We start from the raw sequence: 72,089 nt of genomic DNA on the forward strand, positions 1-72,089 counted from the left end.
CATAAAAGTATTACGGTAAGATTATTGAAAACTGAATATTTTGCGAAATATTTTATTTTTTATATCAAAATATGTCAGATTAAAATATAAAATAATTCAAAAAGTACTTAATGAAAGAATATTTTATTATAGTGTTTTGGAAAGCTCTCGATGTCAGCTACAAGAATACTAAATAAAAAATGGGGGTTTCCATTTAAGATTTTAAAGTTGACCTTCACATGACTTTCAAATGATTTTTCAAGGTCAAACCAATGGTACCATCTTATGGCCCCCTCGAAACCAAACAACTTTTGTCTGAAACATTTTTCTCTTCTGGGCTTGGTTTTTGAGATATTTGCCTGAGGAGATTAAAATGAGACACTCTGTATACATATATATATATATATATATATATATATATATATATATATATATATATATATATATATAGAGCTTTATTTATTTTACTGTCTGCCAAAATAATAAGATAATTTCCTCTGTCGCGTATGTATTCGCGCATTTCTCCCGACGCGACGGTCGAGAAAATAATCTATTGCTTACCAGAAAATAACCTCTTTTATTTTATGTAGAAGGTACCATGTTTAATAAAAATACAATACATTTAATTTCTGGTACTTAAATTTCTAATTATTAAATTTCTTGAAATTTTAATGCAAATTCCAAGTCTTTACAAACGATGTGCGTCCGCCGAGAGAAACGTATGAATGCGCAAGGAAGGAGAATCTGCTATTTATCTTGACAGATGCGGCTCTAAGGCAAAAATGACACAAAGCTCTATCTATATATAATATATCTATGCTTTAAGTCAAAATTTCGCATTTATAAAAATAAAAGTAACTACATGGAATACTACTTTCCATCAAATGCTTTATAATTTCTTATTATTATTTGTGCTAGAAAGATTTGTAGAGAAATTATTGAACAGTTATACTTTAAGAAACAAACAGCACAAAATATAAGATATACTTTTATATATTATACATGATATTTTATAATCACATATCAGGTACATTAATATCTAAATTTATAATGATATTTATAAAGAAAATTTAATATTTTCAATTTCTTTTAAAATTGCAAATAAGATTTTTTTTCTTCAGATGTTGTAAAAAAATCAGTAATAGATGCTAATAATGAATATCAGAACAAAAATCGATTATCTATGAATTTATCTGACAATACATTGGTTTTGCAATACAAAGATCTTATAAGAAAGCAAGATGTGCCAAATGCTCATCATCAAAAGCTAAATCAAACTTTAATTGAAGATACGAGATCAAAATTTGTGATTCTTCGAGCTGCACAAACGAATATAGAAGATAGAAAGGAAACAGTTGTTTCTAGTAATAATATAGATCTAAAAAAAAAATTACAAACATACAAACAATGATTGCAGATTTAGAAAATCGTTTAGCTGAATATATGCACATAATACAAGAGCACAAAGAGAAAAATTATGAAAAGAAGTAATCATAATTAGAGTATCAATTAAAATTAAAGGCAGATGAACTTGAAAAATTGAAAAAAGACCAAGAAGATCTTTTGGAACTTTTGACTGATCAAGATAGTAAAATTATGCTGTATAAAGAAAGATTAATTGAATTAGGCGATAAGGTAAGATTTTATGACGTCATTTACGTAATACATCATTACAAATAAAATATAATTGTTTTATTTTTAAGTCGAATTTGATGAAAGTTCAGGTGAACTCGATACAGATGACTAACCAAAATCAAGTAATTAAGACGTTTTCTAATTGATATTTTAGATAAATTAATAACAAAATTTTTCTTTTATATATAGAAACATTATTGTAAAAGTTATTTCTATCTATTTCTGTGAATATTATGAATAGTATTTTGTATTATGATATTAAATATGTTATTCTATTCTATTCTATGAAATAAAAAAGGGAATATAATTGTTTGTTATTTTAATTTTTTTCCTCATTCTTATTTCGTTTATATATTTGACATTAATTTAACAAGAGAATATTAGTAAATATGAGAATTTTAAAATATATAGTTATTGTTTAAAAATTAAGAATATTTGTACAAAGAATATTAAATTTGTGCATATATATATAAAGAACATTTTTCTAAATGGATTTGCACACAAACAAGATATTCTTTTTTACTAAAGATATTTCTATTGAAACAATATTAAATAAACATTAAGGTATATGCTTCCTTGAAAACCTGGCGCCAAGCTAATGTCAAAATAACATCGACGACATTGACATTTACGTTATAAAATCGAATGTAATATATGGTAACGGTTGAATTCGTTGACAGACAACGAAACGCGACCGCAAATATTTACGTGATATTCAATTAACACATAAATGGCTTGCAATATATCAACGCTTGCACCCGAAGTATTAGAAAATATCTTTCGCTACATAGATCATGGGGACTTGCTGATTTGCCGATTAGTGTGCAAATATTGGAAAATAGAGGTACAAAGATACCTGAGAATAATTTAGCGTAAGAAGGCGGAATATTCAACGAATCGTTCTCAGACCATGATATACCGTACATCATGTGCAACACGAAATCACCATTTAAGAACAATTTAATGGAAGATTATTACGACGAAGAATTCTTCAATAATCATGAATCAATTAATAAGAGGTATTCGTTCCGGGATTTGTCCCTTGATACCGAGAGATTATACAATTCTATGAACCACTTTCCTTATCAGGGAATATGTAATTTTACATTAGTACGCAATATTGGTACTACAATTAAAATGTTCTGCCATTCTGGTCATTTAATTGATCTGGAAATTAAAGGATTTCATCCATGTGTGTTGGATTGTTTACAACCATCTATAACCGTATCGTCATCATTAATTACATTAAAATGCTCTACAAAATTCTGAGAATAAAATTGATAGAAATTATAATATCTTCTAGACGGAGGAATATTATTTATTTGACCCAGATTTTCCATCATTTTTTGAATGTGATGTCAAATTATTAGGAGACAAAGGAAGCTGCATTGATAAATTCCATTTTAGTGGTACCAAAAAAGTTGAAAAACAGTGGATATATGTGAGTAAAATGGTTTCACTTAGAGCTTAAAATCAACTTATCTTTAACTAATATTATATATTTTTAACTAATATTTTTATATGCTTTTGTGGATTGTGTAGGTATCGCATACATAAAAATTATGGACCCGGTCTAAGAAAAATTAGTTATACACACGACTATTCGATTCCTTATCCTCAGGCAGGCGTTTTTTATTACAAAGTTGCTGGAGCATATATATGTGCAAACATTTTTTAAGATCATACATATGAAGATAAATAATTTGACTTATGAACACACAGACATATCAACATCAATTAAAATCTATCAATAGTCCAAGATACACTGTGCACTGCGCGTCAACCATTCGTTCCCTGAGGTAAGACCATTTTGATCGTATTTTTACCGAAAAGAGCATTAAAAAACATTATGGTATATGTGGCGGATAATCCACCACCAAGTAGAAACGCATGCCATATAAAGCGCGCGAAAAACTCGCGGGAAATAAAGGTCCACGCGCTAATCACGTGCCACGCGCACAACAAGAACCGCGCGCTAAGCACGTGCCGCGCGCAGGACGAAGACCACGCGCTGAGCACGTGCCGTACACAGGACGAAGAGCACGCGATAAGCACGTGACTAACAGCTCAGGTAGTCAAATACCTAACCGCGAGGCGGCGAATTGGGCAAACCAAAATCTCGCTATCAGAATACCATCAACAACAGTATATAAGGTAGCGAAGCGACAAGGCAGAACAGTCTGCTCACGCTTTCGAGAGCGCAAGCAACAGATACGTGAGCACGACTCTTTTGATATACGCTTAGAGCGTCAAAAAGCTGTTAAACAGCGCCCTAACAGGTTCGCCTTCACGACTGCTGCCGCCCCGTTCACCAGGGGCCGACCTACGGCATAGAGCGGACCAGCAGGGCACACAGCGAACTAGCGAACCACCAGCCAAGCGGGTACAGTGGTCATTACTGCCCTGGAAGCTGGAGCCGCTGGAGATACCGGCCGTCAACTTCACACGTCCTCCAAGAAGCCTGCTCGCTACCTGGGACATACGACTGAGGAGGTATACATCACCCTCCTATCCAGCAACGGTGCCAGCACTCCTGACACCACCGGCGCTGACACCTCCCAGGAGCGACGCAAAAAGAGGCGACAAACAGGAGCGGGCCACCCAGACGGATCGTCGCAGCCTGGTACATCGCGGCACGCAACACCGACAACCGCAGAAACAGGAGCGGGCCACGCAGTCCTCCGACTCCGACTGGGAGGCCACCACCAGGACGACGGCCACGCAAACAGCATATCACCAGGCCTCCACAAGTATCCGGCGAGCGGTTTCCACACCGGCGAAGCCCAGGGGCACGTCCGGGCAAGGACCCTTGAAGTGGACTCGAACCACACCACACATCTCATGGCGAGAAAACCTCGCCACGCGTAGGAGTCGCTAAACGCGACGCAATCGGCCCTTTTCAGGGCCACACAAAATTTAACACTTGTACATATATAATCAGGAGAATATATTTATTGTCGATACATAGACCACGCATTCTACCTTTCAATCGACATCCTATCTTCGAACACATCCACGCGACCACCACAGTATACATAGGTTCGCTAAATTACATCATCTCACGTAAAAGCATAAATACGTGATGGGGACACATCGATAATATAAATATCATGTCTCACGTCGTTGATATAAATGAGAAATTTAAATTGTGTTTAAAATTGCTTGATGTTCATCAAAACTAACTCAAAATAGTCTATTGATGCAATTGCAAGAAAAATTATTTTATTTACTTTAGAAATAAAAATCATTTTTTAGCAATAGATATTTTACGCAATAATTTCGATGGTTTCGATATAATGTGTAATTATTGCACACATAAGGTGGATAGTGATAAGACAATAGTAATTTTCGCAAATTTAAAATATTTTCGAATTACGTTCCTAAATGTTCCTAAATGTGTCGTGTGAAACGACCTACTTTCGCAATTTAATATTTTATTATAATAAAATTATTGTATTAATTGATATTTTTCATTAACTTTTTTTCTAATTATTAAATATTATTAAAAATATATATTCACTAATAATTTCATTATAAGTCTTAATTTTAGTATTGGGAAAATTATTATATTGATTCACACTTACTTGAGGATAAATACTCCATTTCACCTCGCACGTCATTTGCGTCTCACGTTAAGATACGTATGCGGACTTTCATAATCTCATCTCATCAATCAGCGGTCAGTTACGTCGATTGAAGCTTTACCGTGCAAGCATCGTTTTTTGTAAATCGCGCATGTGCCGTCATGCTGTTGTCATAATATATTACAGGATTTAATGTAACTTTCTATTATGTGGCATAATCCAGTTACTACGCGGTGTGCAATAAACAGTCAGGGAAATGCAATCGTACAAAATTGTCTCATTTCGCGTTATCGCTCGTGAAATTATCGTTTTGTCAAGAAACCGCATGTCGATAATCAGAAATGATTGTTACTCATGGCGCTTTTTGTGCACAATTTAACTAGCCGATGATTAGTTTAGGTCGTTTTCTTCAAAATCATGCAATTAGCAGCAAATTAAGCAATATTATGGAATGTTGACGCATTCTGTAATATGTAATATAAAAACGTACATAATTATAATTTCTTTTTATTACATTAGACTTATTTATATGCTATTTTCAATTTATAATATAGCTAGTAAAAACATAATTTATCATTCTCTGTTTACATATATTTAAATACAAATCAAAATTTTTCTTGTTCAATTAACATAATTTATTGTTAAAATGCATCGTGCCATGTATCGTGCATTTCCGCTATATAATGTTTATCAATTTCCTTAACTTTTTTAATTTTGTTCTTATTTTAATTTTTTTCTCCTAATTCACACGTACTGCTGTATGTTTCTTTGTTGAAGAACTTTATAAATGAATTTTATAAACTTCATAAGCGTGCAGTTCTCGGGAAATGATAAACTAATTAAATATTTTTATTTTGTGTCGCGTAGATGGACGAATACTTTTAGAATGGAAGTAATGACATTATAAATTTATTTTTCAATGAATAATCTGTGTATACATAAGTGAAAATAAAAAGAATGATGAAAAAAAAAGAGTTTTGTTGAAATCATAAGTTTTTGCAGGCATATTATATAAATATGAATTCGTGTATTAAAATATTTAATTTTCTCTTTCTCTCTCTTTCTCTTTTTATCTGGCGAAATTATATAAAAAAAACAAGATTGGTGCCAACTTGGCATTTTATGATACGATTGAATCGGATTTCTCATGAGACAAGTATCGAGCCAGCTTTGGAGCGTGGAACGCATGTCGCGTGCGATTTATGAAACGCGCACACGGCTTGCAGAACTATCTGCCTATCCACTGCGCTTTGCGCGTTTGCGCGGTTTAAAGTCTGGGACGAGGAACCGCCGAAAAATTCTTGGATCAGTTTGCCGGCTGTTTTGTTTTACGCCTCGGATATCTCGTGAGAAGAGGGACGAGGGAGAAAAATCAGCTCAGAGAGATGGACCCTGAGATGTTCAAGTCCTGCGAATCGAGACGATCCCGAGGAGGACGTCGGTGAGAGAGGATGTTATGAATCCTCCTACGCGAACTGCACGGAAACGACATAATGGAAGGAAGTAGAAGGGAGATAAATGAGTTATAGAGAAGAGTATAAGCTTGTTTCGTTGTCAAACACGTTCTGAAAAGTGAAAACGACGTTTCACGTTTACAGAAGATGCGCGAGATCATAAAGTTATATAAAAGTATGATGATATAAATTTGATCCTAATGATCGAACGATATTATAATCAAGGAAATCTTTAATTTAATTTCAGATTATTAAATGTAATAATTCGTGGGTATAAAAGAAATTTTAAATTTATAAAATTGTTAAGCTCTTTTATGGATATATAATTAAAAAATTTATTTTAAAAAATAAAGTTTTTAAAGAGCTTAGAAAGAGCTTAGAAAGAGCTTAGAAAAAACTTTATTTTTTAAAAATTAATTTTAAAAAATAAAGTTTTTAAAGAGCTTATTAAGAAATTAATTTAAAAAAATAAAGTTTCTAAAAAGTTGAATTAAATAATTAATTTGAAAAAATAAAGTTTTTAAAAAGCTTAATTAAGAAATTAATTTAAAAAAATAAAATTTCTAAAGGGATTAAACTTTTTTCACAAAACGTTTAAAAAAATTAACGGATTTTTCAAACATTATCGTTTTTTTATATTTTAATTGATATATAAATAATAGGTTCTTGTATGCTAGAGTATAAAAGAGCTAGTAAACTTAAAGACCAAATACAAATTGGATACATAAAATATGTTCTAAACATACATACTCTAAACATCAACGTGACATAATTCTTATTTAGATTATTAATTAATATCATCTATGATATGTGCTCAAATTTGTCACGCGACTTTTATATCTTTGCTGTCGTTATCTTTATTATGTTTCGTTATCATTCGTTAATATAGGATATTAGAAGTGTTACAACAACCTTTTCTTTACATGGAAATTACGCATTTATGTTTTCGCATATGACTACGGTAAGATAAAGTTGAAATAATAGAATTAGATTTTTTCTTGAGAATATTCTCTTGCATCCGGTCGATATCGCAGCAGCTGCCCGTCGAAAACACGAGGAAACTACCCGGACACTACGACAGGATGCATATTCTTTCTCAAATTTTAGTCCTGAAAAACATCTTACCTGATTATATACCGACCCGCTACGATCCATACAGCTCGATACAGTCTATTATTGCTCCTTCGCACAAATATATGACCGACTAATCCCGAGCAGAATACACAAAGCACAAACGGCAGAATTAAATATAGGCACAGGATGCTGTTAATAAAGCAGGACATGAATGAAAAGATGCTTTATTTCCGCTACGGTTGTAATATCTGATCTTTTATCATTTTTCGGAAGTCACACATCTATATGTATAGCCAATTTTTTAAAATCAATTTAAAAAAATAGGCGTTATAGATGCAACAATTTGAATAATTAGACAAGACAGTTAGATAGTATAAAGAAAAGTGTGTTTAATTAATTTTATTTTCGGCTTATATTAGACTTTTTATGTTTGTGAAAGTCTCTCTTTCTCTCTGCTAAGTTTTTGTTAAAGTGACTTGAGAAATTGTTTGGTGATAATTTGCTTGGAAAATGTATGCTGGTTGTGATTAATTATAATGTGGGTGCAAGCTTTGAATGGTTAACTTTGGATTTAAATTTATTTCAGTAGCTATTTCAGAGCAATGATTCCTTTTCTTGATATTAATAGAAAATAAATCTCTTTATAACAAACAAATAATAACGCCATTACCTTAGACATCTCACAATATACAAAACGCAAATTGCAAACATAAATAATAACAATCAAAATTAAAACTTTCATAAATAATAAAGATGCGAATCGCAAATATAAATAACTGTTAATATAATCATAAATTAAAACTCTCATAAATAATAAAGATGCGAATCGCAAATATAAATAAAACTGTCAATATAATCAAACGTTTCTGTTCTCGACTGGACTCTCTTCAATGATAAAAATGAGTATGTGGTAAATAAGAAAAATGTCCCCATTAGCTGCTCCTTGCTATATAGCTCTAGTGATATCCGTTTTTTTCGTATGTAGCCTCAAAGAAGTTATATTTCTTCCTCTAACTTTTTTTGCTATATTCTTTACAAAGCTTAGATTAGCGGTACAGAGACGGATTTTGCATTTTGGCCCTCAAAAAATTTATAAATAATAAAATACAGCTCATGGGCAACTGCACTTAATCCGCTATAAGCTGTACCAGAACTGTACCTTGTTTATTAACTTATGAAATATTATTTTAACTCTTTTTTTAAAAAAATCGCTCTGTAGCAATCTTACGATCCTACTGATTACGAATATTATTATTAGAATATAATTTTCTTTGTATTTTGGCTGTAATACGAAAAAAACATATTCGTAATTCACGGCTTCCCGCGAGAGGTCTCTACTGTCTCTCCTGCCGACCCTTAAACAGCTCCCTAAAGTTAGCCGGATCACTTTAACTTTTTAATAATTAAAATTATCTAATCGTTTGGTGGTCATTTGGTGATGATTGGTAGCCTAATTAAAACGTTTGGTGGTCAATCGTTTTTTTTTTAATTAAATAATTAAAATATTGGGGTAAAGTTAGCCGGATATTTTTAATTTTTAATCTAATCGATTAAATCAAGGCTTATTCGATGCAGAATCGTTACAAATCGTAGTTACAAATCCTTTATTTACAACGTTTAGTGATCCATAATTTATCTAAAAAGTAAAAAAAACCATGTGCGGCTAGGTAGTGGGGATGGCTAACTGGAAGCTGTAAAGTTAGCCGAATAGATATATTATTTACTAATCAATTTTGTTCAAATTAGTCTTAATTAAAAGACAATCGTTTGATGGTGATTGGTAGTTTAATTACAATGCTTGGTAGTTAATTATTAGGCTACTACGATTATAAAACCATGTGCGCTGATCCTGCGCCTGCGCGTGCCTTCGTCGTGTAATGGCTTTCGCAGACCAGCGCGATATCCAATGAGAACTTTATTTTTTCCGAAATCTGCTATCCCGAAAATAGCTATCACTTCTTCAGGTATAACCATTACATTGTCGTATAGCCCTTATGAAAAAATTGTATAAAACAAAACAAGATAATGTAATTTAAGAAGATCACAACAAACAGTTTGCGTATAATAAATTCTCTTCTTAAGCCATACGAAATTTGCGATGTTGTTTTTATATTTGTTGATTACAGAAAGCACATATGCTTGTCTTATGCGCGCTACAGAAGTTCTCACACTGCGTCCATTCTTATTCTGAATTACTGTAAATCTGAAATTTTTCCCACTATATACTGCAGTTGTCACGTGATTACAAAAGAAATATCTCTTTGAAACTGAAAAAGGGTCTCTCTCAGGTAATCCGAGAGAGACTTTTGCGAGAGATCTTTCGAATTTCAAACAAGTTTTTTATTGTTTCTGAAAAAGAGAAAATTCTTTTAGAAGAAAACAAATGCATGTCTATTTTTTGTTCATTATATGCATGCGTAGCAAAATACATTTAGAAATCATGTTTAAAGATAGGTGTCTCGCAACAGTACAAGCCAAAATTTTATACTCTGAATCAACGTTAAAACTAAGGTTCTTATTTTATTCCATTTTTCGAATAAACGTAAAACATTTATTGGTTTAGATTGAATTTTAGAAAAACGTTTGTAGGAAAACGTTTTTACATGTAAAACTCACTATTATACGTTTAAACGAAAACACGTTTAATCGTATATTTAGTATATTTCTTATTGGAAACATCTAGGTATTTTTAATACACTATTGTGATGTTATTTTCTATACATATTTTTCCCGCTTTTATTACATCTAAAAAAAATTCTCAGAAGAAGAAGAAAAATGTCTTTACGGATGTTCTTGTAACGATGCATCCCTCCACCGTTACCCGGCCGTCGATCCGCCGGAAGTCCGCCGCCCGACAAACACCAGTCGGGCATAATGCGGAGGCGCCGAGCGCCCATTTTTAAAGAGTTATAAAACGTTCCGATTTGTAAACCGCCGTTAAGACGCGTGTTTACCCGGAACCGTCGCCGCGCTCGGGTAACCGTACCGACCGTTCCCGAAACCACCCGAGTCGCGCGCGGCGGTTCACCGTTAAATAATATGCCTTAAATATTAACGGGGTTGGGAGTACCCAGCCTCCGCCGAGAGTTTGCGGCATCTCCACGAGCAATCCTTCCGACCGTTTAATAAAAGAGGAAAACGGGGTTGGGCGTACTCAACCTCCGCCGAGAGTTCTCGACGCCTCACATAATCCGTCCACCTAAGTGCAACGGCGATTTACCAATGGTAGGGAGTTCCCTGCCATTGACGGGTGTTCCCGTCGGCCGTTGCACTCCTGAATTCCACGGACCGACTATCCCGGACGACACGACGAAACGTTACTCACGAACGGACCGTAATTCCGCGACCGCCATTTACGACATCGGAATCGCCATTAATACGGCGAGCTAAGTCCCGCTCAAGGGGGAGGATCTAATCCTGCCGCGACATCGATCAACGCAACCGAATCGATACAGGCGCGTCTAAGGACCGCCCACCGGCCCGACCAAACTTATCGCCCGATAGTTAGCGGCCTCTGCTGAAATCAAGATCCGCTCGTATAATCGATATTATATCGAATCGCCGAAATCGCGCTCCGCGCCGCGCATACGTGTAATTCGAATGCACCACGACCGACACGACCCCACCGCTAACCGATTCCGACACTCACACATACACGAGTGCATCTTGCCGCACACATATCGTCATTCGCCTCACACACATACTGTCGATACATTGTACACACTACTTAGATATTATACGTTCGCACACACATACTTTCGATACATTGTACATCATACTTGGATATTATACGTTCGTGCACGCACTCGCTCGCTTATCATCTCACTCACACACAAGCACACACGATCACACACATACAGCGTTTATACACATACACTCACTCTGTATACACACATACTTACACGCAATAAATTATATTCTACCTCACTTTGCTTTCGTTCGTCTCTCGATACCCTTTCACGAGCCCCGGATCCCAACCGAGTTATTCACGACCGTCTCGCGAAAGCGGTTTATTACAGTTTTTTTACAATTTCTTCTTTAATGAAAAGAATTTCTCTTAATATTAAGTTGCGTATTTTCTTCATTTCTGAGGCAAATATATCAGATGATAGAGAAAAGATAGCATGATTTTTCATAAAAACAACTATATGTTTGGTTTTTTTTTTTGTATCAATTGATTCCTCTCATTTTGTACATAAAAATATTATGGTAAGATTATTAAAAACTAAATCTAGACCGAGCGTTTGCCTTTATTTAAGGAGTGGGGGTAAAGATGTACGTACAAAAGGACATACTCTGTTTCTTGCCTCTTGCGTTCTCTCTCGTTCGCACGGAGCATAACGCTCTTTTTCGTCATGCTACGTGCGAGCGAAAGAGAACGCAAGGGAGACGAAACAGAGTATGTCCTTTTCTATGTGCACCTCGACTCCCACTTCTCAACACTCGGTCTAGATATACTATGTCTAGAATGAGGCTTGATGCACACGAGTGACGTTCTTGAACGCAGCCGATCAACGTTTATTTATTGTGCTAACGCGATACGCTTTCATTCTCTTCATAAAGTTCCCGAAAAGATAAATGTACTCTTGCAAAGTGAACGGATGCATTTAGCGAGTGAATGCGTTTTTGGACGTAATTTTACGCCTTTTTTTGCAACATTCTTGCAATCAGCATAAATTATTATATAGCAAAATTCATGATCTTCGGTGTATGTTGTTTCAAAGTAATATTGTTGCATTGTGTTAATAACGAAAATTAAATGTGGATGATAAATGGCGTACGCATTGCATAAATAATAGAAAAAAATCAAACTATCGATTAAGAATCTGTCTATTAGGAATTTAATCGATTCAAACGTTACTGATAATGAGATCCAATAATTTAAAGTACACTCAACTAAGTATAAAGTATACTCAACTAGTGAGCCGCGTATAGATGTATAATCTGTCTGTGTATTACGCTTGACATGGCGCAAAACGACAATGTCCCTTGATGAAACAAAAAATTTTTTATTAAATGAAAGATGTATTTACATTAATGTATTTCAATATTATATTATATTATATATTTAATATAATATATTAAATATTACATATTTTAGTAATAATTTAATATGCAAAATTACAATCTTTTGCGACATGTATATCTTCTGTTGTTGCGAGACTGAAGGAACATTCGCATTAGTAAGATATATGGTATTTCTGCCATTAAAGATAATATGTAAGCACAAACGTAACTAATCATCAAGTATCCTATAAACATAGGAATCTAAAAATTGATAATAAATGTTAAAAAGTCTTCTATTAGTATCGAAATTTTAGAGATAATCTTTACTTACCAGAGGCAGTAATTCCAAATGAACGGGTATTTCACTAGAGAAAGCAATCGATTATATGACGAAGGGATTTACGAGATAAGCACAATAAGTAAGTTTGCTGAAAGGGATAAAGACTTTCAACGATAATAACCGATTAACAATACCTGTAACATAATAAAATAATTTGTATATATATATGTATGAGGATAAAAATAAGATTTTTTAAAATTATAGAATTATTTTTATGCGTTATACCATTAAAAAAAACTATAAATTAAAAATAAATTAAATGAGAGATGCAAGAAATAATATTACACAATATTATTATTATATTAATTATAATATTACAATTTATTTGCGTAGATTTATATGCAAATGTGTATACGTGTGTGATAAGATATATTATATTTTATAAAATATACTAACCACCAGGGTTGGGAAGTAACGCGTTACTTGTAACGCCGTTACCGTTACAGTTACTTTTTTTCGGTAACTGTAACGGTAATGGCGTTACAAATTTTATTTGTAACGGAAAAAGTAACTTCGTTACATTTTTCGGTAACGAGTAACGAATTTAACAGTTACTTTTATCGTTACTTTTTTCAAATTTTTTGATTTATTTAAGATATTATTCTTGCTATTGTGCGTGATAAAATTTTTATCTTAACCGTAAAGCCGTAAGCAAATCGACCAATTAGCATTCTTATTATGTTGTAAAAATGCTTGAATGTGATTGATCAACTTATGGCTCTTGCAGACCAGTGCGATGACGCGACGCGCGATATCCAATGAGAGCTTTATCTTTTCGGAAAAGCAGAGCTCTCATTTACTACCAGTTCTAAGTACCTTGCAACGAAAATTAGAAAATCTCAATAAATCTGACCTTATAGATTGCCATTCATTAGTTGAAGCTATTCAGCAAGGTTTAAATAAAAGGTAATTTATTAATTTGATTAATACATATGTTATTTAATTTTAAATAAGGATTTAATTGAAAAATATTATTTTATTTTAAACTATTGATTCAAAAGTATTAATTTCAATAAAACAATGTCATTTAATTTACTATATTTGATTTTAGATTTCTTACAATATTTCAAACAAAAGAATTAATAATAGCAGCATGTTTACATCCAAAATTTAAGTTAAACTGGTTAACCGGAGAAAAAAGAAAACGTGCTGAAAATTACGCGGAGGATTTATTGGGAATCCGATCAACTGAAAATTCTTCAAAAGCTGGAAAATCTGACGATCACGATGATTTTTTCATTTTTGAGCAAAAAACGGTGCAAAATGAATCTGAACAAGAAGAATTGCAACGGTTTTTAAAATCAAATAATTGTAATATAGAAATGTTAAACGACTATCCAAAACTTAAAAAACTTTTTATTAAATATAATACAGCTCTACCAAGCAGTGCATCTGTAGAAAGAATGTTTAGCATCGGTGGCTCTGTATTACCACCACAAAGAGGGCATTTAAATGATGATACTATGGAGCAACAAATTTTATTAAAAATTAATAAAGAATTTCGATAAAATTTAATCATTTATTTTGTAATAAACCTTGAATGAAATCTTGCTTACAATTTTTTACAAGTTTTTCTTATGCAAAATAATTTATTAGTTTGTATTGTAAAAAAGTAACAGAAATTGTAACGACTCGTTACTTTTTAGTAACTGTAACGATAACGAGTTACTTTTTAAAATTAGTAACGAGTAACGGTAACGAGTTACTTTTTAGAAAAAATAACGGTAACGGTAACGAGTTACTTTTATAAAGTAACTTTCCCAACCCTGATAAAATTTATCTTCCATACATTCTCATAATTCTTCGGAAGCTTAGTATTAATATGACAAATTAAAATGCATGGAATTATTATCACACACATTTATTAACTACAAGGAAACCAACAATACTTATTAATCATAATGTACAATGGATAAAAAAATTGTTTACTTACTGATATAATATTTTAATAACTGAAAGTTATTCCAATGTAGAATTATTGAAAGCTAAATATGAAATATTGTTTACAAGTTTTAATAAGTTCCACGTTTACCTTTTATGCGAATTAATGATGCTATGAAAAAGATTTAACATATTTTACACACACTCAAACATTTCATGTATATATACATAGAATTACAAGAAAAATTGTCAAAATTATTTTTTTATTTTAATAAAACAACGATAGTTTGCTATAAAAAATATTGCAGCATAATTATATTGGTATATATATAGTTATTGGGAAATATTAATAAAATTGTTATGAATAATTCTATAATATTTAGTTATAATAATTATGATGATTTTAACAATTATAATTATTGGAAAATACAATTTTTTAATGTAAAATAACAAATTTGAAGCAATATATGCGTGTGCGTGCGTGCGTGCGTGCGTGCGTGCGTGTGTGTGTGTGTAAAATATACAGATATATAATGATGTACATAAAAAAAACAGTAGTATTACTAGGCGGATTCTAAGCCAGGTCCTCTGAGGGGGGGTGAGGGGCGAGGGGAAACCGGCGCGGGGTGGTATGACATCACGGGGTGGCGGGGGGGACCGTGGCGGAACGGTAGGCGCGGGGTCCGCGGAGAGGGGGAGGGGACCGCGGCGGAACGGTAGGTGCGGGGGCCGCGGGGAAGAGGGAACGCGAAGGTACGGATTTTGGTGGCGCGGGGGAATGACGTCACGTGGGGGGGGGGGGCTTATCGCGGGAGCATAAACAGCGCGGTGTATAGAAAGGGCGAGTGTCGATGTCCGACTGCTCGAGAATTTATAAACATTATAAACAAATATCATCTCACACTGCACTATTGCACGTGCGGCATTGTTGAATTTCGTAGAAAGATGATAAGGCTAGCGCCGATGTCTGGCTGCTATAATTTATTATAAACAAAATAAAACCATCGCGGTGGTCTCTTCATCTTTTTTTCCAGGAAGAGCCGCTCGCGCACTATTGCGCGTAACATTAAAATTAGATGATAAGGCGAGCGCCGATGTCCGACTGCTATAATTCGCGTCGGGACATGTTTATCGGTGTACTTAAAGGCGGGTGTCGATGTCTGAAAAATAAGGCAAGCGCCGATTTCCGGCTGCTCGAGAATTTATAAATAATATAAACAAGATAGAACCATCGCGGTGCTCTCTTCATCTTTTTTCCAGGAAGAGCCGTTTATCGTATCGCTTGTCGGAATACGTTTCGCGATACCACAACGCGATAGATTAAAAATATATAATGAAGAACGAAGGGTGTCAAAAACTCAGTATGCGATTTGAAAGCTTACGGTCCGTATATCGACTGAAAGAGGTACCAGCGGGTACTTGTAAATTTTTGTGATTGAGATATACGACGTGATAAGTGGCCGGTCCTGCTCCAATTGCAGACTTCCGATGTATCAGATCTTTCCGTGCAATATGTACCCAATTTGCACACAGTAAAAAAAAACATTGGCATAAAAAGTGTGAAAAATAATAATAATAAAAACATGGAAAACTCCGAGCAAACCGAACGCGACCTGTTGGAGCTGTCGCGTCGAGTCGCTACCTTGGGCGAGTATTTCGCGTGGGCGCAGCGATGCGAGGAATTTATCAAACAGCTCGAAGAACACAGTCGTGTCAAGCGTCCGCGACTCTCGATCGGAGTTCGACAATCTTTGGTGGCTAGAATCGCGCGACTCGAGGGTGCGAGGACTCGCTTAGAGAGACGGTTTATACACAGCGGTGGTGATTACAGTGGTGACAATACCGCGGAAAGACTCGTTTGGCGAGAGATCGATACCGCGTTCGAAAACCGTATACTGACCGGTGCGGTGATTAACGCAGATTATATCGAACCGCGACAATTTCTCGAAGACGCCAAAGACATCGTGCTCGAACACGTGCAAAAAGTTATGGAAAGACATAATAACGTGAAAGTGAACACTGTGTTCAACGGTGAATTCGTGTCGGGTGATAAGAGCGCAAATAAAAGTGTAAATACCAGAAACTATGAACTCTTTCGTACGTCCGATTTACACGAGTGGTACGAGCGACGCGTCGTCGAGCCCACGCTTGCCTCGCTCGAAGAATTTCAAGAACGCGATAGCGGGTGGGCGTTGTCGCGAATTCTCGATTTAACTGTAAATATAAATAAATATAATCCAATGCGCGCGGGGTGTCATATTAAATTACCGCGAGAAATAACAATGAAGAGAGCGGTAATAAACGTACAATCCAAAGACAATGCGTGTTTCGCGTGGGCGGTGGTCGCCGCTCTACATCCAGCCGAAGATCATGTTTATCGGGAATCTTTGTATCCACATTATACGACAGTGTTAAATCTCCAAGACATTGAGTTTCCGATGACATCGAGTCAAATTAAAAAATTTGAACTTCACAACAACATTTCGATAAATGTATACTGCATCGAGAAAGAAAACAACATTGTCCCGATACGTCTGAGCGAACAAAAGAAGGACAGACACGTCAACTTGCTGTACATGCAAGATTCGCAAGACGTTGGACATTTTGCGTGGATCAAGAATTTATCTCGCCTCGTGAGCTCACAATTGAGTTGTAGCAAACGCAGACAATATATCTGCGATCGGTACGTATATTTAATAAAAATGCAATATATAAAATATACGAAAGAAAAATTAATTATTTCTTTTTTTACAGATGTTTACACTATTTTAGATCGGACGATAAGTTGCAGTTGCACATTGTAGATTGCCGAGAAATGAACGAGTGCGCTATCCGGTTACCGAGCGATAAAGACAACTGGCTCGCGTTCAGCAACTACAACAGAAAGGAGCGACTTCCATTCGTCGTATACGCCGACTTGGAGTGCGTGCTGAGGAAGACCGACGGTGATCCGATGGCGTCTACGTACACGTTTCAGCATCATCAAGTATTTAGCGTAGCTTATTATGTACATTGTTCGTACGACGAATCGTTATCCGCGTATCATTCTCACCGTAGTACCGATTGCGTTTCGTGGTTCGTGGAAAAATTAAAAAATTTAGCGCAACGCGTAAAGATTATTTTAACCACGAATGTCCCCATGATAAATTTAACGCGAGATGAGCGGGAAAAGTTTCACAGCGCGACACACTGTCATATTTGCGAAAAACCGTTCGCGCAAGACGACACGCGTGTACGCGATCATTGCCATCTTACCGGGCGGTATCGAGGTCCCGCGCATTCAAACTGCAATTTAAATTATAAAGACTCTTTTTGCATTCCCATAGTATTTCACAATTTATCCGGTTACGATTCACATTTTATCATCGAGGATATAGCTACCGCGTTCGAAGGCTCGATTAACGTACTACCGATAACGAAAGAAAAGTATATTTCATTCACGAAACACGTTAAAGATACCGCCGAAAAATCAATTGGCGAAGCGATATAAAGTTACGGTTCATCGATTCGTACAAATTTCTCAGTACTAGTCTCGAAAAATTAACATCGTTTCTAAATAACGATAAACTTCAAATTTTAAAATCGAAATTTCAAAATTTATCGATCGAAGAGTTCAATTTATTGACGCGAAAAGGTGTCTTTCCATACGAATACATTGACTGTGTCGATAGGTTGCACGATACGTGTTTACCACCGCGCGAATCATTTTATAGTTCCTTGACCGGTGACACCGTATCCGAGAGCGACTACGCGCATGCCGAAAACGTTTGGAAGCGGTTCTCCGTTCGAACGCTAGGCGAATACAGCGATCTGTATTTAAAAACGGATGTCTTGTTATTGGCCGACGTTTTTGAAAATTTTCGCAACAAATGTATCGAGAGTTACGGGCTCGACCCCGCGTATTATTATACTCTTCCCGGATACACGTGGGATGCGATGCTAAAACATACGAATATTACGTTCGAATTACTTACTGATATCGATATGGTTATGTTTATCGAACGGGGAATACGCGATGGCCTGAGCCAATGTTCCGGCAGATACGCGCGAGCCAATAACAAGTACATGCCGTCTTACGACCCATCGAAACCATCGTCGTACATGATGTATTTCGATGTAAACAATTTGTACGGTTGGGCAATATGTCAACCGTTGCCCTATGCCGATTTTCGATGGGTCGACGACATCTCTGACTTTGACGTTAGCGCGATCGCTTCGGATTCAACCACAGGTTATATTCTCGAGGTCGATCTGGAGTATCAGCAACATTTTCACGACGCGCACGCTGATCTACCGTTCTGTCCAACGCGCGATAAGCCGCCCGGCAAGCGGCAGAATAAGCTCCTCGCAACTTTATACGATAAGAAGCGTTACGTCATACACTATAACAATCTGCAGCAATGCACGCGTCACGGCCTTCGCATCGCAAAGATACATCGCGTATTGCAATTCGCTCAATCCGCATGGCTCCGCGATTACATCGAACTCAACACCCGGTTTAGAACGCGCGCGACAAACGATTTCGAGAAAAATTTATACAAGTTAATGAACAACGCGGTATTCGGAAAAACTATGGAAAACGTGCGCAATCACGTCGATGTAAAATTATTAACGAAGTGGGATGGGCGATACGGCGCGGAGGCGATGATCGCGAAACCAAATTTTCATAGCAGAAGCGTCTTTTCGGAAAATTTGGTCGCCGTTGAACTGCGCAACCTCGAGGTGAAATTCAATAAACCGATCTATGTCGGTATGTGTATACTCGATATATCGAAAGTGTGTTTATACGAATTTCACCACGAGTACATGTTACCGTTATATCGCAAAAATTGTAAAATAATGTACACCGATACAGACAGTTTGATTTATCACATCGAGTGCGAGGATGTGTACGAGAATATGAAACGCGATATCGCTAGATTCGACACGAGCGATTATCCGGCTAACAACGCGTACGGTATACCGCTCGAGAACAAGAAAGTGCCGGGTTTGATGAAGGACGAGAATAACGGTGCGATCATGACTGAATTTGTCGGGCTTAGAGCAAAAATGTACGCGTTGCGAATAAATAGTAAAAAGGATACAAAAAAGGTTAAAGGTGTCAAGCGTAACGTCGTAGCGAGAACGATAACGTTCGACGATTACACGCGGTGTCGTCTGCGCGATGACATTGAAATGACTCGACAACAATCCTGCATAAGATCAAAATTGCACGAAGTGTACACAATCAGCGAGACAAAAATCGCTCTAAATCCGTACAACGACAAGCGATATATCGTACCTGATTCGACCGACACCCTACCGTGGGGACATTACCGGATACCCTTATAATGTAATGTAATGTAATGTAATGTAATGTATATGTATGTATGTATGTAATGTATGTATATGTATGTATGTATGTAATGTATATATGTATGTATGTATGTATGTATGTAATGTATATATGTATGTATGTATGTATAAGGAATACAAAAGAAATATATATATTCCTATCTTTCTTTTTTCTTTTTTATATTTCATATTTTATATGCTGTATACATCTTACATATATTTTTTATATTTCAGATACTTTATATGTATTTCATATTCTTTATATGTTAAAAATAAAATACAGTTTGTACGAATTAAACCACATTGTCCTTGTGTATCCAAGAGTTGTGCGATCCATCGAATCCCAACCATTTGACGTAAACCTCGTCACCTCTCCTGCGCAGTACTTTCTCCACGAGATACACGTCCGGATAAGTCGCGCGACGCAATTCGTACTCGTAGAACGCTCCAGCGACAGATTTTTTGCGATAGTCCTCGAGTAGATAGGTTACGGGATTAGTACGTTGCACTTTAACGATCTTAAACACTTCGGTGGTCCAGTTTGGCGTGTAACCCTTCTCGAAGATCGTCTTGTACTTGCTAACGCGTACCGGGTCACCTACTTTGAACTTTGCCGGACCCGCGATCTTTATCGCGCTGTACACAGTATCCAAGAGTCTTTCGGCGATCGCGGGGGTAACGTCGGCGGATCGCATACCGATCGTTCGATGCTTGCGCGCGTTGTAATCCGATACGAGTCGCGGCAACGCGTCGGCCCACTTGTAAGTTCCGTTGAGCGTAAACATCTTCCACATATCGTTCTTTAACGTACGATTGAATCGTTCGACGACCGATGCCTTCAACACCGAATACGTGGAATAATGATTGATGTCGTGTTTCTTCACGAGACGTTGCACGTTGGCGTTGTAAAATTCCTTCCCCATATCGGTTTGCATATTTTTCGGGCGCCTCTCGCTATTTCGAATTATCTCTGCGATAGCGTCAGCCGTCTCGCTTCCACCTTTATTCTTGAGCGGTACGGCCCACGCGTACTTGCTCAACACATCAATGACAGTGAGTATGTAGTGGTACCCTCTGTTGAAACGCGAGAGTACGGACGCATCTCGACGATGTCGGCTTGCCACAGGTCATCGTAACCCCGCACTACGACGCATCTTCGGGGAAAATTTCTTCTCGCCGAAGCATGCAGTTCCTCGACGAGTCGTAGCTTCTCGATATTTTTACGTCCGTTGGATTTTAACGATGTCATGTTTTTAGCGGTGCGGCTAGTCGGCGCGTAATAATACGTGTAAAGAAATTACATTATAATTTATATCTTATTTCCGGTCATCGTCTTTCAATAGTGGTTCTTTGTCATCCGTCATTCGTCGCCGTTCGATAGCCGTTCGTAGCCGTTCCTGACCCGTTCGGTAGCCGTTCCTAATTCGTTCGCAGCCGTTCCTGAACCGTTCCTGAGCCTTTAGATAACCGTCCGACAACCGTTCCTGAACCGTTCGACCGTCCTTCAACCGTTCGTAGCCGTTCGTGAACCGTCCGTAGCTGTCCGTGAACCGTTTTTTGTCGTCCATTGTCGTTCGTTGACGTTTCGTTGTCGTTCGTTGACGTTCGTTGACGTTTCGTTGACGTTTTGTCGTCGTTTTGTTGTCGTTCGTTGACGTTTCGTTAGTGTTTGTTGACGTTTCGTTAACGTTTCGTCGTCGTTTCGTTGTCGTTCGTTGACGTTTCTAATCTAGCGATATTCGCACGCCGAAGCTCGTTTACCACAATCTGTAACGCTCGCACGTCTTTCTCTAACGCTGCAAGCTTCTCGTCTAACTCTTTCAGATGATTTCTCAACGTTTTAACGCATTGATCCACGTACAGTTTGTTGATGGCGTCGGTATCAGCCACAGGTTGCGCTACACGACGAATCTTGCGCGACCTCGTCAAAGTCCGTAACGGCGCGATACAGAGCGTTATCGCGCACGAAATTTCTCATTAATCCGTTCCATCGACGATACGAAATGGCATTCGTCGCGTCTTTGCTCTGCTCGGACATTCCAAATTTGTTGATGCGCATCATCGATGCGAGAGACGTCGGTCGATCGATTGATTAGTTTTGCCGAGATACCGCTTAATTTATAATAATATCGGCTTCGCGAAGTTTCTCGATGATCGATAGGATCTCGTTGTCGTGGCCGTTGTGGCCCGCTTGGTGCGAAGCGTCGAGCAATCGTAAACGATCCACCAGCTCGTTGGGATCGTCCCAGTGCACGTAGTCGATCTTGTTGTCGGTTAGCGTCATCGCGCGAAGCGCGAATAATCCCTTTCCAGATTTTGTTTTTTTGGATTCGATCGGTATCAGCTTTGCGATTATTTCTTTGTACTTGTATCCCCTGTTGCCCATTAATCGACCCTGCGCATCGTGATTGCGTTTATGCGCGTTCGTCGTCAACAGCATACTCTTGTACGTTTGCTTGTCATCCTCCGTATAGATGACGTCATCGGGGACTTTTTTGAAGATCAACTCGTAAAGACCAAGTGTGCCGACGTATCGTACGCCATCGATAATTATGTTATCCGCGTTGTCCACGTCAAAACGTTTATTACCGAACATCATTCCATCGTTGTCGAAATAAACACCGTACACGGTGTCAATACCGCTCTCTCGATCACCGCTCAGAACAGGCCAGACGTACCTCCGACCCAGCGGACCTAACTGATCTCGCAACGTTTCTCAGCCTTCCAGTGTTTGTAACTGATTTCGGACGGATGTCACGAGCGAGTCGTCAGTGGTTTCGAAAACATCCTCGTTCGCGAGTAATTCGGACATCGTAGGTTGTACGGTTCTCATTGACGCTGATGGTGTAGAGGTTATCGGCGGTACATCCAGTAGAGGGTCCGACCGTTTCGATTTATGCGGTGTTGGTGAGCGATCTGACCTGAAGTTGGATCGTTTTCTTTTTTGCGGTGTCGCATCATCTTTCTCGCGCTTCGGGATGGAAACGCTTCGATCCCCGCGTCGGTGTTACTCCCCGGCTCGTTCTTCACCGCGATCGAGCTAGAGTGTCGACAATCTTTTGTAGCGGCTCGATGAGAGGTCTAAAGCGCCTGTCCAACACGATATCCTCATCGATCTTACCGGTCTTCAAAGCGCGATGTTTCTTGCGAATCGATTCGCTCGTTTTCACAATTGCCCTCGCGAATATCCTCGCTCTTATCAATCGCAGCCATCGCGGAAAAGCAAAAAAAATGTCAATCTCTCTCTCTCTTACATTTCACCTCCGACGAAGTATCGGCAACGACTAATCGTTTTGCGGTATTGCGAACACGTTAAATCCTTTTCTGTATCGCCCATCGTTGAGCGAGCTGTCCTTATCTATCACTACGAATCCATACTTGCATTGCCAACAATCGCGACACAACGCGCAAAATTCATCGTACGGCATGTCGGTATTCACGTGATCGTTGTACACGTGTTTCAGGTTGGTACCATCCTGTTTGAACAGGATCAGCAGGTTCGCGTTGTCGCGTATCAGATGTTTAGGTATTCTCGCGTACGTCTGACAGAGATAAAAGCAGTCGACGCTCGAGTGCCGGCCCATTGAGAAGTACTCTCTCACAGCATCTTGCTTATCACATGCCACGTCATCGAACACAAAGATCGAGTTTGGACGCGCCTCGCTCGACGGAATGACGTCACTGTTGTTGGAGAACGTGAAGTAGCCGATTTCGTCGATCGATGTCAGCAAATTCTCCAGATATCGATATTTTGGTTGTTGCAACGACTTTGAGTACACGTACACGTTTTCGAAACGTACACCGTGCGGACTTTCCAGCAGGCTTATCAGAACGTTGGTTTTACCACAATTCGAGGGACCGCAAACGATCGCGCGTATAGTAGTCGGTAGCATCGTACCATGCTTGCGCATCTCCGCGTTGTCCCCCATCGATCGTAATCTGTCGTCGCAATTCGTCACGCGTATCGCCAAAGGTTGTCGCACGAATCTCATTTTCACACTATCGACTGAGGAACGCTGGATCGAACGCCTATTTATAGGTGCGCGGAACCGCGAATCGCTCAGTAACGAAAATGTTCGTCCTACTGTCGAGACCTTCCGATATTTGCGATTTGAGCGCCGAACAGTTGCAATTTGTGCCGAAAGTTGTTCTGCTGCGAATGTGCGGCGATCACGTCCGATACTTGTAGGACAAGCTTCCGGAACATATAAAAGCGGATTTAGAGGTTCAACAATATCGACGCTGTTACGAACATTACAATCAACCGTGGCAGCGAATGCACATCGACGGTCCAGCACCGTTGATAAAAGATTGCGGCGAATGTCAACGAAAATAGGTACAGGCCTATTAAATCGTGCGATAAACGCCCTTCCTTTCGAGTTACATATCCCTGGCTATCAGTTTTGCGGTCCGGGCACTCATTTGGAAAAACGATTGGCGAGAGGTGATCGGGGTATAAATCCATTGGACGCGGCCTGTCGCGAGTACGATAGAGCGTATTCCCGGAACACCGATTTCACCGAGAGACACGCGGCTGACAGGATACTCGCCGAGAAAGCGCGAACTCGCATCGTCGCGAAAGATTCGACTCTCGGTGAGAGAGCCGCAGCTATAGCTGTTTGGGCAGCGATGAAAGCCAAGACAAAAATCGGCATGGGTATGAAAACGAAGATAAAGACGAAGATGAGGACTATGCGGAAAAGGTCGACGAAAAAGCGGATACTTCCGACAGCGAAACGAGGCGGTGTATTGCCGATTCTACCGATGTTGGGTGCGCTCGGATCCTTGATCGGTGGAGCGGCTGGCGTGGCCAAGGCGGTGAACGACAGCAAAGCCGCGCGCCGTCAGCTGGAGGAGCTGCAACGCCACGATCGCGCGATGGAAGGTCGCGGGCTTTATCTCGCTCCGTATAAATACGGACAGGGACTATATCTCGGCCCATACAAACGTGGACAAGGAGTGGCAACGAAGAAAAAAAAAACGTCAAAAAGACGCTAAAAATGCCTATGGGTGTGACAACGAACATACAATTAGAACAATTGGCGAAACGTATGCGTATACCATACTTTAGAGGGGTTTTCATGCGTGATTCGTTACCGATCGGTGGTATATATCGAAACGAAAGCGGTATCGTGAATTTGGATAACACCAAAGGACCGGGTACTCATTGGGTAGCGTACGCAAAGAGGGGAAATCGCGCTATATATTTCGACGGTTTTGGTAATCTTCGACCTCCGAATGAATTGGTGCGATATTTCGGATGGAATGTGACGAAGATCGAGTACAATCGCGCCTCCTTTCAATCTTACGATCAAAGTATCTGCGGACAATTGTGTCTGCGGTTTCTCCGAACGGTCGACGACAATCGGTGTGAACTTAAAGCCTGACAATGCGCCGTTAAGATTCAGTATTCGTTAAACAGTTTTGCCGACATGTCTATGACATCCACGCTGACCGGGAAGAGTAGCGTCCTCGCGGCACACTACCATCCAGCCATAGATTTGAGCGACGGTGATTACGAGCTCGGTCTAACAAATTTTGAGACTTATCATACGATATCGAACGTGAATTCCTCGAATAATAAATTTTATTTCGATGAGGATGACACGGAAATTACGATTCCCGAGGGATCGTACGAGATACACGCAATACACGAGTTTTTGAAACGTGCAATTTCACGGAAACGCCCGCGACGCGTAGTTCGCTCCGGCAATCGTGTCGACAAACGCGGTGATATCACGGGGATATCGCGAGAGGAGACCGTTCGAGCGAACGGTGACGAAGACGAGGTTGTAGAATACCCGATAGTGCTCCGTGCTAATTACAATACGATGAATAGCGAGATCAAGTGCGCTTTCAGAGTAAACTTTAACAAACCCAACAACATTGGATCGCTGCTGGAATTCTCGTCGAAGCGTATATTGCAGCCGGGACAATGGCACCAATCGGACATACCGATTAATATCATCAACGTAAATATTATCCGCGTAGAGTGTAACGTGACCGCTGGTGCGTACAGCAATGGCAAACGCGTTCATACGATACATGAATTTTCACCGAGTGTGCCGCCAGGATATAAGATATCGGAAACGCCGGCGCAGATCATTTACCTGCCGATCATCGCGCGGAGCATTACGGATCTAACGATACGCGTTGCGGATCAAGCCGGACGATTGCTCGATTTTCGAGGAGAAGAGATCACCATCAGATTGCACGTACGACGGCGACAAAATTAGCGCGCGATACATGAGATGCTCGTGTTGAGCGGAGCGAAAGACGCGAGAGATAACGCGACAACAACGACAACAACGTCAACATTTGCTAATATTCGATTATCCGGTTGCGCCAAGAAAAAGAAACTCAACGCGTCAAACGTTGAATTTTTGCAATCTTTGGGATTCGCGGTGCGAAATATCTGAGAAAACATGACCGATATCCTTAACATCGAAGGCGAGCCGGTCTTTGACGATAGAACCGTGATTATGAGAAACGCCGGCTGGGATTCGCCTACTAACACGAATGGATACTTTAATTTTTGCGTACCGCTCTACATGTTATTGGGATTTTGCGAGGATTACAGGCGCGTGGTGATTAACGCTCGTCACGAATTGATCTTAATACGATCGCGCAACGACAACAATTGCCTGATTGGAAATTTGGTGTCGACATATTCAAGATACAATGGCGAATGCCGCACGTCGTATTGAACAAGATTAACAAGTTATCGATGCTGCGCGCCTTGGAAAGCGGACAATACCTCAGTATGGGTTTTCGCTCGTGGGATCTGTACGAATTTCCGCTATTGCAGCGTACAACCAAACATTCGTGGCCCATTAAGACCGCGACTCAGCTGGAGAAGCCGCGATACGTTGTTTTCGTTCTGCAGACAGGTCGGAAGAACGTCATGTCCGAGGATACGAGTCGATTCGACGACTGCAAATTGACCAACGTGAAACTCTATCTGAACTCGGAATGTTATCCGTACGACGATATGAATCTGGATTTCGATAAAAACAGATGGTCGATTTTGTACGACACATATCAACGTTTCTGCAAAAAGTATTACGGATACGAGTATCTCGAGCCGAGTCTCACCGTCACGCAATTTTTACGTAACGGTCCATTCGTGATCATCGATTGCTCTCGACAAAACGAATCGGTCAAAAGCGCAACCGTGGATGTGAGATTGGAATTCGAGTGTAAGGAGAACGTGCCGCCGAATACCACAGCGTACTGCCTCATCATACACGACCGCGTGATTCAGTACAACCCGTTGACCAATGTTGTGCGCAAAATTACCTAAGGGAAATGAGACGATATAAAATCTATAATACATCAGGATCAATCGCAGTCTTGTTCTCGACGTGTCGATATAAAAAAGAAAAACGTTATGTCTGTACCAACGTTCGTGGACCTACAAGGATTCTTCGTCGGGATGAAATTTGTCGTAAAGGAGGTGGCGGTGCTGAAAAAGGGGACCGTTCTGACGCATTACATTTTTACATACCCCCTACCATGGAATCTCCTCACGAAATCCGACAAATCCTGCGCTTCCTGGCTGATCGCGAATCACCATGGATTACGATGGGAAGACGGAAACGTGCCGTACAGCATGGCTAAACGTTTGATTACATCAGCCGTGCTTGGAACAGAAGAGGATGACGAGACATCGACTCTCGTGTACGTTAAGGGATGCCAGAAACGGGAATGGCTGGTGGATTTGCTTGAGAATCTTGCGAGAGAAAATTTAATCATCGAGACTTTGGATGCTGATTACGAAGATATTGAATCTTTAAATAATCTAGATGTTACTAATACTATACGATGCGGAAAACATGTTAAGAATTGCGCATTACAGAATGTATTAAAAATATTTAACTGGTGGTCGCAATACCAAAAAAAATTGTAATATTTTTATAAATAAAATGTGTAAACGTATTTAATGTTTTTTTTTATTTCTTATTCTCTCCACTCCTTTCCTCGCGAGTCGTTTCTAAGAATTCTTTTTAACGTTGGTTGTTTCCCCTTCTCCTAAATTTTCAGAACAATAATCTCCCATCGCATCATACGTTGACCGTTTCCCCTTCTCCTAAATTTTCAAAGCAATAATATCCCATCGCATCATACGTTAATCGTTTCCCCTTCTCCTAAACTTTCAAAGCAATAATATCCCATCGCATCATACGTTAACCGTTTCCCCTTCTCCTAAATTTTCAGAGCATTGATCTCCCACCACATCATACTTTTGAAACATAAGCGTCACGTATATTCGATTAATTTTTATACGATCAGTGTCGCATCAACCGCTAGTACCAACGGTTCACTTCTCATAACCGAGAGACAAAATGTACTCCGCTGAAGGAAGCACCAGCAACGGTTGCAAACGCGCGAATTACTACGTTCCACGAGACGAAATTAAACCGTGCAAGAAACCACTAGATGAAGTTAAGCCGTACAAGAAACCACTTGATTTGTAAGTATCACAAATGTTTTATATATTTTTTATATATTTTTCATATATGTTTTTTCCATGCTATTTCATATTTTTGTATTTTTCAGATGCGATAAACCACGTATTTTGGTACGCAGACTTGCTTTGACGCGCACTGCTTACAAATACTTGGATATCGGAATCAGCGTTGGAATAACATCTTACGTGGAACTGCATCTGGGCGATAACCGAGGCAACCGAATCGTTTTGTCTATCGATACATGGAAATCGCTAATGCTGAAACGCGCGGACGTTGAACAACTTGTACAGACGCCTAATCATGCACCGATATGGATTAACGATTTAACAATTGAGATTGTTAAAATAAGTGATGCGAGTGTTGTCAAACTTACGTTGCGCGATTCTTGCTTGTACATGAAATCGTCAACTATATTTTTCTTATTCGAACTCGAACACTGTGTTAATCACGAATATTTTAAGCTGTGCGAGAATCTAGAAGCTGTAAATGAGAGTTTCGATCAATTTGTTCGGAGTTTGCAAAGTAGTATGTTTGGCGCTGAGAGAGATTCTGCGGTTAAAATCTTGTGCGAAGTTTATGATAAAACATCTATCATAGATTGCGAACTATTAGCTTATACTGTGGATGAAATTTTGTCTGAAACCTTGAGACGGGGTGATGTATGGTAATATAAATAAATAAATGTGTTAAAAAATGAAAAAAATGATTATGTATTTCTTTCGCTTCCCTTCCTTGCATATCCTCAGTACAAACCGCGCGCGATCTTAAAGTACGATGTCGTAATGCGTGGGAGAAGGATGGCGCAAGGCGTTCGCATGAGCGCGGGAAAGGGATAGCGTTCGTAAGTCGGTGCGATAAGTATAGCGTTCGTAAGACGCTGAGTATGAGGGAGATAACGCGAGGCGATCGCATGCACGCGTGTGGGAGAAGGACAGCGCGAGGCGTTCACGAGTAGGAAAAGGATAGTATTCTATGTGTGTGTGTGTGCGAGAAGGATAGCGCGAGGCATGCGCGTGGATGATGATGCGAGATACGGCGTTCGTAAGACGGTGAGTATGAGGGAGATAGCGCGAGGCGATCGCATGCACGCGTGTGGGAGAAGGACAGCGCGAGGCGTTCACGAGTAGGAAAAGGATAGCATTCTATGTGTGCGAGAAGGATAGCGCGAGATATGCGCGTGGATGATGATGCGGGATACGGCGTTCGTAAGGCGGTGAGTATGAGGGAGATAGCGCTAGACATGCACGCGTGTAGGAGAAGGATAGCGTCCGCATTGGCGTGGGAAAAGGATACGTTCGCGGGAGAAAGAGGGATAATGCGAGGCATGCATGTGAGAAAAGGAAAGAAGAAGGTGCAGAAATAATCATTTTATTATATATATAATAATGTTTATTTTACAAAACGTGTGTATAATACAAATTGTGTGTGTGTGCGTGTGTGTGTGTGTGTGTGTGTGTGAAATATAAAATATAAAATATAAAATATAAAAAAAATAATAAAAAATAATAAAAATAATAAAATAATAAAAATAATAATAAAATAAATAATATAATAAGGATAATATAATATAATAAGGATAAAATATAATAATATAATAAGGATAAAATATAATAATATAATAAGGATAAAATATAATAATATAATAAGGATAAAATATAATAATATAATAGGGATAAAATAAAATAAAATATAATATAAGAATAAAATAAAATATAAGGCGGCGCTCCATCTGAAACAGAAAAACATTATATTAATATAAATTTAATATTTTTTAAAATAGATACAATTAATTCTTTGAGTATTTCAATGTGGTTCTCACCCACACAATGTGTCCAGCTTATACAGTGCAAATTGGGCACATGTTGCAGGGCATTATCTGGTGCAGCGGTTTTCCACATTCTCTGCAAAACGCTCCCAGAATTAGTTCGTAAATTGCACTTTCATGCTGTCGCACAACACGAATATTTGAAAATAAGTCTGCAATGCGTATAAAACAACATGTGCAAATTTTTTCATTGTCTTCACTTTTATAATAAAAGTATATGCAACACATTTTTACCGCGCCTAAATTATTTATTTCAACGCGGTTTAATGTACGTTGATTTACGTCCGTACTAGCACTGCTGTAATCACTATTATAGTCGGAATCCTCCGAAAGTATGCGGTCTTCGTCTTCGTCTGATGAATCGTCCGACAAATTCACAATTTCCATCACGTTGTCTTCGAGAATGACATCCTCATTTTCAATAATAATAACTTCATCATCGGCATCTTCGAGAATGATATCCTCATCTTCAATAACAATAACTTCATCTATTTCCATTTTTATGCAGATTATCACAAAATCTTTCTCTACACCATCGATATACGGACCGTAAGCTTTCAAATCGCATACTGAGTTTTTGACACCCTTCGTTCTTCATTATATATTTTTAATCTATCGCGTTATAGTACCGCGATGGTTCTATTTTGTTTATAATAAATTATAGCAGCCAGACATCGGCGCTAGCCTTATCATCTTTCTACGAAATTCAACAATGCCGCACGTGCAATAGTGCAGTGTGAGATGATATTTGTTTATAATGTTTATAAATTCTCGAGCAGTCGGACATCGACACTCGCCCTTTGTATACACCGCGCTGTTTATGCTCCCGCGATAAGCCCCCCCCCCCCGCGTGACGTCATTCCCCCGCGCCATCAAAATCCGTACCTTCGCGTTCCCTCTTCCCCGCGGCCCCCGCCCTACCGTTCCGCCGCGGTCCCCACCCCCTCTCCGCGGACTCCGCGCCTACCGTTCCGCCACGGTCCCCCCCCCGTGACGTCATACCCCCCGCGCCGGTTTCCCCTCGCCCCTCACCCCCCCTCAGAGGACCTAGCTTAGAACCCGCCTAGTAATACTACTAAAAACCCATATTTCTCCGTATTTTTTAATTTTCTTCATCAACGCCGAAACCTAAGAAATCATGTATGCACCAAACTATGTTGTTGGGTAAAATTCTGAAATCAAAATATTTTTATTATAGAGAATATATACAAACAGAAATAATATAATCGTAGTATAATAGCATTTACATTTATTAGTGATTTATGAATCGCTTTGCACAACTTATTAACATATGTAGTGATTATTTGAAAATATATAATATTATGCGTATTTAATGATAGAATTTTTATTTGCGCGATTTACCTCTTTAAATATAATATCGGCAGCCAACCTGAAGGTATACTTCTTTCTTTGAAATTTTGTCTTTGCGCATCGATTATTAGTGAAGCTGCTTTCTGCGGTGAAATTCCTCATGTTATACTTGGAAATCTATTATTGACAAATAAAAGAAAATTATCTATCAGCAATAATTATAAAAATATCTTATTACTTTAATGTATAATATTTTTGATGTGTGTGAATAATGTAAGATCTATTATACAATAAAAGACACGTTTTTTATACGCTAATTTATAAAATGTATGAATAAAATTATAACTTTATAAATTTACACACTATCGCTACTACGAAATATTAATTACAATTCGTCAATTTTATATCAGTATGTAAACATACCTCATTTTTGGCTTTTTGACAATTCCAGTAAGTACTAGAGCCGGATAAACGGTAGTGAATTTAATCAAAGATTTACCTTTGCTATATGTACGTAATTCATCGTTGACAGCTTCCATAAGTACTGTAACACGCACATGAAGGAAATATTAGAAAACATGCTTTGCAATTATATCTTTTTTATACTTTGAATATAATGTTTGTCGATTTACATTGAATATTAATAATCATATGCTTTACACACGTAAGATTATAATAAGATTAAATTACCTTTGATCGCGGATTTTGTGGGGCAATAAACCGTACCATGAGTAGCGCCCTGATACGCTACTATTTATGAGACCGCCACAACGTGACCGCGATTCTTTTCGATCATATTTGGTAGAAACGCTTGCAACGTCTAAAAGTGATTCTGTTTTATTTGAGAATAATTTGTTGAGGCTTATTACGAACATATATGTGCGTGCGTGTGTATGTATATGTGTAGTCTCTTAAATTTATTTCAATTTTAAATATAGTAAACTAATTTTCAACGTGTATCTCTTTTTTTATAAATAATGCAAATTACATTGCCAATTATTTTATATACATATATACATATATCTCATAGCTGCTATGCATGTTTATTTCAAATATGTTACTTACCCAATAATGCGATATTAAATTGATGTTTATAACTCATGTAATTTCATCGGCGCTTTGATTTATGAGTCTTTTAGCAATCCCTATACCGGCATTGTTGACTAAAATAGTAACGTCGCCGACTTCTTTTTTCACTTTTTCAGCTACCTTAAAGACTTCTTTCTTGTCTGCTACGTTGCATCTATAAAAATACCGATCAAATTTTAATCAGCGTTGACAATAATTAGATATGTGTGATTAATTGTACGCGCATAAACTATTCGAATCGCTTTTTATTCTATGAGATCAAGTAACATTGATTTACTGATATGCGTATATATTGTTTTTTCCCATCATTTTAATCTCGTTCATCGTTCGGTTGTTGGTTTCTTCATTGATATCCCAACATACCACTGTCGCTCCTAACGTTGCATAACCAATCGCTAATTCCTTCCCGATACCGTGGCCCGCACCTGTTATCTGTCGTAATATATGTATTAAATACCAAGCCGCATTGCGTGAATTATATATTATTATAAATTTTATAGTTTACAAATTTTTACCCAATTTATATAAAAAGTAAATAATTAATAATTCGTTTATCAAACAATGGTTAGATTTTAAAATAAACAAAAGAAAGATACAACAAATCTTGTTTTATTTTTAATTCTTTTTTGTTTGGGTGAGAAAAAATTTAATGATAAACTGCTCTATACTCTGTCCAGCGAAAGAATAACCTCGGATCGGATGAAAATTTGTTCGTTTCGCGCAGGTCTCCTTCCACAGAACGCCTAGAAAGCTCCCACCACATCACCATATTGCTCGTACAACTTGCCAGTGCTAGCAACAAAGTTCCTCCCGACTGTGTAATTTAAATATATTACAACTCTTGCTCTTGTAGTTGCGTGTCATATTATTCCTTATTTTAATTTCATATAGCGTGTAAGATTTCGATTTTATATCACATTGAAATTAATCGAGATTATTTCATCCATTTATTTTCTAAACTGACATAATAATCCTGAACCCGAGGAAGCCGTATCTACGTATACGGTATTAAGTACTTCGCCATGTTCTCCCCATTTTGCCTGTCTATGCGTGGACCGAGATTATTCTCTCGCTGGACGGAGTATAAATGGTTTTAAAAGAATATCTGAAACCCGCGCAACATAAGAAAACGTTTGTAACTTGTTATTTATGGATTAATTCAGTGCTCGGAATTAAATCCCGGTGTGAAGTTAGCACCTCAAATTCAAAAATCGAAAGTTTTATCAAGAGTTCTATTTGCACTTTAAATAGTTCTATAGTTTCTTATAGATTTTAAATATAGTTTCGGCGAAAAACCTAAAAAGATTGCATTTTGAAAATATGAGGTGCCAACTTCCCGTGGCACCACAAAATGCGAAAAATGTCATTTAAATCATCGTATCTTATAGTTCTCTCAAAGAGTTCTCCAGTTCCTGATAAGTTCTAACAAAAGTTCTGGCCTTTAAATATTTTTAAACAATTTTTTAATCTCAGAGCTGACACCTCATCTTCCGTTAAAAGCGGCCAGAACTTTTACATTTTTGATTTTACAGCTTCGAACCTTAAAAATAATCGATAGAACTCGTAGAGGTGCAAATAGAACTCTCAATAGAACTCGAAAAAAATTTTATCCTCTCGAGACTTAGAAATTTTTTACGAATTAGCACCTTATTTCCTATAGAATTATGAGATGCTGATTATTTTCGTGGCTTTTTTGACAGTTTCATTAACATATTAACATAAGATTCGCAGTTGCAAACGAAGCAAGAGACCTTCAATAGCGAAAAGCAAAGACTAAGTTATCGGAGATGACTTTGATAGTGATCTGCAACAGATTGCGCGTGTTCGCCGCTTTTATCATCTTATTATATTCGGTTTTCAAGCGACGCTAAGTATATAAAAAAAACGATTCGGTCAACGGTTTGCCTATGTTGCCTATGTACAGGGGCCGCGACGCTACCAAGTAGCTTATCCGGAGTTTTACGTCTAATAAACTTTCGATTAAAATTCTTCAGGAACCAAGCCGTTAATCAAAAATCTAACGGCACTTTTCTTATACAATGTGGATGCAAGCTTTCGATTGCGACCAGTTTGAATAAGATTAGTGCAGTCAATCCTGAGGAATGATAATCGTATCAGAAATGTGACATTTTTCGTTCTTCTTCATTATAATAATAAGGTAAGTTTCAGACTCTCACGTACGTATGCTCGCACGCACACACGCAAAACGATTTTGTCCCTCAAGGCGCGTTTGCAGCGCTCATGTACGATTATTCGCTTGAGTGTGCAAATACGCCTTGAGAGACAATGTGTATGTGCGTGCATACGTATACTATATATGATACGTTTCAAGCAGTACGCGGTAGCATCGCGACGTCAAGATATAATAACGTTATAAATAAGGTTAATGTTCGCGATGTCAAGATATAATAACATTATAAGGTTAATGTTATATTTGAATCTGCTGCAGAAAATATATTTGGTCCTATCGAGTAAGTAGATTGAAATTTTGTATACAGGGTGGTCCTCGTAACGGTCGCCACGATTTTTAAGGCACTTACAATAATCTGACATAAAAAAGTTTCAAACAAAAGTTGTGTGGCTTCAAGGGGGCCATAAGATGGTGACAATGATTTGATCTTGGAAAATTATTTGAAGGTCATGTGAAGGTCAACTTTAAAATCTTAAATAGAAACTCCCATTTTTTATTTAGTATTATTGTAGCTGACATCGAGAGCTTTCCAAAACACTATAACAAAGTATTTTTTTATTAAGTACTTTTTGAGTTATTTTATATTTTAATCTGACATATTTTGATATAAAAAATTAAATATCTCGTAAAATATTTAGTTTTTGATAATCTTATCGTAATACTTCTATGTACAGAATAATACGACAAATCAATTAGTATAAAAAAAAATTGTTTTTAAAAAAATTATTTACAATGTATTTTTTTAAACAATTATTTGTTTCTTTTTGCCACTAATTAATTTGTCTTATTATTCTGTACATAGAAGTATTACGGTAAAATTATCGAAAACTGAATATTTTACGAAATATTTTATTTTTTATATCAAAATATGTCAGATTAAAATATAAAATAACTCAAAAAGTACTTAATAAAAAAATACTTTGTTATAGTGTTTTAGAAAGTTCTCGATGTCAGCTACTTTTGTTTCTGTCGTTTAATTGTTAAAAATTTCAGTTAAAAATAATAAAATATAATATAATATACATTTAATAAAATTATAATAATTAGATCAAGATAACTTGCAGCATTTGAGAAAAGTTATATGTAAGAATAACGCGTTCACTCTCATTTTGATATTATTAAATATTGTTTAGATTTTGCAATAAAATATTATAAAATTTTTATTTTATACGAATACTGCCGATTATCTAAGAGATTCACTTGATGCGATAATTAGTTGAAACACCACTCACTATATGTTTAAAATGAAATTGCAAATATTTTTAAGCCTAAGCAGATACATGTATCAGTAAAACAAATCTTTGCGAGCTATAAAGATCTGAAGCCTGCAATTATAACCAGACTATACTGTACTTTGTCCACCTAAAGATAAAAATGTATTAAAAATAAGAGTGCCATATCTTGAAAGGAAAACTAGTTAAACCGGTTAACACTCACGGAAAAAAAATTAGATAAAAACTGCGTATGGTAACTAGATTTCAATCATAATAAATGGGCAGCAAACATCTTAGCTGTTACACCTATTTATTAGGTGCAACAGCAAACCGTTTTACTGCAGTTTAGAGTTTTATTTTGGAAACCATGATTAGCTATGGTAGCGAAAATTTGTTTTTCCGTGCTTGAGCCATTTTCTGTACCAAAATTGGTAAGATCGCTTACGTTTCAAAAATCGGTATAATCGTTTTTGTGGTTGTTGATTTCGATTCCGGAGTCGTAATTTTGATATCGCGCACCTCTAAAACCATACGTCCAAAAAGAATCTAATTTTATTTAGGATACAAAATTTTATTCAGATCCATCGAAATTTATCGGAGTTATTCAATGTGCGCATATATCCGTCTGTTACGTATCAACTTTAAGTAATGCGCGTTTTCTTATATAAAGTATAGATCGCGCATTCCAGAATACTCGTGGCCGAGTGGCAAGCGATGATTTGTATAAATTGGACGTCGTCATTAGGAGAGCCGATATATACAGAGTGTCCCAGTCCATCCGTACACCCCTTCTAAAATGAAAATAAATAAATGGCTTTTATCAAAAATCGCAAACATTTTTTAAGTAAATCGAGTATGCTCTATCGAATGGTGACCTTGAACTTGACCTGGAGGGTCAATTGAAGGTCAACTTTGATTTTTCAAATGAAAACCCCTTTTTTTATCGCATGTTCTTGTAGCTTATCTCACAGCTTTTTTGCATTAGTTAATTTGTCTCATTATTCTGTACATAAAAGTATTACGGTAAGATTATCGAAAACTAAATATTTTACAAGATATTTAATTTTTTATATCAAAATATGTCAGATTATAAAATATAAAATAACTCAAAAAGTACTTAATGAATCTTTTTAAGAAATCTTTTTACAAGCAAAAATCTTTTTGTGAAACACAAAATTCCTAAATCTGACTAAATTGTAATATCTACAGATAATTGAATTTCTTTTATTACCTCTAAATCATTTGGATGACGGATAGCCACACCATACATGAAAAAAATCCAGTATTTAAAAATGGGATAATACTTATCAGATAGATTACATACCACTTTCCATTGTTTCTCTGAAAAATATATTATAAATATCGATACAAAAGTTTTCGTGGAATTAATATTATTGTTATTTCATTACATCTTTACTCAAATACGTTGAAAATAGACAAATAATAATTGTGATAATAATTTGCAAATGGATATTGCCAAGAGAAAAGTCTTAGGTTTGTAAGATATGTAATTTGCATACTTTTGATAGGTATACGTTCTACAATAGATCATAAGTTTTTATGAATTTACTTTTTACTGGTATGTATGCATGAATTTTATTCAGATCCATCGAAATTTATCGGAGTTATTCAATGTGCGCACGTATCCGTCTGTTACGTATCAACTTTAAGTAATGCGCGTTTTCTTATATAAAGTATAGATCGCGCATTCCAGAATACTCGTGGCCGAGTGGCAAGCGATGATTTGTATAAATTGGACTTCGCCTTTAGGAGAGCCGATATATACAGTGTCCCAGACCATCCGTACATCACTTCTAAAATGAAAATAAATAAATGGCTTTTATCAAAAATCGCAAACATTTTTTAAGTAATTCGGGTATGCTCTATCGAATGGTGACCTTGAACTTGACCTTGAGGGTCAATTCAAGGTCAACTTTGATTTTTCAAATGAAAACCCCTTTTTTTTATCGCATGTTCTTGTAGCTTATCTCACAGCTTTTTTGCATTACTTAATTTGTCTCATTATTCTGTACATAAAAGTATTGCGGTAAGATTATCGAAAACTAAATATTTTACGAGATATTTAATTTTTTATATCAAAATATGTCAGATTATAAAATATAAAATAACTCAAAAAGTACTTAATGAATCTTTTTAAGAAATCTTTTTACAAGCAAAAATCTTTTTGTGAAACACAAAATTCCTAAATCTGACTAAATTGTAATATCTACAGATAATTGAATTTCTTTTATTACCTCTAAATCATTTGGATGACGGATAGCCACACCATACATGAAAAAAATCCAGTATTTAAAAATGGGATAATACTTATTTGATAGATTACACATCAATTTCCATTGTTCCTCTGAAAAATATATTATAAATATCGATACAAAAGTTTTAGTGGGATTAATTTTATTGTTATTTCATCACATCTTTACTCAAATACGTTGAAAATAGACAATTAATAATTGTGATAATGATTTGCAAATGGATATTGCCAAGAGAAAAGTCTTAGCTTTGTAAGATATGTAATTTGCATACTTTTGATAGGTATACTACGTTCTAGATCATAAGTTTTTATGAATTTAATTTTTACTTGTATGTATGCATGAATAACGAGTCATCTATCAATTAATGTAAATAGATTAGAAATTTTATACTTGCCTGCTGAAATATATGCCTGTAATGCATTTCCAGCAATCGAATGGCCCGGTGGTTCAGGTAAAGGATTAACCAGTCGTCCGTTTCTTCCATAATGTAGGCAATAATAATATACCAATAAAATAAACATTGATGACAACAATATAATGATAAACATCGTTTCTTGATGTTCTGGACCGTTTTATTGATCTTGATCTTCTTCAGCTTACTATTTTACTGATACTTGAATATACGTTACAAAAATCTTTTTTATTTTTATTGTTCATTTAATTATTAAAAGTTTCCGTAAAAATAATATAATATATATTTAATAATATTATAATAATTGGATCAAGCTAACAACTTGCGATATTTGAGAAAACTTGTATGTAAGAATAACGCGTTTATACTTATTTTGATATTATTAAATATTGTTTGGATTTTACAATAAAATGTTATAAAATTTTTATTTTATACAAATACTGTCGATTATCTAAGAGATTCACTTGATGCGATAATTAGTTGAAACACTACTCACTATATGTTTAAAATAAAATTGCAAATATTTTTAAGCCTAAGCAGATACATGTATCAGTAAAACAAATCTTTGCGAGCTATAAAGATCTGAAGCCTGCAATTATAACCAGACTATACTGTACTTCGTCTAGCTAAAAATAAGAACGTATTAATAATAAAATTATCATATCTTGAAAGGCAAACTAGTTAAACCGGTTAACACTCACGGAAAAAAAATTAGATAAAAACTGCATATGGTAACTAGATTTCAATCATAATAAATGGGCAGCAAACATCTTAGCTGTTACACTTATTTATTAGGTGCAACAGCAAACCGTTTTACTGCAGTTTAGAGTTTTATTTTGGAAACCATGATTAGCTATGGTAGCGAAAATTTGTTTTTCCGTGCTTGAGCCATTTTCTGTACCAAAATTGGTAAGATCGATTACGTTTCAAAAATCGGTATAATCGTTTTTGTGGTTGTTGATCTCGAATCCGGAGTCGTAATTTTGATATCGTGCATCTCTAAAACCATACGTCCAAAAAGAACCTAACTTTACTTAGGATACAAAATTTTATTCAGATCCATCGAAATTTATCGGAGTTATTCAATGTGCGCATATATCAGTCTGTTACGTATCAACTTTAAGTATGCGCGTTTTCTTATATAAAGTATAGATCGCGCATTCCAGAATACTCGTGGCCGAGTGGCAAGCGATGATTTATATAAATTGGACATCGCCATTAGTAGAGCCGATATATACAGAGTGTCCCAGACCATCCGTACACCCCTTCTAAAATGAAAATAAATAAATGGCTTTTATCAAAAATCGCAAACATTTTTTAAGTAATTCGGGTATGCTCTATCGAATGGTGACCTTGAAATTGACCTTGAGGGTCAATTGAAGGTCAACTTTGATTTTTTAAATGAAAACCCCTTTTTTTATCGCATGTTCTTGTAGCTTATCTCACAGCTTTTTTGCATTAGTTAATTTGTCTCATTATTCTGTACATAAAAGTATTACGGTAAGATTATCGAAAACTAAATATTTTACGAAATATTTAATTTTTTATATCAAAATATGTCAGATTAAAATATAAAATAACTCAAAAAGTACTTAATGAAAAAATTCCTTATTATAGTGTTTTGTAAATATTTTGGCTTTCTTTGCATACATATTGAAAGACAGAAGAACGAATTAAGTGTGACTTGAAAAGAACTATATTTAATTAGAATGAATATAAATATATTTCACATTACACATATGTCTCGCAATTGTACAACATGCTATTATAATATTAGTTATATGTATACAAAGAAAGCCAAAGTATACCCAGTCAGCCAGGTCTGTTCTAACAGATATTGCCAAGTGCTTGCTACAAATTATTGTCAGCAAAAAGGCTACAAATTTGGTACAAGAGTTGTTATTACCGATTAAGCTGGCAGATTGCCGACAAGAATCAAGCAAAGCTTGCTAACATAACTACACAGCAAATTGGCGGCAGAAACCGAGCAAAGCTTGCTGACATCACTGACATCAAATTGTCGGCAAAAACTGAGCAGGATTGTCTAATTATCTAATGGTCATTTTATGACCAAAACTTATCATTTTGTTACATAGGGTTAAGGCTTTAAATCTATTTAAATATATACTTTTATATGAATGGCCAAAAGCTGCAGAATTTGTACGGTTTTTGCCGACAATCTGCTATCAGATTGTCTTGCGCAGATCTTGCTCGATTTTTGCCATCAATTTGGCGTCAAATCATGTCAAGCTTTGCTCGGTTTTTGCCGTCAATTTGCTGTCAGGTTATGTCAACAAGCTTTGTCACCAAAACACAAGCTTAATGCGGACACAGATGGCACTGGATTTGTTACCAAGTTTTGAGCGAATTTGATGCCAATTTGGCGACAATTTGTTAACAAATTGCTATCTGGGTATATATACATAGTATTTATTATTCTCAAATTTTGCTTTTTTGTGCCCGCTGCCAGCGCGTGTGGAGGAGATATGTACACAAGCGTAAATCGTACACGTGTAATGCGCAGAACTCTCTGAAAGAAAGATCGCAACGTACTCGTCTCACTGTACTCGCGCTTCTTGTGCTTACGTGTATATATACTGGGTGTAACAGAGCGCCCGTATCAGCAGTTTTTTGAGGAAACAACGCATTTTCGTGAAAAATGTTTCATGCAAAATTTGTAGAACTCTAAGTGGTGCATTATATAATAATATTAGTATGACCTAGAATAACACTGTCAAGGTCATATAAAACTCACTTTAAATTTTTTAAACGAAACCCCCTATTTTTCATTACATATTCTTATAGCTTACATCGACAGCTTATACGTATATATGCTGACAAACGGATTAATAAATTAAAGCGATTAAAATTTTGTTGCAATAAGATTCACTTTGAGAATAATAAATACTACATATGTATGGTATACTTTGACTTTCTTCGCATATGTATAACTAATATTGTAATAGCATGCTGTGCAATGTGATATATAATTATCATAGGTTTTTCTTTTTCTTAAATAATGTAATATAGTTATACGTATAAAGAAAGCTAAAGTATACATACCATGTATGTATACTGATGAACAGATTAATAAATTAAAACGATCAAAATTTTGTTGCAGTAAGATCCACTTTGAGAATAATAAATAAATACTACGTATGAATACTTTCGCTTCCTGTGCATACGTATAATATTATAATAGCATGTTGCAATGCGAGATATATATTCATAAGTTTTATGAACATTATCAGAGAGAAATCACTGACATTATTATATTTTTGATTATATAGTTGTGAAGTAAAACTTGTAAATTCCTACGATTTTATCAAAAATGTAATAATGTCAGTGATTTCTCTCTGATAATGTTCATAAAACTTATGAATATATATCTCGCATTGCAACATGCTATTATAATATTACACGTGATTCAATGTGTTGAATAGCTTGAAATTTGTGAAACACGAATACCGAAAATAAATTTAATCTATAATTATATAGTTATAATCAGGGTTGGGAAAGTTACTTTATAAAAGTAACTCGTTACCGTTACCGTTATTTTTTCTAAAAAGTAACTCGTTACCGTTACTCGTTACCAATTTTAAAAAGTAACTCGTTACCGTTACAGTTACTAAAAAGTAACGAGTCGTTACAATTTCCGTTACTTTTTTACAATACAAACTAATAAATTATTTTGCATAAGAAAAACTTTTAAAAAATTGTAAGCAAGATTTCATTCAAGGTTTATTACAAAATAAATGATTAAATTTTATCGAAATTCTTTATTAATTTTTAATAAAATTTGTTGCTCCATAGTATCATCATTTAAATGCCCTCTTTGTGGTGTTAATACAGAGCCACCGATGCTAAACATTTTTTCTACAGATGCACTGCTTGGTAGAGCTGTATTATATTTAATAAAAAGTTTTTTAAGTTTTGGATAGTCGTTTAACATTTCTATATTACAATTATTTAATTTTAAAAACCGTTGCAATTCTTCTTGTTCAGATTCATTTTGCACCGTTTTTTGCTCAAAAATGAAAAAATCATCGTGATCGTCAGATTTTCCAGCTTTTGAAGAATTTTCAGTTGATCGGATTCCCAATAAATCCTTCAAGTAATTTTCAGCACGTTTTCTTTTTTCTCCGGTTAACCAGTTTAACTTAAATTTTGGATGTAAACATGCTGCTATTATTAATTCTTTTGTTTCAAATATTGTAAGAAATCTAAAATCAAATATAGTAAATTAAGCGACATTGTTTGTTTTATTGAAATTAATACTTTTGAATCAATAGTTTAAAATAAAATAATATTTTTCAATTAAATCATTATTTAAAATTAAATAACATATGTATTAATCAAATTAATAAGTTACCTTTTATTTAAACCTTGCTGAATAGCTTCAACGGGAGTGGTGCACTTGGACACAGTATAATTGGACACGGTGCAAATGGACACGTTACAAATGGACACGAGATTTTGCACACGGTTCAATTGGACACAGTGCATTTGGACACAGTAATTTTGGATACAGTAGCTTTTGGACACAAAAAAATACGCATCGTTTACTTGGACACCGCTCAATTGGACACTGTTCATTTGGACACCGTTCGTTTGGACACAGAAAGATGCGCACCGTTCATTTGGACACCGTTCGTTTGGACACCGTTATTTGCCCACCGTTCGTTTGGACACCGTTCATTTGCCCACCGTTTGTTTGGACACCGTTCGTTTGGACACCAAAATTTGATTTAAATTATACGACGTAACCCACACCAAATTTTTGTTTTAAATAAGAAATAGGTTTGGGTTAGGTTATATCTTCCGGAAGTGGAGCCCCCCCGCAGGGGGGGCGGAACCCACTGTATCCATGCATGACATCCAAATATGCGAAAGGCTAAACAAAGTGCTAAAAGCAATGTAAAATTAATGACATCAGTATCAGAGATATATAAGTATGAATATATTTTATTTTGACAGATATATTAACCTTCAAATGTATCTCCTTTTCACGATTTCATATTTTACATAGATTTACCAGTATAAAGTGTTATAAGAATACTGATTATATTTTCCCAAAATGATTTTTATTTCTCTCCATCTGTTACATATTCAAACAAACAGTGCGCATGTTTCTGTGTACAAATGAACGGTGTCCAAACGAACGGTGGGCAAATGAACGGTGTCCAAACGAACGGTGGGCAAATGAACGGTGTCCAAACGAACGGTGTCCAAATGAACGGTGCGCATCTTTCTGTGTCCAAACGAACGGTGTCCAAATGAACAGTGTCCAATTGAGCGGTGTCCAAGTAAACGATGCGTATTTTCTTATGTGTCCAAAAGCTACTGTATCCAAAATTACTGTGTCCGAATGCACTGTGTCCAATTGAACCGTGTGCACAATCTCGTGTCCATTTGTAACGTGTGCATTTGCACCGTGTCCAATTGTACTGTGTCCAAGGGAAGGCCACTCCGACGGATCCTGCTGACTTACTACCTCTCACCCCGGCTCATTTTCTTGTGGGAGAATCGATGACAATTTTTCCTGATACCGATGTGACCGACATTCAACTTAATCGGTTGGATCGTTGGCGTCTCGTGCAGTGTGTGATTCACGATTTCTGGAAACGGTGGGCGGCCGAATACATTATCAATCTGCAAGGTCGAACGAAATGGAAGAAAAGACAGGACAATATCCAGATCGGAGATCTGGTGATTCTGCGTGACGAGAATTTGCCGCCATTAAGGTGGAAGTTGGGGCGAGTATTGGAGTTGCATTTTGGCAACGACGATTTAGTTCGCGTGGCAACCGTCAGGACTGCGAGCGGTAATTTTAAACGAGCGATTACCAAGTTGTGTAAGTTACCTGTAACCTCAAATAATGATAACAAAATTAGCATAGTTAATTTGGTAGGCGGTATGTTTGAATCGAGTATGAACGTCGCCAGTTGTATCATCGGCGGACAATGCAATGAGGGGCCCGCTATCGGCGCCACTGGCGCTGAGTGACGTGTTCGTGTTCGCTCGACGCACTTGAGTTAGTTAGTACACACCGTTCGGCAGTAGTTTTAAGAGTTACATGTATTCCATTTATATTCATTAAATATTTACGTAGTTTATATCGAAGTTTTAGTTTTATCTGTCCATCGAAATCAAACAAAGTCTATCCTACAATCATTATGTGGATGGGAAAATGTATGCGTGGACACAGTGGGTTCCGCCCCCTCTACGTACGTATGTGTGTGTGTACGTTATGTACGTATATGTGTACGTTACGTACGTATGTGTGTGTGTACGTTATGTACGTGTGTGTGGACGTTACGTACGCATGTGTGTGTGTACGTTACGTACGTGTGTATATACGTTACGTACGTTTGTGTGTGTGTGTACGTTACGTATGTGTGTGTATACGTTACGAATGTGTGTGTATGTTACGTACGTGTGTGTGTGTGTGTGTGTGTGTGTGTGTGTACGTTACGTACGAATGTATGTATGTATACGTTACGTACATGTGTGTGTACGTTATGTACGTTGTGTGTGTGTACGTTACATACATGTGTGTATACGTTACATACGTATGTGTGTCTGTATATGTTACGTACGTGTGTGTGTGCGTTATGTACGTATGTGTGTGTGTACGTTATGTACGTGTGTTTACAAATTACTTGCGCTTGCAAAAGGAAATCACCGATGGGAGAAGCATATAATTTTCATAAAATTTTACGCGATTAAAAATAAAAATAAACATGCAGTTGTAATTTAATATAATAATTAAAATTTATATATTTAAAAAAAATAAACACATTGATCTTTATAATATCCTTCTTTTCATTACACATTTCATTGAAATAATCAATGACATAAAATTGACGATCAGATATTGCATAATGCGAATGAAAGGATGTATATACTCATAGATATATATACTTTTTCAGAGAAAATCATAAATTAATTTCGGAAACAGCTCTTCAAAAATGACTGACTTTCGAAATTAATCCATGATCCGTAGCTATATATACAGGCGTCTTTTTTCAGCAATATTCATTTGCAAATCATTATCATAATTATTAATTATTTATTTTCAGCATATCTGAGTAAAAATGTAATAAAAGAACGATAAAATTAATCCCACCAAAATTTTTGTATTGATATTTATAATTTATTTATCAGAAGAACTATGGAAATTGAAGCGTAGCTTATCTGATAAATATTATCCTATTTTTAAATTGTGGATTTTCTTCACGTATTGTGTGTGTATCTGTCATCCAGATGATCTAAAGGTAATAAAAAAAATTTCAATTGACTGTAAACATTACAATTTAGGAATCTTGCATTTCACAAGAATATTTTTGCTCGTAAACAAAAAGGTTAAAAGGTTAAAAGCTTAAAAAGATAAATAGAGGAAATGTCGACATATTCGACCGAGATTAGATAGAAATTTGCGCTACAATAAATAAATTATTTGCGCATCTAAAAGATCAAGTAATATAATATAAATTAATGTTTCTCTCTTGACATGTTTTTGATGATTTCAGACGATACTAAGCAGCACCAAGCGCTTTGAAAAAAGTTATTTGTATAATTTGTTTTATCCTTGGCTGGGCACAGGTCTTTTCACCAGCACAGGTAACATAATGGCATTAATATATAACCGTACATACTTTATTATTACAATTTATTTTTAATTTGTTTTCATCACAGAAAATCAAATAAAATACAGAATTAGTTACAGAATTATACTTGAATATTAATTTTTAATGATAAACTCTTACATAACTTCCTTTTGGTACTGTAAAAAGTAATAAATTTGAAAGAAATTTGCAAGTAATGTCGTATTGAGAGATGATCTCGCCGTGTATTCTTAAGTACATGGAAGTAATAGATATTTCAAATAAAGAAAATTTTCAATTAAATCAAACACTTTCACATAACAGATTTTTTAATAAATTATAGTTTATTTTTGACTGCTAATCCATAAAGTTTTAATTTCAAAATAATAATTAAATTCAAGTTTACACTAACAACTCTTTTTATCACACAAATTTTATGAGAAGATTTAAAAAATCATAGAAGAATTTTGCGCGATACAAAAAAAAGTAAATAATTATGCTTATTAGGACCGATCTCACCAATTTCAATGATATATGTTGTCAAGGACACGCCCCTAAGTAACTTTCAAAAGGCTTTAGCCGTTACTCATTATTTATTAAAAAGTTATTAACAAAATAAGTTTAACGAGTGGAATGTAATTGTCTGACACAATGTATATTTAAAAAGGAATATATTTATTGGAATATTGTTCAATATATATATAGTAATGATAATACTGCGGTATTTTCGTTTATATTCTTCATAAGTAAATTTACTACAAATACGTATTAAAACGTAGTAAATCTCTCCTTATGCGTCAAATTAAAAGAGAAAAAATATTTTATAATTTTACTTTATAATACACACACATGTTATATATATATATACATGTATTGTGTGTATGTGTATACTACTTAATATTAATGTCAGAAAATTTCGTTCTATTCGTTGAACTTATTTTGTTAATAATTTTTTAATAATATTACTTGAGAATTGCTCAATAAACATCAAATTAAAAAAGAGAATAATCTTATATAATATTATTTGTATTTAACTGCATTATTTTGATTTTGTTTTAGGCGCTAAGTGGAATGCACGACGAAAGATATTAACATCTGCGTTCCATTTATTTGCTAATATGTTGATCAAAGAGGGCAATTGTATGACAAAATCTTTGAAAGATGTCGGAGGAGTAGTCGTAAAAGATTTAGTACTATTTATTAGTGAACATACGCTAAACGCCACATGCAGTAAGTTTTCTGTAAAGTTTTTATTGTCCTGTATTATGTGCAGGGATTTCATTCTAAATGATATCATAGCTTAAAAAAGAAGATAAGTTGTTCCCATAGAAAGTATCAATGCTGCACAAAAGATAGATAATATCCAATTTTTTACACTCAAAGTTACTTATGAAATATTCAGTTGTAATTATCTTCGACTATATATCCGGTGTTATATATGTACTTACAGAAACTACCATGGGCATCTCTCTCCAAAAACTCTGCAGAAATGAGTTTCAGCAACAGTATCGAAATGCAGTTCACGACATAATCGAATTGATAGTGTATAATTTATGGATATAATAATTAATTGTGTGATATATTTATAATCCTTTAAATTATGATTGTGTGTGATATATATTTTCTATATATATTTTGAAACAAATTAAATATTGATTAATTATGTGAAGGTAAACAATTAGTTTGAGACATCGATTCGTTTAAAGCGACAATTAGGAATCAAAATCTATTGTACGTGATCCGTTAAATGTTTCACTTTAAAAGAAAAATTATCTTTAAAATGTTGAAAATATTGTAAATGTTAGAATATTGAAATATTAAGTAAAATGAATTGTGCAATAAAATCTGAAGAGAAATTATCCTTGATCAAAAAATCTACAATTAAAACAGAAGTATAATGGTTTTAAAAGATTCCAAATATCTTTTTTGTAAGATACATAGTTTTAAATTTATTTTTTCGTCTATATTCTCTACATTCAATGACATTACTTAAAGATTACTATAAGATTTTATTGCGAATTTAGAAGAGGCTTTTACAAAATTACATCGTTATTGAAATTATATAATTTTATTTAATTATGATTTAGAGCAGTGCATGCCACAATCTGCACATTTCGGCCGATTTCCGAGAGTCAACGCCTATCGCCCCCCCCTTGCGTCTTGAGATCCTCAACTAGCAACCGTAACCAAGCGCGCGGCGCTCTGCCTCAGGTACGGTGCATCTATACCGCGAAGCCGTTCCGTACTCCCTTACTGCCAAATATCAATGTTTTAAACGCGATCTTTTTAGAATTTTTTAAAATAATTAATTCAAGAATAAAGTTTCAATACTCGATTATTAATTACATTTACAATATAATAATTCTAAAAATATTACGTTATTCTAATTTATATAATGACATCATATACTGGGAATATCCAACAGTCTATAACTTAAATAATATCGTTCATAAGTATTTCGTGCTTTTAATAAAAGCGTCTTTTATAAAACTTTAAATTTACAATTATTTATTAATTTATATATCGGAAAGAGTTTCCGCGCGCGACACATTTAACAAATTTAATCTATCGAATATAATTTAATAATATTTTAGAATTATTATATCGTAAATGTAATTAATAATCGAGTATTGAAACTTTGTTCTTGAATTAATTATTTAAAAAAATTCTAAAGAGATCGTGTTTAAAACATTGATATTTGGCAGTAAGGGAGTACGGAACGGCTTCGCGGTATAGATGCACCGTACCTGAGGCAGAGCGCCGCGCGCTTGGTTACGGTTGCTAGTTGAGGATCTCAAGACGCAAGGGGGGGGCGATAGGCGTTGACTCTCGGAAATCGGCCGAAATGTGCAGATCGTGGCATGCACTGATTTAGAGCATTTAGGCCTTAGCTTTGTAACGATTTGTTATTCTCATTATCGCCACAAGAAAGAAAGCAAAAGAAGATCTTGAAAATATTGCATGGATTTACGGAGAAAGTATGTTACGAATTATGTTATTTTAAATCCGCTAAACTCTATCTTTTATATAAAATTAAAATAAATCTCGTATTCTTTGTACCGCAAGATTACATGATTAATCATGAATATTAATAATATATTATGCTATTAATATTTATGATATAGTACAATGTGCTATTATTATTTAATATAAAAAATCATTTTTTTAAAATTTAATATCGTACTCGTGTGTAGGTCATCACGGAAAGAAAACTTTATCACAAACGCACCAATGACCGATATTTGAAAAACCTTGAAAATGACAAAGAGACGGAAATAGATAATGTCAAAATATTTGGAAGTACGTAAGAGATCGGAGCTAATATTTATGTTCAATTACACAATCAAATATCAAATTATGCTTGTGATATTTATACTAAGCACATAATTACATATAATAATGCAACATATGTCTTCCGTAAAATTAAATCATTATTATTTCTAGTAGAAAATCTAAATTTTAAACAAAAACAATATTATATAATTAAATCGCATACAAAAATGAGATTAACATTAATGTGCTTTTTTATTTCTAGTTAAAAAAAAACAGCTAGCTATGTTGGATCTCTTAATAGCAGCATCTAGAGACAATCTTTTAACTAACTTGGACGTCAAAGAAGAAATCGATACCTTTCTGTTTGGAGTACGTATCTGTAATCGTTTTTAAAATTTTTTATACACATCATCTAAGCACGTTTAATGATATGATGATATTCATATAACAATGATCACAGGGTCACCATACTACAGCGATGGGTATAACCTTCGGTTTATTACTATTAGCTGAACACAAAGATGTCCAGGTATCTTCTTCTCAATATATCGCGATATATTATTTAAATTGTAATTATTATTGAAAATAGTACAGATATTAAACTTTTGTTGCAATGTATTTTTTTAATTTATTAAAAATTTATTGGTATCTATACATATAAAAAACAGAATATTATGAAATACACTTAAATTATTATCGATGACACAGGAACGTGTGAGAGTTGAAGTCGATACCGTGATGCAAGAGAACGGAGGGAAACTTACCATGACATCGTTGAAAAATTTGTCATATTTAGAGAGATGTTTAAAGGAAACGCTACGTTTATATCCCGTCGCGTCTTTTATATTACGAAACATTGAGGAGGATGTAAAATTACGTAATTAATCATTTTTTTTGCTGCTTATATCTTTAAACATGTCATATTTTACAGTATATATTAAAATATATACTATCGAATGTAAAATAAGTTTAATTGCTTTAACACTTTAAAAATACAATGTTGTATTCATGTTATTTCTCAAAAGAATTCTTAATTTCATAAATTTTTATATTTTGTAATTTTATAATATACTTTTCAGACTCATATGTTGTACCTGCTGGAACAATCTTATATCTTGATATCTTCGAAGCTCACAGGAATCCCAATTTTTGGTCAAATCCAGAAGTATTTGATCCGGATAGATTTTTACCCGAGAGGATGCAGAATCGTTATCATTATTCCTATGTACCGTTTAGCGCAGGACCAAGGAATTGCATAAGTGAATTCGCGATTTTCGTTTCTTCTCATGTTGATAGTTTCTAATACAACTTTAAATTGTAGGTCAACGATTCGGTCTGCAAAAATTAAAAGCTATGATTGCTTCTTTGGTGCACAATTTTTACTTGGAGCCTATAGATTATTTAAAGGATATCCAGTTGAGATTCGATGTAATAATTCATCCTTCTCATCCGGTTCACATAAAATTTATCCCAATCAACCGCAAATAATCGTTTAAAACTAACACAAATATCATATGAATGTAACAAATTAAGGTAATTATTTACTATAACGGACCCAGCTCCAATCACGTTGACCTTGATATATGTTGTCAAGGACTTAATCCTGAATAACTTTTTCTTATAATTCAATCGGCAGTCTCTTATAATTTTTGAGATATTTAAAGTTTAAGTTAGATTCGAAACGAAAATTTGGTTTAAGTTATACGACGTAATCCACACCAAATTTTTGTTTTAAATAAGAAATAGGTTTGGGTTAGGTTATATCTTTCGGAAGTGGAGCCCCTCCGCAGAGGTGGCGGAACCCACTGTATCCATGCATATACTTTACAATGCAAAACGAGGTTCAGCCCAGAATTGTTGTGTGAATGGGAAAGTGTATGCGTGGATGTAATGGGTTCCGTCCCCCCTGCGGGGGGACTCCACTTCCGGAAGATATAACCTAACCCAAACCTATTTCTTATTTAAAACTAAAATTTGATTTGATTGGCACTGTATTCATGTATATACTTTACAATGCGAAACAAGGTTTAGTCCAGAATTGTTGTGAGAATGGGAAAGTTTATGCATGAACATAGTGAGTCCCCCCTCCCCCCACTATTGTTGTGTTTCGTCCTGTAAATAGAGAATGTATTGAAATCGACCTTGTTTCACGTGGAGAGTCATCTAGTTTCACGAAACTATGTTGGAAGAAACAATAATAAAAATATAGTTTATATTTAAACGTAAATATCAATATTGTGAACGAATACGTAAATTTTTTGAAATAATGGCAACATTGTATCCCTTAGATGAAAACAGTACATTTGCAACTGTAGAATAAATAAAATTAGATTGTTAACGTTTTTGACCCTTTTTAAAGAAAAATAATAGTTAACTGAGTAAAATGGAAGCGGGGTATGTTAAGGCAAATTCAACAAATCTGCCAAAAATTGATGCGCTAATGGTGTATCAATTTATTAGAGAAGACGACCGCTTTAATGCTGCCGAAATGCGAGGAGTAAAAACATCTGCGTAAGTATACATAACAAGAAATTCATTAATTTATATTAAAGACTCAATTGTTGTATCCGTAGTTAAAATATATATCTACTTTTAAATACAAAGGTCTGTGTGTTTTATGTATATTTTAAGGTTATGTTTTTAATTGTCTGTTGAAAGTACATATATCTATTAATCAGTGTTTGAACAACTAGTCCTAAATGTACAAAATAATTTTAAATACAGGGCATGTCGAGAAACATATGGAGATTCAGCAATAGGATATGTCTGCCTAAAACGAGAGAATTCAAAGTGCACTGTGAAGGCAAGGATTTGTCCGGAGCATCGAGTAAGAAGTAGAAGTTACTCAGTAACTTTAATCGTGGATGAGGAACAAGAGAAAGTGTTCAGTCTTGAATGCCATGATTGTGCAGCGTCGTTAGGTATAGTTTCATTATTCTCAGAACCAAAATATAGAATCAATGTTTACTATAACTTGCATTCAGTATTCGAAAAAAATTTAAAGTTATATTTTTCAAGAATGAAAACTATGTTCTTATTATATAAAAGATGTTCCGTAATGTCCTATGGATAAACACTTCTCATTTAAATATGATGTTTGAACAAGTATTTCGACTTTTTATGCTTTATGTGATGACAACACTGATTTCATATTTGCATATAAACTTAAGCAAATTACTGCGAGATATTAGTAAATGTTATTATTTATATTTTTAGGTGGTTGTAAACATTCGGTAGCCTTTTTAATGTGGATCCACAGACGAACAGAAAATCCAGCACCGACAGAGGTTGCTTGTTATTGGAAAAAGGCTGTTTAATCAACTATTGGAGCAACTAAAAAATACATTGAAACTAAGGAATTGTACAAAAAAGAAGTACAGAATATAGAAAATTTTCCTGACAACGCAACATTTCTGCAGGACATTGTGAAAATAGCCAAGGAGAAGCAACTTGATAGTCAGTTATCGCAACATCATTTAGAACTAAAAGAACGCCGATTATACTCATTGTCAATGCATCGACTGATTGTTTAGTTTTCAGCATGTGGAATGAAAACTGCAGATGATTTTTTAATATTTTGTATTTCCAAAATGTCAAAAGAATTATGTTTTGAAGCGGAAAATGCAACTAAAATGCGAAGTAACAGCCATTTATGGTTCGAACTTCGCTACGGTAGAATAACTGCATCGATATTACATGAAGCTGCAAATTGTAACACCGAGGATGGAAGTCTTGTACAGCGGATCACTGGCGCATCCAAAGTATATGATACAAAAGAAATGGAAAGAGGGAGATGTCTTGAGAAAGAAGTACTTAAAAAAGTTGAGAAAATAGTAGGCCAAAAACTGAAAAATTGTGGTCTTTTTTTAATGCCAAATTACCCGATTTTGGGAGCTTCTCCGGATGCTATGGGCAATAATTTTATTGTGGAAGTGAAGTGTCCAAATTCAGACAAAGCTATTTCTCGATTTCCATCGAAAGGAAAAGTAGCTTCTAAGTGCAAAGCACAAATAAATCTTCAAATACTAGCTACAAATACAAAAAAGGGTTTATTTTGTGTTGCTGATCCTGATTTCGAAAATAACAGAAAAGTGACAACAGTTTGGGTAGATTATGATAAAGATTATACTACAGCTGTAACAGAACAAGCTATCAGTTTCTGGAAAAAAAATATTTATTGTAAATTGATAAATTCTATTTTAAGATAAAATATGCATTAATAAAAAGTTTGTTATGTGAACAATTAGTTTTTTATTTTTCGTATAATATAATTTTATATTAATAATTATAAATTATTATGTTCTTATAATAGGTGCTTGGAGGTTTATTAAAGCTGCTACAATACGAACAACATCATCTATGTATGGCATGATGTTATGGTTTAAAGTAGAATGTGGTTCCAAAAGTGAAAATTCTCGTAGTCTTCTTATCACACGTTCTACGTAAATTCTTAAACTTGCTATACGCTTCGTTAACATTACTTCTGTCTTAGACGATTTACCTCCACTTTTTACACTAGGAGGTCTTCTAAGTTCGCACTGAATTTTATTTAAAGATGTTTGAATCTGCTTAAAACCACGATCTGCCATAATTCCACATTTTTTTGGCAAAACATCCATTATACCGCATTGTTCAAACAACTCAACATCATTTATTCGACCTCCATAACCAGAAGAAATAAAATTAATAAATCCATCCGGTGTACAACATATTAAATACTTCAATGTATTGCACTTTTTATATTCTGACCACGTTAAAGACTGTTGAAGAGCGTTTGATGGTTTCTCGATTTGAATTTCGAAACAGTCAATTATTCCATAAACGTGAGCAAAATTTGCACGAAACGGTATAGATAATGCCATTTTAACGCTTTCTCTAGGAGGACAATAAATAAAAGTTTTTAAGAAATGACATAATTTTGGTACACTATTTTGAAAAATTTTTGATGCTCCTGCTGTGCTGATTCCAAATTGGTTACCTAATCTTACAAAATTGTCATTCAGTTTGATTTTCATCAAAGTCAATTTTATATTTTCTGTTGATAAACAGTTGCCTTTATGCAGTTCATCAACAATCCATAACCAGTCATTTGGAATTCCAATGTATTGTTTTGTCTGTGTGCTAATAAAATAATTTGTTAAATGTAAAACGCTTCTTTTTGCTTGTAGGTCTTGTTCTTCACAATACTGCAAATAATCTTCATGATATGATTCATATTCACTCCTAGTAGTACCAGTTGTAATCGTTTTGGAAAAATCGGTTGCAACTGCACCGCTATTGTCACTCTCCGTTGGTACATTAATGGGTGAACACATTTTATTTACAGTATTAGGCAGTGTTTGGCAACTTTCTTCAACAGTACTGCACTTTATATTGCATTAAATTTTTTTACTTCTAAAAAAAACCTTCGTGTTCTTGTTTTCTTTATCCCAAGTACACTTCTTATTAATTTCTATTTTGTCATTCGATTGCAATAATACTTCTCCTTCTTTTTCTGTAACGATTAATGGAACTGCATTGCTTTTTTCAATATTAATACTATCTGACTTGCTCGGTATATTTGAAAAATCAATTTCATCTTTTATTTTATTATTCTCTGTAAGTATTGAAAAACTTATTGAAGCACAGTTTTCATTTGTTGAAATTTCTTTTTGTCTGCATACTTTTTTTGGAACTACAATATTTCATTGTTACTTTTAACATTTGGTGATCTATTTTCATTGGTTTCATGAGTTTCGCAATGAAATAGTATTTCGGATATCATTCTTTTATTATTTAATTTTTTAAATGCACCTGGGTCGTGAGTACTTGCAGCTGTTCGACGGTTAGGTTGACAATAAAAAATATGAGGTACTGCATTTTTCTTCATTTTTATTGGTGCTCCCATTAATTTGAAAATCATAAAATTTTCCATATTTTCTTTCAACTAAAACAGGAAAATTAAAATTCTTATAATATAAATATGCATGTAAATAATAGAATACTAATTCTTTTAACAAAAAAACTACTTTAGTAACAATCATAAAAATTAAGTCTTCTTCCACGCGATTGATTTTTTTTCACCTTTATGCATTTACGATAATATTAAACAATGTTCCAAAATATTGGAAAATATCACTATGACTTTGACATATGAAAGTATAATATTAATTTAATATAATAATTAAAATTTATATATTTAAAGAAAAATAAACACATTGATCTTTATAATATCCTATATCTCGTTTCTTTTCATTACACATTTCATTGAAATAATCAATGACATAAAATTGATGATCAGATATTGCATAATGTGAATGAAAGGATGTATATACTTATAGACATATATACTTTTGTCAGAGAAAATCATAAATTAATTTCGGAAACCGCTCTTCAAAAGTGACTGACTTTCGAAATTAATCCATGATCCGTAGCTATATATATAGGCGTCTTTTTTCGGCAATATTCATTTGCAAATCATTATCATAATTATTAATTATTTATTTTCAACATATCTGAGTAAAAATGTAATAAAATAACGATAAAATTAATCCCACTAAAATTTTGGTATTGATATTTATAATTCATTTGTCAGAAAAACAATGGAAATTGAAGCGTTGCCTATCTAATAAATATTATCCTATTTTTAAATTGTGGATTTTCTTCACGTATTGTGTGTCTATCCGTCATCCAGATGATCTAAAGGTAATAAAAAAGAAATTTAATTATCTGTAGACATTACAATTTAGTGAGATTTAGGAATCTTGCATTTCACAAGAATATTTCTGCTCGTAAACAGAAAGGTTAAAAGTTTAAAAGCTTAAAAAGATAAATAGAGGAAATGTCGACATATTCGACCGAGATTAGATAAAAATTTGCGCTACAATAAATAAATTATTTGCGCATCTAAAAGATCGAGGAATATAATATAAATTAATGTTTCTCTCTTGACATGTTTTTGATGATTTCAGACGATACTAACCAGCACCAAGCGCTTTGAAAAAAGTTATTTGTATAATTTGTTTTATCCTTGGCACAGGTCTTTTCACCAGCACAGATAACATAATGGCATTAATACATAACCGCACATACTTTATTATTACAATTTATTTTCAATTTGTTTTCATCACAGAAAATCAAATAAAATACAGAATTAGTTACAGAACTATACTTGAATATTATTTTTAACGATAAACTCTTACATAACTTCTTTTTGGTACTGTAAAAAGTAATAAATTTGAAAGAAATTTGCAAGTAATATGGTATTGAGAGATGATCTCGCCGTGTATTCTTAAGTAAATAGAAGTAATAGATGTTAGAGATAATAGATAAAAGTATAGATATTTTTTGTTTGTCTTATATAATATATATTTCGTATACTTTGAAAATTATAAGATTAAGATTAATTAAAGTTATAAGATTATAAGTTAAGTCTAATAAGAACTCGATCGCTTCAGCCGTTATTCAAATTTGAAAATCTCAGATACTCTTAGTTGGCCGACGCGCGTATAAATACGCGGAGTACCTTGTTATTGCGCGTGACTTAGCGCGAGACACTACCGTATCTCTTAATATCAATTTGAAAAAGATGTGAACCACTTAACTGACATTTATTACAAATTATTTGCGCTTGCAAAAGGAAATCACTGATGGGAGAATACATATAATTTTCATAAAATTCTACACAATTAAAAATAAAAATAAACATGCAGTTGAAATTTAATATAATAATTAAAATTTATATATTTAAAGAAGAATAAACACATTGATCTTTATAATATCCTATATCTCGTTTCTTTTTATTGCACATTTCATTAAAATAATCAATGACATAAAATTGACAGTCAGATATTGCATAATGCGAATGATAGGATGTATAAACTTATAGATATGTATAATTTCTTCACACCGAGAAAAAAAAATTGTTAACTTGATTAAATTCGTCCAACTAATTACTATTTCTTTAATTGAAATATTTTAATATTTTAAGTCAAATACGACATATTAAATAATTAAATCTAACATGAGGCATATTTGATTTAAATAGTTAAATATTCCAATTAAAGAAATACAAAGAAATAGTAATTAGTTGGACGAATTTAGTCAAATTAACAACTTTTTTTTCTCAGTACAGAGAAAATCATAAATTAATTTTGAAAGCCGCTCTTCAGAAGTGACTGTGACTTTCAAAATATATACCCCACGGAGGGGGTATTATAACCAGGGTTGGGAAGTAACGCGTTACTTGTAACGCCGTTACCGTTACAGTTACTTTTTTTCGGTAACTGTAACGGTAATGGCGTTACAAATTTTATTTGTAACGGAAAAAGTAACTTCGTTACATTTTTCGGTAACGAGTAACGAATTTAACAGTTACTTTTATCGTTACTTTTTTCAAATTTTTTGATTTATTTAAGATATTATTCTTGCTATTGTGCGTGATAAAATTTTTATCTTAACCGTAAAGCCGTAAGCAAATCGACCAATTAGCATTCTTATTATGTTGTAAAAATGCTTGAATGTGATTGATCAACTTATGGCTCTTGCAGACCAGTGCGATGACGCGACGCGCGATATCCAATGAGAGCTTTATCTTTTCGGAAAAGCAGAGCTCTCATTTACTACCAGTTCTAAGTACCTTGCAACGAAAATTAGAAAATCTCAATAAATCTGACCTTATAGATTGCCATTCATTAGTTGAAGCTATTCAGCAAGGTTTAAATAAAAGGTAACTTATTAATTTGATTAATACATATGTTATTTAATTTTAAATAAGGATTTAATTGAAAAATATTATTTTATTTTAAACTATTGATTCAAAAGTATTAATTTCAATAAAACAATGTCATTTAATTTACTATATTTGATTTTAGATTTCTTACAATATTTCAAACAAAAGAATTAATAATAGCAGCATGTTTACATCCAAAATTTAAGTTAAACTGGTTAACCGGAGAAAAAAGAAAACGTGCTGAAAATTACGCGGAGGATTTATTGGGAATCCGATCAACTGAAAATTCTTCAAAAGCTGGAAAATCTGACGATCACGATGATTTTTTCATTTTTGAGCAAAAAAGGTGCAAAATGAATCTGAACAAGAAGAATTGCAACGGTTTTTAAAATCAAATAATTGTAATATAGAAATGTTAAACGACTATCCAAAACTTAAAAAACTTTTTATTAAATATAATACAGCTCTACCAAGCAGTGCATCTGTAGAAAGAATGTTTAGCATCGGTGGCTCTGTATTAACACCACAAAGAGGGCATTTAAATGATGATACTATGGAGCAACAAATTTTATTAAAAATTAATAAAGAATTTCGATAAAATTTAATCATTTATTTTGTAATAAACCTTGAATGAAATCTTGCTTACAATTTTTTAAAAGTTTTTCTTATGCAAAATAATTTATTAGTTTGTATTGTAAAAAAGTAACGGAAATTGTAACGACTCGTTACTTTTTAGTAACTGTAACGGTAACGAGTTACTTTTTAAAATTGGTAACGAGTAACGGTAACGAGTTACTTTTTAGAAAAAATAACGGTAACGGTAACGAGTTACTTTTATAAAGTAACTTTCCCAACCCTGATTATAACTATATAATTATAGATTAAATTTATTTTCGGTATTCGTGTTTCACAAATTTCAAGCTATTCAACACATTGAATCACGTGTAATATTATAATAGCATGTTGCAATGCGAGATATATATTCATAAGTTTTATGAACATTATCAGAGAGAAATCACTGACATTATTACATTTTTGATAAAATCGTAGGAATTTACAAGTTTTACTTCACAACTATATAATCAAAAATATAATAATGTCAGTGATTTCTCTCTGATAATGTTCATAAAACTTATGAATATATATCTCGCATTGCAACATGCTATTATAATATTATACGTATGCACAGGAAGCGAAAGTATTCATACGTAGTATTTATTTATTATTCTCAAAGTGGATCTTACTGCAACAAAATTTTGATCGTTTTAATTTATTAATCTGTTCATCAGTATACATACATGGTATGTATACTTTAGCTTTCTTTATACGTATAACTATATTACATTATTTAAGAAAAAGAAAAACCTATGATAATTATATATCACATTGCACAGCATGCTATTACAATATTAGTTATACATATGCGAAGAAAGTCAAAGTATACCATACATATGTAGTATTTATTATTCTCAAAGTGAATCTTATTGCAACAAAATTTTAATCGCTTTAATTTATTAATTCGTTTGTCAGCATATATACGTATAAGCTGTCGATGTAAGCTATAAGAATATGTAATGAAAAATAGGGGGTTTCGTTTAAAAAATTTAAAGTGAGTTTTATATGACCTTGACAGTGTTATTCTAGGTCATACTAATATTATTATATAATGCACCACTTAGAGTTCTACAAATTTTGCATGAAACATTTTTCACGAAAATGCGTTGTTTCCTCAAAAAACTGCTGATACGGGCGCTCTGTTACACCCAGTATACATACACGTAAGCACAAGAAGCGCGAGTACAGTGAGACGAGTACGTTGCGATCTTTCTTTCAGAGAGTTCTGCGCATTACACGTGTACGATTTACGCTTGTGTACATATCTCCTCCACACGCGCTGGCAGCGGGCACAAAAAAGCAAAATTTGAGAATAATAAATACTATGTATATATACCCAGATAGCAATTTGTTAACAAATTGTCGCCAAATTGGCATCAAATTCGCTCAAAACTTGGTAACAAATCCAGTGCCATCTGTGTCCGCATTAAGCTTGTGTTTTGGTGACAAAGCTTGTTGACATAACCTGACAGCAAATTGACGGCAAAAACCGAGCAAAGCTTGACATGATTTGACGCCAAATTGATGGCAAAAATCGACCAAGATCTGCGCAAGACAATCTGATAGCAGATTGTCGGCAAAAACCGAACAAATTCTGCAGCTTTTGGCCATTCATATAAAAGTATATATTTAAATAGATTTAAAGCCTTAACCCTATGTAACAAAATGATAAGTTTTGGTCATAAAATGACCATTAGATAATTAGACATTATATAAAATCATATATTAATATGTTAAAACATATAGGTAAATTCAAATAACTTAATTTATAAAATTAAAGATCTTTTTGGACAGAAATTGTTTGAATAAGTGAAAATCGAACAATTTCTGTCCGATTTGCAAAAAATCAATTCAATATCTGAATTTCCTGTATAAGAATTGTGTCAAAAATTGAACTGATAGAAATATATATATTATAATATTATTAGCATTTTGTAGGCTTTATATACACTCATGACAAGAATTTGAATACGGGTATAGATAATGAATAACGCGCCGCATAGCGATAAGCGATTGAACTATTTTATAATACTTTGTAATAAGCTGCAGATTTTGTTCGGTTTTTGCTGCCAATTTGCCATCAGATTGCGCACTCTAGATCCTGCTCAGTTTTTGCCGACAATTTGATGTCAGTCATGTCAGCAAGCTTTGCTCGGTTTCTGCCGCTAATTTGCTGTGTAGTTATGTTAGCAAGCTTTGCTTGATTCTTGCCGGCAATCTGCCAGCTTAATCGGTAATAACAACTCTTGTACCAAATTTGTAGTCTTTTTGCTGACAATAACTTTCCCAACCCTGGATATATGTTAGTTACAGCTTCACTTGGAATGATTCATCTTGGGATAAGCACCGTCTCGGCTGTACTTAAATCCTTCTGGAGTTGTTCCCATTTTTCTACGATATTGTCTGGCAACGACTCGTCCCATCGGCATTAGGTTCGCCAGGTTGCCACCATGATGATCTTCGCTGTCGTTATTACAGGTCCTGTGAGACCGAGTGGATCAAATAGCTTGCTAATTTCTGACAGAATCTCACGCTTGGTCTTAGCAGCTTCCATTCCGTGAACGCAGAATTAAAATTGATCGTCCTTGGGCCTCCATTTAATTCCGAGTGTTTTAATTGTATTGTTTGAGTCAATACTAAGATTGGACATATCCTCTCTCAAATGCGGAGGTATTTTCTTCAAGACTTCTGTGCAGTTGGAGCACCATTTGTGTGCCTGAAATCCTCCGGATTTCAGTATCGCCGTAAGCTGTTCCCGCAGTAGAATCGCATCCTCAGCATTGTCTACACCTGCTAAAATGTCATCTACGTATGTCTGATCGGTTAATGCTTGTGACGCCACCGGAAGCTCATATTTATATCCTTCCGCAATCTTATGAATACATTTTATTGCTAAATAAGCCGAACTCGCCTCACCGTATGTGACAGCATTCAGGCGAAATTCTCGAATGGGTTCGTTAACGGAATATCTCCATAACACTCGTTGGCAATCTCGATCGTCCGGGTGTACGATTACTTGTCGATACATTTTCTGAATATCTCCGGTTAACGCGACATTATAACAACGAAATCGAATAACAATATCAATCAAATTTCTCTGAATCGTAGGCCCGACGCGGAGAATGTCGTTGAGCGATTTCCCTGAGCTAGTTTTACTTGATGCATCGAAGACTGCACGGAGCTTCGTGCTCGTACTTGCTTCCTTAATTACGCCATGGTGCGGTAAGTATACCACTGGTCGCTTCGCGGTTTGATTGGTTTCGATCACTGGCGACATGTGTCCCGATTCAAGATAATCGCGCATAAATTCTACGTATCTTTCATGAAGCGTCTTATCTCTATTGAAGCGCCGCTCTAGTTGCATCAACCGTTTCCTCGCGGTCTCTCTCGATTCGCCTAATAGCTTCGGATCGTCAAGAAACGGAAGTCGTACTACAAATCTACCGTTGTCGTTTCGCGTGGTTGTTTTTTCGAAAAACTCATCGCTCTCTATTGCCTCCTTCAATCGCGGTTGAATCGCATTAATTTTATAATTTTCGATTTCCCAGAATTTACTCAAGTTTGATTAAGAGTTTCGCAATGCTCTAACGAGCATGTCAATGTTGCTAGTGTGGTGCAATTGCAAAGTAGAGACGTGTCAGCAATACGCGCGACCGATCCGGCGATTATCCAACCAAGCTTTGTACTCTGCAATATTGAAAGATTGTCTCTGCGTTCGATTCTTCCCAACTCTAGCCAGTCAAAAAAGAATTCTGCTTCAATCAGCATATCGATAGAACCTCGCTTATGAAATTCCGGGTCCGCGAGTTTGATGTTCGATGGTATTTTAAACGTGTCATAATCTAACTCGATTGCCGGTAATCTTTTCGTGATTTTAGGTACGATTAAACTGCGAATGGTTGCGCAAACGCTAGAATGCCTCGACTGTACAGTAACCTCACAACATTGACTCACAATATTTTCGATCCCGCTTAATCCCGTGACAATTTCAGAAGCTCGATTGCGCCTCACGCCTAATCGGTCGCACGCCGAGTGTGTTATAAAATGCGCTTCACTAGCGCTGTCAAGCAGGATACATAATGGAGTGGTGAACGACAACGTTATTGCTCGCCTCATCGCTCGAGGACGGAACCTTCTGCACGCTGATACTCGCGCCACCTGGAACGTGCTTATCTGCTGTCGGACGATGGCATAGCCTGTTATGTCTCCCAGAGCACTCTCGGCAAGATCCCATCTTGCAGGCTTTCACGAAGTGATCATTGCGTAAGCAATTGGTACAAAGTTTTAACCGGCGAACCTCCTTGATTCTATCATCAATCGCCAACGCTAAAAACTTATCACAACAATACATAAAATGATTACCTTGACATAAATAGCATTTACCAGATTTAGTTGAATTAGCTAATGTTATTGGTTTCTCATGACTATGAGATTTCGCCCTTTTTTTGTCCGATTTGGTCTTCCGTGTTATCTCCTTATCCTTGACTCTAGTTTCGATTCTCTCTAATATTTAGCATCTCTTCTGTAGAAAATCAGTCAAAGACACTAGAGTTACGTCAACCGCAATTACGCTTTGTTCCCTTGCGCGTAGAGTTGCTGCAATCGTGTTATGAACTCGCCTTGCTGCTGCAATACGTGCGTCAACGCTTCGTCATTTGCTGGCGAACGCGCCTCGGTTCGTTGCGCCGTCATCCCATTTAGCCATCGTTTTAGTCTCGCCTTCAGATTGAAATACCTTTCATCGAATTCCGCGTCTTCTGCTGCGTTCGCGTCGTCGGTCTCGGTTTCCGTGATGGCAGCAATCTCATGCTGTATCTTCTCGAACTCGTTCTGTATCTCTTCTAGTCTTGTGAGATATATCTCCACTTCTTCTCGGCTTATTCGATCTCCTTGTACTCGATCAACCCTTGTTTCGAGTCTAGTCAGCTTTGATTTGGTAAATCCGCGTTGCTTGCAAAATTTCGTGATCTCGGCCATTGTATTGTCTCGTTTAACCTAACCTTTCTCGTACTTCTCGTTTCGTGGACTATATTACTACCTTCGACTTGTTGCACCTTATCCGGCTCGAAGGACCAATGTTTGATTTCGATGGACAGATGAAACTAAAACTTCGATATAAACTACGTAAATATTTAATGAATATAAATGGAATACATGTAACTCTTAAAACTACTGCCGAACGGTGTGTACTAACTAACTCAAGTGCGTCGAGCGAACACGAACACGTCACTCAGCGCCAGTGGCGCCGCTGGCGGGCCCCTCATTGCATTGTCCGCCGATGATACAACTGGCGACGTTCATACTCGATTCAAACAGACTTAGCTTCGCGATGAGGACTGTGTCCTATCGGAACTGTGTCCGATCGGGACTGTGTCCGATCGGACATGTGTCCAATCGGATCTGTGTCCGATCGGGAAATATTGTCGTGTCCGATCGGTAATGTGCGCAATCGGGATGATCTTCTTTCTTTGTCTGCAAGAATTTATTTTTTTAATCCTTACAATTGAATTTACTGTTTTACGAAGTTTCTCTTATCAAAATATTTTTCCCGTTTTCCATTTTCTTGCTTGAAGTTAAATTTATGAAATTTATTATTATTTCCCTGTTGACTATATATATTTTTAACAAAACTATTTTCTTATATGATTTTAACAGCCATTCCCCTTTCTACAGCTGATTTTAAAGAAGAAACACTCTCCAGCTGTAAAGTTTGTTTCACAAATCCATCCGATAACGCGGCGATAAACTGCGCGCAAGCAATTTTATCTCTCATCTCATATGATCATTCAGGATCAGCCAAACGAGACAATCTCTCTAAATCTGCGCCTAAGGTTGCTAAATCTTCCGAATATTTTTGTTTGCTATTTGTAAATTGGATGTAATATGTCTGAGCTAAATGCCTTTCCCCAAAACGTAATTCTAATTTCGATTTCAACTCTTTGAATCGTAAATTTTCAATTTCGAAAATTCCATCTAAAACCAAACGCGCTTTTCCCCTCAAACATGTTGCTAATGCTACTGTTTTAAAAAAATCATTCCACGAATTGGCCCGCGCTATCAAATCGAAATGTATCATAAATTCGCATAAAGGGATACTTCCATCATAATTATCGGTTTCAATTTATATCCAAACTCATTTTCTCTAAAAGAATTTTGGCTTCGAGCTACCGAATCTCTATTATTAGATGAACTTAGCTGTTTGTCGTTGAAAATCTCTCTCATACGATGAAGCTCACTGTCCCGCTCACGCAGTTGCGATTCAAATTCAGCTCGCATCCGCAATTGCTCCTCGCGAAGCTCCCGAATTTCCCTCATTGCAGATTGCAGAGTCATTGCCTCCAACATCGGCTCCGATATTGCATCCTGAAACGTCATCGAAGCACGAACTCTTTTTCGTGTGAAAACTTCCGTTATTGAATCCTGGTGCTCCATTGCTATAGCTCACGCTTTTCTTTTAAAATACACAAAACGGTCTACCGTATTCCGGACGAGCCACCAAAGTATTGCGTCCGCGGATCGAAATCGATATTACTCGAACACGCGCGACACAACCGGAATTCGCATACCGCAACGTAAATAAACAACACTTATTAAAAAGAACGAGAAGAACTTTAATAACAGCTTAGAACACAGAATACAAAGCACAGAACAGTTAGTCTCGTAATCCATCCGCTTAGAATCATCACCGACGCGAAACTCTCAGATGGCCGATTTCTCCTAAGATGTCCGTTGTTGTTTAACAATAACCTTTAGCAACGTGTTTGGAGATGTTCTCCCGGAAACGGATACAGCAGATTCAAGAATAACCGCCACAGACGATTCGCAGGGACGCAACAATATTATCTATCACGATACACATAGAAAAAAAACAAAGACACTTTCATTATATGTTTTAAACTCAAGGTTGTGATGGAAAGAAAGGATAATATGATACGGGCGCTCTGTTACACCCAGTATATATACACAAGGAGCGCGAATACAGAGAGACGAGTACGTTGCGATCTTTCTTTCAGAGAGTTCTGCACATTACACGTATACGATTTACGCTTGTGTACATATCTCCTCCACACACGCTGGCAGCGGGCACAAAAAAGCAAAAATTGCATCTATACCGAACACGCCGGTCGCGGGAGCGAGTCTTCACGGGTTTTCGATAAAAACTGCAAACTCGAAACATCGTTGTAAAATATAATTTTATTAAAGACACAACAGTTGGCGACGAGGATGGGATCCACAATATAATCGCGGATCAGAGTAGACGATATGTATCGAGAGCAAATAAGCTGGATTAGAAGCTGCCATGTAGACATTATGAGTGCGTGACACCGAACTTTCTAGAAGGACGGCTTGGAACGAACGACGATGTTGTCGGATGGAACCAGAAATATGGGCGCAGGAACCTTGAGAACAGAAAGCAACAATATTACCTCCGGACCGGTCCACCGGTCAGATAACGGGACTTAACGTGATTTCTTTGATCCGAAGCAGCAAACTTTTCAAAGATGGCTGCAACGATTAGAAGAAACCTTCCGAGTTTCGGATTTAAGAAGGACCCGAGAAGGTTGTTCATTTACTGCATTTTCTTGACATAGAGGCATTTGGAATCCTTCGCGGTCGAGTGGATCCAAAAGATCCATATCAATTGTCTTAGGACGCTTTACTTAATAAATTGAAAGAATATTATGCTCCGGAGCCGTTAGAGATAGTCGAAATTTTTGTTTTTCAAAGCGTTTGCAACTACCGGAAGAAAGCGTTCAGGAATATATGGCAGCGTTACAAAAGCTGCTGTTATACTGTAAGTTTGGCAAATATTTGAAGACCGAACTTAGAAATTAATTTGTCTACGGATTGCGAAATCAACGGATCCAAGGTCGATTATTGGGGACAGCAAACCTGATGATGGAATCAGCCTTGAAGACGGCCAGCGGGATGAAGCTGGCGTAAAAGGGTGTGAACGAGTTGACAACAGATTCAGCGATCGTGGTGTCGTAACCCGACCAATTTCTTAATATATTAAAGAATTAAACAATAAAGTTAAACAGAAAAGTGTAAGAAAGAGCTGAGTAAAGCAAAGCATTAAAATTAGAAAAGAGATCAAGGAAAGATAATTAAGAAAGAGCAAAGTAATAAAAGGATATTAATAAAATAAAAGTAAGATACGTGACTAAAGAGAAGGAAGTCACGGTCAAGTTCTCGGAAGCTGAGTAAGCAGCTGACGAGACAGACTGACAAGCGGAGCACGAGACATGCTCCGGTCAGGGACACCACACTCCTCCCCAATCAACGACCTAATTAATTAAGAGATATAATAAGCGCGAGATGCACCTCGCAAGCGGAAGAAAAAGAGACGACTCGCGAGAGATGACTCGCAGACTACTCGCTCGCTCAATATTATCGAAGTACCGTACGTATCGCGCCCGACTATTATAATCGCGAATAAGTGAAAGTGTATTAAATCTTGCAAAATATACTAAATTATACCTAACGTCCGGGAGTGTCTTATTTCGAGCGTGGATCCTAATCCTTTGGGCGTACAAATCCCAAAAGACCTCTTCCTTAGCGGCTAGAGGCACAACATTAATTGGTGGCAGCGGTGGGATACGCCAGCTCTAACAAGATCAACACCGGCAAAGGCCCACGAAGCAGAAAATTCCGTGGAATCGACAGAACGAGAGACAGCGAGGATAACTCCGTCAGACAGTCGACACCTACAACCGAGGGAAAAGGAAGTCTAGCAGGAACTTCGAGACACCCGGTATATCGAGGCGACAACGAGAAGCGCAACCTGAGAAGGCGCACCGACCTATCTCAACGGCACGCGACGATCAACGCCCGACGGCCGACATCGAACGAGAGAATGCTGCTCATCGTATTATTGTAGGTCGAGAAATCAAAATTTGTAAACGCGTGAATGTCGGAAAACCGAAACGCACCACAGAAAAGCGTAGCGAATAAATCGTGGCTATTTAGCGAACCAGCGAATAGAGCCATTAGAAATAGCGCAGTAGACCCTATAAGAGTAGCAGTAGAAGCACTCCGGGATATACGCGATAACGTACGAAGAAATCTAAGCGCATTAAATTCAAGCGAGAATTTGTCCGAACCAGAACTCGGAGCAAACGTTGTAATCGAACGCGAATTTCCATTTGGCGAATTAGATAACAGTTTAATAGCGAACAATATAGAACTAGATGTTGAGGTCGAATCATCAATAAGCGCGTCTAGTAGACTAACACACCGCCGCAAATTCTCACTAACGTCATACGATTCAAGTATCTTTGACCCCGACGAAATCTATCGCATTCGAGACATGTATAACTCAAACGCTTCCGCATCGCAACCCATCACATCAGAAGATATCGATGAGGGAATTAGGCGATTACAAGAAGAAGCAATCAGAAATGCGACACAATTAAACGCGCAAGCTCAGCACAAACCGCAGAAAAAAACGGACGAAGCAGCCGACGACTTTAGGGAAATATTGCGGGAAATGAGAGAGGAAATTAGACGAGAAATTAGAAGTATGCATGCCGAGATATACGATTTGAAAATTAGAGGACCGCAACCCCGACAAAACAACGGGCATAGAACTCCGCCGGGAGAAAGAACCGAGACCGTATACGAGTTCACACCCGAGGATGTACGACATCAAAGAGGACGCGGATTTTTACAATTAAAAGAGGCTCGTGGAATGATTCCGGAATTCGACGGATTACCTAATAAATTACAAGAATTTTTGAGCGCGACTACATATGCAGTAGAACACATCGACCCGTTAGATGAAGTAACGCTATTAGGAGCAGTATTATGCACGAAATTAAAAGGCAGAGCGATGCTAGATTTCCAAACGCGAAAAATTCGAGACTTCGCACAATTAAAAAATGAATTAGAGGTCTGCTATGCGAGTAAAAAGAGTACGACACATCTACAAATTGAATTCAATACGCTAAAACAGAAAAACGGAGAAAGCGCACGAACTTACGGACTGAGAGCAGACAAATTAGCCATGGAGCTATACGAATCAATGATGGAAGGACGACATCATACAGTAGATAATAAACGCGCAATAATGGAAATAATACAACAACAAGCCTTAGAGAATTTCCAGATAGGATTGCAGGACGAAATTAAAACAATTGTTCGATCGCGAGGATATGCTACGTTGCAAGAAGCAATAGCAGCGGCCAGCGCGGAAGAAAAGGTTAAAGGACCACCCGCGACCGGTACGCGAAGCAAAATAAATTTCACACCGACCTATAAACAAGAAAATAAAATAAACGTGCAATGTCAAAAATGCGGAAAAATTGGGCATTACGGCCGAGATTGTCGAACTAGCCGATATACAAATCGATTCGCATTGCCGAAACCCGATAGACAACCCCGCGTAAATACGGTAAATAAATATTGCCACTATTGCAAAAAATCCGGACATGATCGCGAAGAATATTGGTTATTACACGGACGACCCAATAGAGATCAATCGACCCGAATCAAACAATATAATTCGCGACCGGAAAATAAAAACCGCAAGAATAGCGAGCAAGGAAAAAAGAAATTTAACTCCGCGCAAAGTAGCGATGAGGAGGAAAGGAACGAAAGAAAGTCGCACCGATCTGCAATAGAATATCAAGTATCACACTTCAAAAATACGCCGCATATACAGACAGGATTGGACCTCGTCACATTACCAATGCGAGAAGCGAAACGCGAAAAAATAAACTTACTATTCGATACAGGAGCCGCAATATCATTAATTAAAGTGAAACATTTAAAAGGCGAAACGTTAATAGAAGAAGAAAAAATAACGCTCACCGGCGTAACGGGACATAAGATATGTACACTTGGAAAATTTAAGGCGACAATAACTCTGAGAGAGCGCCGAATTAACCACACTATGTACGTTGTTAAGGATGATTTTCCGATAGAATATGACGGAATACTAGGAGTTGATTTCCTACGAAAGCATCAAGCCACTTGCAATTATAAAACAAAACAATTAAAGGTAGGACAGCATATCTTAAAGCTCTACCCCTATCTAAAAATGACGCTGAAACCACGTAGCGAAACTATAATACAGGTCGCTACTGACAAGAACACGATAGGCGTGATAAAGGCAGAAGAAACGATACCAGGAATATTCATAGGTAATTGTCTGGTAGAACCTACGAATTACCTATGTGCAGCCAGCATTATAAATACAACGGATAACACAATCGAAATGCTAATGCCGCAAGTAAATATAGAGGAAATCAAACGAGGCGAAACAGAAGAAATTAACGTAATACGAACGCTAAATAAAGAGGAAGTAATTCCGCGTAGTGAAAAGGTATTACGATTATTACGTACACAACATTTAAATAAAGAAGAAAAGAAAACAATAATGGAAATCTGCCAGGATTTTAGCGACGTGATGCATATCGAAGGAGAACCACTGACTTGCACAGATACCGTCGCGCATAAGATTGCAACACAAGCAGATAGCTTACCGGTCAACGTACGGCCTTATCGCCTGCCGGAGAAGCATAAAGAGGAAGTAAATCGACAAGTCCGAGAAATGTTAAGAAATAAAATAATCCGACCAAGCACGAGTCAGTGGAACGCACCGTTATTGGTAGTCCCTAAGAAAGCCGATGCGTCAGGAAAACCGAAATTACGAGTAGTCGTAGATTTCAGAAAATTAAATGATCTAACTATAGGAGATTCATTTCCCCTACCGAATATAACTGATATATTAGATCAGCTGGGAAACGCCAAGTACTTTACAACACTGGATTTAGCATCCGGATACCACCAAATTCCGATGGAAGAAGGCGACAAAGGCAAAACTGCTTTTTCCACACCTCACGGGCATTACGAATACAATAGAATGCCCTTTGGATTAAAAAATGCGCCAGCCACATTTCAAAGGCTAATGAATTCAATACTGATAGGCATACAAGGAATAAAATGCTTGGTATACTTAGATGACATTGTAATCTACGGAGCGAGCTTACAAGATCATAACAAGAGACTCATCGAAGTCCTACGAAGATTGCGAGAAAATAAGCTTAAGCTACAGCCTGATAAATGCGAATTCCTACGAAAAGAAGTGACATATCTAGGTCATATAATTACGGAAAACGGAATATCGCCGGATCCATCTAAACTGGAAGCTGTGAGAAATTTCCCGACGCCTAGAAAAGTAAAAGATATCCAAGCCTTTATAGGATTAGCCGGATATTATAGAAAATTTATTGAAAATTTCTCAAAGATTGCGAAACCACTAACGAAGCTAACGAAAAAGGAAAATAAATTCGAGTGGACTCAGGAACAACAACAAGCATTCGAAATGCTTAAAGAAAAATTAATGACGGCACCCTTATTAAAATATCCAGATTTTGAAAAGGAATTCATAGTAACAACCGATGCATCAGACTATGCAATCGGAGCGATATTATCGCAAGGAAAAATAGGCCAGGATCAACCAATAGCCTATGCCAGTCGAATACTAGCAAAAGCCGAACAAAACTACAATACGACCGAAAAGGAACTATTAGCAATAGTATGGGCCGTTAAACATTTTCGACCGTACTTATACGGGACAAAATTTACGATAGTCACAGACCATAAATCGCTCGTATGGTTATTTAATGTAACCGACCCTGGATCTCGATTAATTAGATGGAGGCTAAAATTAGAAGAATACGATTACGAGATCATACACAAGGCCGGGACAGCGAACAGAAACGCTGACGCACTAAGTCGACACGTGGCGGATATCAACAGCGTCGAGGAGGATGAGAGCCCCGACATGAAGATAACGCGAGAATA

At 35.9% G+C, this 72,089-nt stretch overlaps 4 protein-coding genes and 3 pseudogenes across 4 annotated transcripts; 4 read left to right on the plus strand and 3 right to left on the minus strand.

The window, feature by feature from the left end:
- The first annotated feature begins 16,537 nt into the window (after positions 1-16,537).
- Positions 16,538-20,285, plus strand: LOC138942174 (uncharacterized). The gene is made up of 4 exons (XM_070312223.1): positions 16,538-17,637; positions 17,709-18,029; positions 18,626-19,756; positions 19,874-20,285. Exons 1-4 carry the CDS (start codon positions 16,538-16,540, stop codon positions 20,283-20,285), a joined length of 2,964 nt encoding a protein of 987 aa, XP_070168324.1.
- A 2,116-nt stretch (positions 20,286-22,401) lies between these two features.
- On the minus strand, positions 22,402-23,501 carry LOC138942176 (uncharacterized; annotated as a pseudogene).
- Positions 23,502-26,713: 3,212 nt separating this feature from the next.
- Positions 26,714-27,591, plus strand: LOC138942177 (uncharacterized). Its single transcript, XM_070312224.1, has 2 exons — positions 26,714-26,875; positions 26,965-27,591. The coding sequence occupies exons 1-2, from the start codon at positions 26,714-26,716 to the stop codon at positions 27,589-27,591; spliced, it is 789 nt and encodes a 262-aa protein (XP_070168325.1).
- A 4,095-nt stretch (positions 27,592-31,686) lies between these two features.
- LOC138941971 (short-chain dehydrogenase/reductase family 16C member 6-like) lies at positions 31,687-33,413 on the minus strand (annotated as a pseudogene).
- An 11,190-nt stretch (positions 33,414-44,603) lies between these two features.
- On the plus strand, positions 44,604-51,442 carry LOC138942178 (cytochrome P450 4C1-like; annotated as a pseudogene).
- Positions 51,443-53,544: 2,102 nt separating this feature from the next.
- On the plus strand, positions 53,545-54,162 carry LOC138942179 (uncharacterized). The gene has a single exon (XM_070312226.1). The coding sequence runs from the start codon at positions 53,545-53,547 to the stop codon at positions 54,160-54,162; it is 618 nt and encodes a 205-aa protein (XP_070168327.1).
- Positions 54,163-54,249: 87 nt separating this feature from the next.
- LOC138942180 (uncharacterized) lies at positions 54,250-55,269 on the minus strand. Its single transcript, XM_070312227.1, has one exon. It carries the CDS (start codon positions 55,267-55,269, stop codon positions 54,250-54,252), a length of 1,020 nt encoding a protein of 339 aa, XP_070168328.1.
- Positions 55,270-72,089: the final 16,820 nt, after the last annotated feature.

This window comes from Polyergus mexicanus, unplaced genomic scaffold, assembly GCF_030449975.1.
Source record: "Polyergus mexicanus isolate NDT 795.1 unplaced genomic scaffold, iyPolMexi1.0 SCAF_21, whole genome shotgun sequence".
Taxonomy (NCBI): domain Eukaryota; kingdom Metazoa; phylum Arthropoda; class Insecta; order Hymenoptera; family Formicidae; genus Polyergus; species Polyergus mexicanus.

Excerpts from the sequence above, each read along its gene's own strand:
- LOC138942174 (XM_070312223.1), top strand. The coding sequence starts at position 16,538 with ATGGAAAACTCCGAGCAAACCGAACGCGACCTGTTGGAGCTGTCGCGT. Across the intron at positions 18,030-18,625 it reads AGTACCGATTGCGTTTCGTG|GTTGCACGATACGTGTTTAC; the intron begins GTTCGTGGAAAA and ends CTGTGTCGATAG. Across the intron at positions 19,757-19,873 it reads TTATACGAATTTCACCACGA|ATTCGACACGAGCGATTATC; the intron begins GTACATGTTACC and ends CGATATCGCTAG.
- LOC138942177 (XM_070312224.1), top strand. The coding sequence starts at position 26,714 with ATGACCGATATCCTTAACATCGAAGGCGAGCCGGTCTTTGACGATAGA. Across the intron at positions 26,876-26,964 it reads GCGAGGATTACAGGCGCGTG|ATACAATGGCGAATGCCGCA; the intron begins GTGATTAACGCT and ends GACATATTCAAG.
- LOC138942179 (XM_070312226.1), top strand. The coding sequence starts at position 53,545 with ATGTCAAAAGAATTATGTTTTGAAGCGGAAAATGCAACTAAAATGCGA.
- LOC138942180 (XM_070312227.1), bottom strand. The coding sequence starts at position 55,269 with ATGTGTTCACCCATTAATGTACCAACGGAGAGTGACAATAGCGGTGCA.